Below are 71875 nucleotides of genomic sequence, written 5' to 3'. Positions count from 1 at the left end.
GTCCCACCCACTGAGGAGTTCACGGTCCTGGAGGCGGGAAAACCAGGCAATTTAGTTTTGGAGAGGAGTGAGGACAGTTGAGAAGTGAAAGTGAGCACGGACAATATCCATAATCAAAACCCCCACAACCAATCACCCCCTTTTCACTCACGGGCGAGGAGCGCCGCTCGATTCCCTGGGATCCGGCCACCGCTCGAGCCTCCACCGAGCAGCAGCAGCCGCAGCAGCAGCGGCGGCCGGACCCAAGCAGTGGGAGAGCGCAGCATCCCCCTCCTCCGCCCGCGACAAATGCAGCTAAGATTTTTTTTTAGGTATCAGAAGCCAAGTCTGTAAGGCTACAATCACTGCCTACATGCTTCTAATACACCACCTATACTCCAGAAGTTTACACTACACTAAATGCAACTAAGAGCAATATTATTAGAAAAGAAATTCCATTTTTGAAGTATCAGCAGCACGGTGTTTAAGGCTGCAATCACTGCCTTATGAAGACTAGTAAAAATGTAGATCCGGCGCTTGTAAGGAACCGGCTTGAAGTAGTTCATACAAAATATCTAAGTTTATTTAGAAAAGTTGCATATAAAAATACAGGAGAGTCATGACTACCCCCTTGTACGACTAGATGATCAGTGGGGACAATGTGTTTCTGCCAATCTCTTGGCCTTAATCATGTATGTGCCGCCCCCGTGTCAGCAGCTGGGCTGGTTGGATCCGGATCCACGGTGCCTCAAGGGGCGTTCGGACCCGGGGGTCATGCGGTCACTCAAATGAAAGGGGTATTTACAGGGGATGATATTTAGAGTTTGTGACGCCACCCGTGGTGTGTGGTAATATGGAGTACCACCGCTGCAGTTGGAAGTACCCGGGGCAATGGAATGGGGCAGCCAGGTGTTAGAACCCTCCATGGGTAGGGGGGATACCTCGGGACTCGGTGATGGTGTTCGGGGAGTGCCGTGGGGAGTGCAGGGGGTCACTTGCGTACTCACTAAGTCCAAAAAGCTGACACCGACAACTGGATAAACCAAAGTTCTGGACACCGCTGCCGCTGAGGGGAGCTAGTTTGGGTCCCGTCCCCGCTGGTGTTGCCTGGTGATCTGTGAACTTACTCTTGGCACTAAGTTCTCTCTTCTGTTTGTCCCGGTAGCATAAAACTAGTCGGGTCCCGCTCCCCAGTGTGGCTAAGGCCCCTTTCACACGTTAGTGATTCTGGTACGTTTGTGCTTTTTTTAAAACGTACCAGAATCACTGACATACGCAGACCCATTATAGTCAATGGGTTTGCTCACACATCAGTGATTTTTCACTGCACGTGTCTCCGTGCAGCGTACACCCGTGGCCATGATTCTGCACAGAGACATGTCAGTTTTTGTCTGGCATCACTGATGACCCACGGACCACACTATGGTGTGATCCGTGTGTGATCAGTGAAACACATGCCAGAAAATCACGGACATATTAAATATTCAAAATTTTCAACTTACCTTGCCTGCGATTCGCTGTGCCTGCTCCACTCTCGGCAGCTCCTGCCTGGCTCATGAATATTCATGAGAGCAGGAACTGCCAACCAGGAAGTAGGTGCTGAGAGCGGTGGGCGGATGCTACAGACCTGAGGAGTTCAGCACCACAGACAGCAGCAGTGAAGGCAGGTGAGTAATGTCCATATGCAATCACGGGATCATGGATCACGGATTGCACATGTACAACCCACGTGTGCCGTGAATCACGGAACATGGAGGGACATGTGTGTGTTTTACACGTCAATGAAGAACGCCAGTGTTTTTCATTGACGTGTGAAACGGGCCTAACTGTGGGAGCTTGCTCTCAGGGTTCACTCTTCGGATTTTCAGGATTTTTTTTGTGGAAAGTCCTATCCCCCTCGTTGTGCTAGTACCCCGATTTTGGAGCGGGTGACGAGCGGATCTTGAAGGCTCTGTTGTCGTCGGGTAAATTGTCAGGTTGACTGAAGCTACTCCCTGACCTAGGGTACGGTAGGGTAGGGTACGTACGTCGCAGCCCGGTGATGGTACAAGGCTACCGGCTGTCCTCCTCGTCAGTTCCGTGCCCCTTGTCATGATCCCCTGCGACTAGGGGTCCAGCTCCTACTAGGCCCAGACCACCGTCTGCCACCTAGTTGCTTCCAGGGAGCCCGGTTTCTGACCTCCTCTCTCCTTCACCTCCTACACTTCATTCCTCCAACCTTCACTCTCAAACTCCAAACTTCTTAAAGACGATGACATTACCAAAAATTTTATATATCCTTAGATCCATACCTTTAATGATCCCGGCAAATCAATTAAACAAACTCCAAAAAGTACTTAGTGACTTTATTTGGAACTATAAAAGGCCAAAAGTGAATCAAAACATTTTACTCAAACAGAAAAAAATGGGAGGTATAGGGCTCCCCAATATTAAAAACTATCATCTTTCTAACTTAATTAAACAGAGTCAGAGGCTAATAGAGGAAAGCAATTTATTTCCTTGGATGGATTTAGAGATGTCCTCTGTTAATTACAACCTATAAAATCTTTCATTTTAACTCACCTAATCAACCCTTCTATCCCACCTCCAAACTCCCCTACTTTATACGCTACAATAAGAGCATGGAAAACTTTGGCCAAAACTCCGACTAATCTTAATAAAAATCATCTTCTTAGAAATACTCCCCTAAAAATTTTGGCGATTCTGGATAACTCAGAAATTCCCTCAACATGGCAGGAGTCAAATCTAAAAACGGTTGGAGACATCTTTAACGGAAAAGACTTTATAAACTTCCTGGATATAAAGATTAAACATGTGTCGCCCTGGAGACCGGGGTACCCAGCACCGGATCGGGGGTCTATTTCTTGAGGGAATGTCACGGGTGGCTCGACCCGGCCTCCTACGTACTTGTCGTGCCAGGGTGTTGGACCTTGAAAGTTCATTCCTGAGAAGCGGCCCGCCTTCCCAGGGGATCCTTGTTTAAAGCACATTCCCGGGCAAAGTGGCCTGGCTCCTTGCAACGACGGCAAATGGGCTGTCCATCCGGCTGGTAGCGGTCGCTGGGTCGTCCTCTCCACGCTGAGTATCTCCTGGGCCTCATCCATGGAACGTCCTCTTTGCTGGTCGCCAACTCGATCTTGGGTGTAGTCTGGGATCCACGCAACTCCTGAATGATTTTAGCCATTGAAGCAACGGTGTCTGTCAGGGCAGCAAGCTTTTGATGGAGAGCCTCATTGGTGTTAGACTCCAGAGATTTAGCAATAGCCCCTGACATGGCTGATGTCACTGGCACTCCCTGCTGCTGAGGTGCCTCTGCAATAGTTTGAGACAAATCTAGATCCCGGGGCGCCTCTGCCTGCTGGAGACGAATGGCACTTTCCTTTAATTGAGCAAATGTCAGTTCGGGATCCTTAAAGGCCAGCATGCTTAAATGCCCCCTGTGAGAAGGGGTTAAGAGTCCCTCAATAAATTGATCTTTCAATAACTTATCTGCTCCGGTGGTAAAAACAGGTTCTGCTAATGTAAGTGCTTTGAGAGCCTCCTGTAGATTTAAAGCAAAGTCTCTCACGCTCTCATTGGATTTCTGTTTACAATTAAAGAATCTTGTTTTAGCCTTACTGCCGGCAGTGATTTCAAAAGCTGCTTTCAATCCGGCTATTATATGTTTAACAGTGTCTTTTGCATCTACTGGCCAGGCTGTGACTTCCCACAGGGCACTGCCAGCTAATTGTCCCATAAGATGACCAACACGCTGAATCTCTGTCAGGGCAGGGTACATGTTGAAGTAGGCTTGCAGCTTCTCATTAAAGTTATCAAGAGTATTTGGCTTACCTTCATAGTGCGGTAGCCACGGGGCACCTGGAGTATAGGGCATCAGAAATGGCATAATGGGCGCTGCTCCTTGCGCCGCTGGGCTGCCAGACGCTCTATTCATATTTTGTCCTTCTGCTGCGGTCGCATCACCTAGTGCATCAGCATCTCCGTGATGCGACATGTTGCGCCCCCTTAGTTAATCTGGACCCTTCCGGTCCTCTACTTCCGTCGGGATGGCGCACAATAGTTCCGCTGTGCAGCAGGATTTGTTTTGTTTTTTGTTTTTTTTTAGTCAGAGCTCAGGCTGTGGCGCAGTTCAAATAACACAGTCTTGCGTCCAGGCAGTTATGAGGTGATTACCTCAGAGGATGGCGGCCATTTTGTCCCCATGTCTTTCAATGGGAAAAAGTCAATTTCAATGGTTTTCAATGGGGAAAATACATTTTCTTTAATAAAGTCAATTTTTCATGTTTTTTACACAGTTTTTGGCCAATTTTACTGGAAATCACGGCACACAATACCCAGTTTAGCTGGGCACGGTAAATCCTGTTCGTAATGCCAATTTGTGTCGCCCTGGAGACCGGGGTACCCAGCACCGGATCGGGGGTCTATTTCTTGAAGGGATGTCACGGGTGGCTCGACCCGGGCTGTGGTCTCAGGCGATGCACAGTGCAATGGGGGGGTATTTACAAGGGAAAAATAACAGTTTATAAGAGTTTTTCGTGACGCCACCAGGAATAAATGTGGCTATTTATGGCCACTGCTGCCAGTAGCTGGCCGGGGATGATGATATGGGGCAGCCGAGGTGGAAAGCCCTTTCCGGGTAGGGCTGTGGGTCCCAGGCAGGTGAGGTAAAAGTCAATGGTGGTTATAGATAATAGTATTGTGAAGAGACTTTAGGGGCGCAGACACTTACTTGATCAGCAACAGGTTTTCTCAGCTTCGATGGTCCCAATCCTGGATAGGTGCAACTGTCCAAATGAGAGACTGAGGCGTAGGCGACATTTTACCGGTTTACTTCAACAAAAACTGTATAACAACAAGTCCCATCACTGGTGTCTGTATAAGGAGGACTAAGTTACTATGCCCTGCCAGGTCTTTGGCCTCCTTCTTTGCGCTGTCTGTGTGTGACCCTGCTGCTGTTTGTGAACTGGCTGCCAGCCCAAACTGTCCCTCCCGGGTCCTAATTTAACAGGCAACTCGAGTCCTTTTCCCCTGCTTACCCCCTCTGGGAGTACCGCTGAACTCACTGAATGTTGCTGTGTCTGACCCTGGTGAAGCTTGAATCGCCTTCACTTTTCCTGGTTGCTGTATTGTGTGAAACTAATGCAGCCACGGATCCAGTGTCCGTATTTGCGCCTTTTCAGGGGTAGATATTAATGGCTACCCGGTACCTAAAATGTTCATCTTCTCTATCTCCTCCTCCTCAGACCGATGGCTTGGGCCTGGAAATTGTCAGTCTCTCTTAAGGACCTCAGAGCAATTTCTCTGTGGCTGCTCCTTTGAGCGTCCCAGCTCCAACTCAAAAACTAACTGTCAATTTTACCTCAGATCAGAATATCTCTAGGGGAGTCTCTTGAGCTCCCCCTTCTGGCCAGAGGTGGTAGTGCGGTGTCTGCTCTAGTGCTTGTATTGAGTAACTAATGATGGTTTTAGTGTGGCTAATACCCCTAGGGGTGCCACAAACACAAGCTCCCAGACTCTGACTTTATTTCCTTCATTAGTAACATTATCATCATCACCATCCAAAAAATGACATTTTAATGTTGTATTCCTTGCAAAACTGTTGATGTCCAACATAATCGTGAATAAATCAAATTCGGTAATTGGGGCAAAACCCAGTCCTCTGGATAACACTTTGATATGAGCATCACTTAAAATATGTGCTGATAAATTCCATACCGGACTGGAAGTGGTTACAATTTCTTCTTGGTGTTTTGTTTTTTTAGATTTGTGTTTATGTTTAGATTCGGCCCTTCTTCCCCGTTTTTTACAACATGACGTTTTCTGTATCTTTTACTTATATTGGAGGTTCTTGGTGGGCTTTCCATATCTGTCAGACATGTCAGTAGTGATGGATGATGCTGATCCCACAGATGTATCAGGATATGAAAAATTTACTTTTCTGTTTGTTTGTTTGTTTGTTTTTTTCAAAATAGACTTAAGCGGGCTTTACACTCCACGACATCGCTAGCAATTGCCCCTGTCTTGCATGCGATATCGTGTGATCGCTGCTGCAGCGATCATTATCGCTACGGCAGCGTCACACGCACTTACCTGGTCGGCGTCGTCGCTGTGACTGCAGAACAATCCCTCCCTAAACGGGGAGGTGCGTTCGGCATCACAGCGACGTCACTAAGCGGGCAGCCAAGCAAAGCGGAGGGGCGGAGATGAGCGGGACGTAACATCCCGTCCACCTCCTTCATTCCGCATTACGGCCGGCGGCAGGTATGGAGACGTTCCTTGCTCCTGCGGTGTCACACACAGCGATGTGTGCTGCCGCAGGAGCGACGAACAACATTGATAATCAACCATTACCGATTTTTGGTTTTGGGACGACCTCTCCATAGTGAACGATTTTCACCATTTTTGAGGTCCCTTAAGGTCGCTGGTAAGTGTCACACGCTGCGATATCGTTAATGACGCCGGATGTGCGTCACTAACAACGTGACCTCGACGATAAAACATTAACGATATCGTAGCGTGTAAAGCCCCTTTTATTCTTCTTCCATGTATAAATTGCATTGGGGGTTTTTTTGTGTTTTTTGTACTCTTGGAAACATTGAACAATAACTTGTACAATATTATAAAACATGTTTATAGATAATATTGAATTGAATAGTTAGTAATCTTTATGTAAATAGTATGAATTGCATCTACAATGTAATCAAATAATATATATATATGTATGTGTTATGTTTGTGATACATATGGGGTATAGGGAAGTTTCTAACATATAAGATCTGGTTCCAGCTTCACAGGTTTCACTTGTTAACTATGTTAAGTATGTTAATGAAAGTTTCTTCACATGTTTTTCATTAGTGTGTCAATATCCCCTAAATCTGTTTTTTGGTCAGTATAGAAATGTACATGATCAAGGCCAATAGATTGGCAGAAACGCGTTGTCCCCACTGATCATCTAGTCCTACAAAGGGGTAGTCATGACTGTCCTGTATTTTTATATGCACCTTTTCTAAACAAACTTAGAAATTTTATATGAACTACTTCAACCTGGTTCCTTAAAAACGCCAGATCTACATTTTTGCTTGTTTCCATACGGTTGCCCAAACGGAGTCCAGGCTGCTACTAGGATACCAGAGAATCTGAGGAGATGAGCTGACAACATTGCTTTGTGTCAATCACTGCCTTGAGGCATCTAACATACTACCCCTACTTCGGAAGCTTGCCCTACAGTAAATGTGTGACGCCCCTGAACTAGTCAGGGTGTCACAGGTTACTGCACTTCTTTCTCTTTTGGTGCAGCACTCAACCCCCCCATGGTTCTGGGATCCCAACCTCTGGTATTACTCCATCAGCATCCAAATCCTAGTCGCACCTCACACCACACTCTGTCAGGCACACCAGTGGGTGGTCTAGCTGGAAAAGGGCCACTCACGTAGGGGTCAGGCAGATTGGTGGGAGGGAGAAAGTCAGTGACAGGAAGTAGAGAGCAAACTTAGGGGGAGTCACATTAGAAGTAGCTCCCAAAGAGTGAGGAGCTGGGAGTTGGAGCTTCCTGGGGACTTTTGACGGAGTCAGAGACCCGGTCGCAGGGTATTAGAGAAGGGTGCCCTGCTTAGTTTGGGAGAACGGCCGGCACTGGAGTACCTAGTAACCGAACCGGTACCGAGCACGGCAGGTACACCTCACCATCATGAGTCCCGAGGCCCCCCTACCCGTGGAGGGAACGTCACCTGGCTGCCCCACTCCATCTCCCCTAGGCACTCCCATCGGCAGCGGCGGTACTCCCCTTACCGCGAACCACGGGTGGCGTCACGAACTCTCACTCCCCTGTAAATACCCACTTTGCATTTGAAGTGGCCATAAGCCCCGGGTCCGGAGACCCTCGAGCCACAACAGTCCCGTATCCGAGCGGTTCGACCGCTGCAGGGGAAGCACAAATGTACCTAATAGCGGTATTATTAGAAAATAAATTACATTTTTTAGGTAGCAGCAGCAGAGAATACAATAGCTTTCAATTAGTTCTGAAAAGGACTGTTTATTATTGGACCAGCAAGTAATCACACTATAACACACTGCTCCTGCAGACTCTCTACCTAGTCCCTACACTATTTCCAGGTAGAATGCGGCAAACATGGCGTCTTTGGGTCTTGTATACATCCAATGACACTATGTGGCTGAACAATCACAGTAATGCCAGTAGCCAAGATGGCTATGGCATTACCATAATTGGCAGGCAATCACTGAATTTTTATTGGCTGATAAAAAGCCAGGAAATATGAGAGACAGGTACTCGAGCATGCTCGATCGGGTACCGAGCAGTGAAAAAGCATATTGGCCATCACTTGTTGATACCCATGAAATTGTTTCAGAAAACTAAGTGTTTCTCCCAGAAAATTATTGCAATTACACATATAGTTATACACATTTATTTCCTTTGTCGGCATTGGAGCAAAACACAAAAAAAACCCCAGAGAATAAAGGCAAATTGGACATAATTTCACAGAAAACCCCAAAAATGGTCAGGACAAAATTGTTGTTACCCTCAACTTAATATTTGGTTGCTCTCCCTTTGGAGTAAATAACTTAAATCAATCACTTCCTATAACCATCATCAAGCTTCTTTCACCCCTCAAATTGAATCTTGGACCACTCTTCTTTTGCAAACTGATCCAGGTCTCTCAAATTTGAAGAATACCTTATCCCAATAGCAAGATCTCTCCACAGGTGTTCAATGGGATTTAAGCGGGCTTTACACACAGCGACCTCGCTAGCGAAGTTGCTAGTGAAAGCACCTGCCCCCATCAGCAAATTGCTGCCCGTGGTGCACAACATAGCTAGGGCCCGTCACACATACTTACCTGCCTAGTGACGTCGCTGTGGCCGGCAAACCGCCTCCTTTCTAAGGGGGAGGTTCGCTCAGCGTCACAGTGTTGTCACTAAGCGTCCGCCCAATAGAAGCGGAGGGGCGGAAATGAGTGGGCCAAACATCCCGCCCACCTGCTTCCTTCCTCATTGCGGGCAGCCGCAGGAACGGTGATGTCCCTCGTTCCTGCGGTGTCACACAAAGCGATGTGTGCTGCCGCAGGAACGACGAACAATCTGCGTCCTGCAACAGTGACGACATTTGGGATTAGAACGATGTGTCAACGACGGATGTGCGTCACGAATTCCATGACCCCAATGACATCTCGTTAGCGATGTCGTTGCGTGTAAAGCCCGCTTTAGATCCAGACCTATTGCTGGCCACTTCACAACTCCCTAACGCTTTGTTTTAACTTATTTCTGGATACTTCTTGTAGCATGTTTGGGGTCCTTGTCCTGCTGGCAGACCCATGAGCTAGGATGTAAACCCAGCTTTCTGACACTGATAGGTGGCTATATTGGTCACATATTTTGGGGGGTTTTGTGTTTGCAAATAAACAGGTGAGATGGAAATATATTTGGTTTTTATTAAGTTGCCTAATAATTCTGCACAAACAGATATCCTCCTAAGATAGCCAAATCTAAAAAAAACCCACTCCAACTTCCAAAAATATTAAGCTTTGATATTTATGAGTCTTTTGGGTTGATTGAGAACAATGTTGATCAATAATAAAACAAATCCTCTAAAACACAACTTGCCTAATAATTCTGCACTTGGTGAACATTTACAGCAATTAAAAACATACATATATAGTGTGACAAGAAATATCAAACAACCACAAATAGTTCCCAATACTTGCCCCTTTTATGAGCGATAATCAGATATCAGACATGCAGTCCCATGGTATAGATCCCCTCGATAGAGTCAGCATGCGGTGTAGTAGATCGCCAGGTATTATCACCCACTCCAGAAGGAGAAGACACCCTGGGAGTGCATGTTGGAGGGGGTTTTTTATATCCCTATAATAAACACAGCCATAACCGATAATCCTATAATCCTATCAGGTCTGTCGTCAGCACCCGGCAAACCCGGTCAAACGCCGGGGCCTTGTGCTGCCGGGTTGTCCACTCGCAGTGGCAGGGGGGCCTGGTGCCAGCGCTGTCACCGGCCTTCCCCGCCGAAGATCGCACTTTCAATTGTACGAGGAAAAGTGAGTATGTATTAATGACTGTGGCCAGATGACCATGGGGATGCATTAAATGATATGGGGGCTGTATACTACATGAGGATGCCTAATGCTATCTGGGTCTGCATTGTACTATATACAGGCTGTATACTACATGAGGGTGCCTAATACTATCTGGGTCTGCACTGTGCTATGTACAGCTGTATACTACATGAGGATGTCTAATGCTATGTGGGTCTGCATTGTACTATATACAGGCTGTATACTACATGAGGGTGCCTAATGCTATGTGGGTCTGTATTGTACTATATACAGGCTGTATACTACATGAGGGTGCCGAACTGCTATCTGGGTCTGCACTGTGCTATATGGTGGCTGTATACTACATGAGGGTGCCTAATGCAATCTGGGTTTGCACTGCTATATGGCAGCTGTATACTACATGAGGATGCCTATTGCTATCTGGGTCTGCACTGTGCTATATGGCGGCTGTATACTACATGAGGGTGCTTAATGCTATCTGGATCTGCATTGTGCTATACGCGGGCTGTATACTACATGAGGGTGCCTATTGCTATCTGTGTCTGCTTAATGTTATATGCATAATGCCAAATGGGGGCTGCTTAGTGCCATATGTGGGCTGCATAGTGCCATATGGGGGCTGCATAATACTACATGGGGGCTGCATAATACTATATGCAGGACTTTGGGGGCTGCATACTACTATACCCTCAGAGTTGTATGCCACCTCCACCCCGGTGCTGTATACCCCCTCAGAGCTGTATGCCCCCCCACCCCAGTGCTGTATACCCCCCGAGCTGTATACCCCCAGAGCTGCATGTCCCCCCCTACCTCAGAGCTGTTTGTCCTCCCACTCCAGAGCCACTGCCCCCCTCTAGAGCTGTATGCTCCCCGTTGCTATATACCCCTTTCCTCAGTAATATGTATGCCCCCCCAGTAATGTGTATGTCCCCAGCCTCTCTTGTGATGTATATACAGCAGTGTCAGTGTGCTCTATGTGCGGCCATGTCTGTTGGTGACGGCCACCAATCAGCGTGGCACAGACACATGCCCAGGAGGAGCTTGATGGAGACAAGCGGGGGAGGTGGATGAGGCCGTTGCCGACTTCCCAATATTAGAAATCTCTCTAATGTGTCTGTGCATGTATGGTGTATATCTATGTATGTCAGTGTATATGACTGCGTATATATTTATGTCTATTTATATGTGTTTTTGTGAATTTCTCTTTAAATATGTATATGTACGTATGCCTGTATGTGTATCTGTGCATGTCTATGTGTGGATGGGGCCCACTGACACTCTTTCGCCCAGGGCCCACAAAAACCTGGAGCCAGCCCTGAATCCTATTAACGCTGAGAAAGGATTAGATGTGGAGTGCCATATTGGTACACCCCGCGCATGTGTACTTATAAACTACGGAATATCAAAGGTGCCAAACTAGATGATGGCAAGGATTACTTCACATATACGGCGCCATATTGAGACACCTCACGCATGCGCTAAAGGTGCTGCAGCTCGATGTCAGAGCTAATTAAGTGGGGGCGTACCCAACATTGTTACATAGCACTGGTTTGTATGCCGGCGTGTTAAACTAGGCCATGCCCATAACCACCGTCAGAGATCCACATACAATCACTACCGACCATACTAATAAACACTCTTCTGTGGAAGCTGCAAGTTGCAATAATTGGCTTTCTATGGTAGGTTCATATAGGTGCGGTAAAAAGTTGTGCGGTTTAAGCAAATTTATGACTAATGGAAACAAATTTAACTCCTGTGTAACTAACAAGATATATAATATAGATTCCTTCCTTAATTGTGGGTCGTGTGGTGTAGTTTATGTCATCACCTGTACTTTTTGCAGACTTCAGTACGTGGGGAGCACAAATCGTGCGCTCAGGAGAATATCTGAGCATGTGTTTGATACCAACAATACCAGCAGTAGAAGCCCCTCGGGAGCCTCTCAGCATTTCATTAATGTACATGAGGGTAAATTAGATTTTTTTGCGGTCAATGCTATTGACAAAATTTCTGTTCCTAAGAGAGGCGGGGATTTAAATAAAATACTCCACATCAAAGAAGCAAAATGCATTTTTATTCTTAATACTAGAGTTCCATTTGGGCTGAACCTTAGGAATGAATTGAATAACATTTATTAACCCCTTCTGGTTTTCTCAGGTGTAACATGATGCTAATTTCATTATGCTAATTAGTTCACATGCAATTGTCATTATGTCAGTTACGGTTTGTATCTTTTTAAAGTGTGTGTTCACCAACTTATGTTATGTGATCAAGGAGGCAGCGAAGTTCAAAATGTGTCTTTTTGCATGGTTGGCACCGCGCCATATTGATGGCTATTTTAATGGAAATCTAACAAAAGAAAGAATTAATTTTTATTATCTGGACTGGATGCTGGAGTTTTTCTTCAATTGGATCTAGGAGTGGCCTCCCCTCCGTGCACCGTCCGTGATTGTCTCCACTGGGTGAGCTGGTATTCCTCGGTTTATGGACAATCACGTGATAGATGTATTGTGGGTTAGAGTGATAAGTTTATATTATATTCTGTAGCAGATGGGCGTTCAATCACTGGCAGAGAGTTGCAGTATCAGTGTACGGGTTGGCCAGAAATATAACCCTGGTTGTTGTATTCAGAGCAGAATGGAGAGTGTAGGATTTAGTACATGTAGACTGATTAGTAGAGAGTTGCAGAAGTCAGGTGAGAAGCTAATCAGTTACAATAAAAAAAAATTGCAGAGTCAAAGGTAAGAAAAATTGGAATTCTAGAGATGTTTTTGAGGTACAGATGACATGAGTAAGTGAGTGATCCGATATAGGGAGTGAAAGAGAGATTTGAGTCAAATATAACCCCAAGAAAGTGGGTGTGCTGTAAGGGGAGTTATGGTTGTACCACACACAGATATGGCAATATTGAGTTTAGGTAGATTAATAGAGCAATGAAACACAAGGAGTTCAATTTTTTACAGACTCAGTTTTAACGCTCCCTCACACCACAGTATACATTGGATGAGTGCCATGCAATTTTATTTCAGATCGCATTCGGACCAATGTTATTCGATGGTGCAACGCTGATGCCCAAATTGTGACGTGCAAATAAGACGAGACTCGTCAATTCTAGTCTATGGGACTCACACGATGGAGAAAATGAAGAAACTTTGTTCTCCATCGTCTCCTCATAATATGTTCTGATTCTCTCATCCGATCACATTATGCCAACACTCGGATCAAACTATGATCAGAATATGATCGGAGTATCATTAGTATCGACCCAATTCTCTTGGATGACAGAATCTATGGTCATGCCACCCTAGCCTAAAGGCCACTTTACACACAAAGATAAATCTGCGGCAGATCTGTGGTTGCAGTGAAATTGTGGACAATCAGTGCAAGGTTTGTGGCTGTGTACAAATGGAACAATATGTCCATGATTTCACTGCAACCACAGATCTGCCAAAGTGGCCTGGGTGTAAAGTGGCCTTTAGAAAGAGGGTTGGCATAATGTTAGAGACAGCTGACAATCACATCTATCAAATGAATCCCCATTTATTTCAGATGCCATATACTTCAATTTTAAAAGGTGTAAAAATCACAATGAGGACATACCACGTTCTTTCTCTTCTACAGCTATGTAATGAATGAAATGAGATTAACTTCCTCAGGGCTTAGGGTACCTTCACACTAAGCGATGCAGCAGCGATCCGACCAGCGATCTGACCTGGTCAGGATCGCTGCTGCATAGCTACATGGTCGCTGGTGAGCTGTCAAACAGGCAGATCTCACCAGCGACCAGTGAACAGCCCCCAGCCAACAGCGACGTGCAAGCGACGCTGCGCTTGCACGGAGCCGCCGTCTGGAAGCTGCGGAGACTGGTAACTAAGGTAAACATCGGGTATGGTTACCCGATGTTTACATTAGTTACCAGCGCACACCGCTTAGCTGTGTGTGCAGGGAGCAGGGAGCCGCGCACACTGAGCGCTGGCTCCTTGCTCTCCTAGCTACAGTACACATCGGGTTAATTAACCCGATGTGTACAGCAGCTACATGTGCAGAGAGCAGGGAGCCGCGCACACTGCTTAGCGCTGGCTCCTTGCTCTCCTAGCTGCTGTACACATCAAGTTAATTAACCCGATGTGTACAGCAGCTACATGTGCAGAGAGCCGGAGCCGGCAGCACAGGCAGCGTGAGAGCTGCGGAGGCTGGTAACTAAGGTAAATATCGGGTAACCACCTTGGTTACCCGATGTTTATCTTGGTTACAAGCTTACCTCAGCAGTCAGACGCCGGCTCCTGCTCCCTGCTCGCTTCATTTGTCGCTCTCTCGCTGTCACACACAGCGATCTGTGTGTCACAGTGGGAGAGCGCCTTTGAAGAAAACGAACCAGGGCTGTGTGTAACGAGCAGCGATCTCGCAGCAGGGGCCAGATCGCTGCTCATTGTCACATACAGCGAGATCGCTAATGAGGTCACTGCTGCGTCACAAAAAGCGTGACTCAGCAGCGATCTCGGCAGTGAGCTCGCTGTGTGTGAAGCACCCCTTAGACTATTTTTGTTTGTTTGTTATTTAGTGCTGAAATTCAGGTGACTTTTTTTTACTTTATGTATGAGGACGTATATTTGTAAAGCACGTGGCATTTGTGACTAGTACAATTTTGGGGTGCAAATGTCGCGGGCGGGGAGGAGGGTGTCGGCACACTACGCTCACCCCTTCTGCTCGGGTCCGGCAGCTGCTCAGTGGTGGCTCGAGCTGTGGGCCGGATCCCGGGGTTTCTCGAGCGACACTCCTCGCTCGTGAGTGAAAAGGGGGTTTGTTGGGTGTGGGGGATGGTTATAGTTCGTGACGCCACCCACGGTTGTGGTGATTGCACCACCGCTGCTCAGTATGGGGGTCCCGGGGATGGTGATGCGGAGCAGCCAGGTGTTGCGTTGCCCCTCCGTGGGTAGGGGTTGGTGATCCCGGGGCCCAGTGATGAGATGTAAAGTGTAGGGCCTGGTGGGCGCAGGGACGCGGGGGCAGCGCTGTGCCTTGCGGCACTGTGGTACTCACTCAGCCTGAGACGTGGACACAGTTTGTACGGTAAACCAAACGGCTGGTAGGACGGTCCCACAGACGGCTGCACCTGCACTCCCGGTAGGTGACGGTGATGTCCCTCTTCCTTGCACCTATGTTTGACTTGTGGTAGCGGTGGATTCCCTCCAGTTACCCGCTCCCCGGCTGCAATCTGGGCTGGAGGAGCTCTACACTTTGCCCGCAGGCGCTGGCCCTGAGAAACTAGTGCCGTGGCGGTGGCGGTGTCTCTCCGGTTCAGGTTGGACTGTTTCCTTCAATCGGGACTTGGTTGTTGGGGGATCTACATCCCCTTCACTGACGGATTCGGCAAATCTGGCGACTCCTAGCCTTGCCGGGGTCCGAGAGGCCCCTGCCCTGGTGCTGACTGTCCTTCGGAACACTGCTCCAGACCACCGGGCACACAGCCAACGGGGTCCTTCCAGGAACTTCCAAACGGTCCCCTTCCAGACAGTCACCGCCGTCGCTGACCTTGCTGATCTGGCCCTACACAAAGCTGGACCCTTCAGGCTTTCTTTCTCTTCTGTCACTTCACTTGCTTTCCTCCTTTTCCACTTTCCTACTTTCACTTTCACTTTCTTAACTCCTCTGCTTAGCTCCTCACTCCTGCTCCTCCCTGAGCTATCTCCTGAGCTCATCTGCCTGGTTTTCCCGCCTCCAGAGTTGTGAGCTCCTCGGTGGGCGGAGCCAACCGCCTGGCCCACCCCCTGGTGTGCATCATCAGACTCCTGGAGGAAGGCAACAAGGATTTGTGGGTTAGCTGTGATGTGCCTACCTGGAGTGTGGGGTGTAGTGGTGTGTGACCTGTGTCCCCTGGCTTGCCCAGGGCGACACATTCCCCCTTAGCAAAATGCAGACCGTCCGTGGGCTGCCGTCCTACACCGGTTTTATTTTTCTGAAAAAGGGGTAACAGGGTTAAGAAAACATGAATAACATTTTTAATCATAACTCTTCCCAATACGGGAGGCACATTTACTTAAACGTTGCAACGGTATACGGTCACGGTTTCCGCTCTCTCCCACCCAAGCAACCTGGCCCTGATGCTGCCCCTAAAACCCAGGCAGCACCCCTTGACCCACAGTCCAGCACAAGTTACCCGAGCGGGATCTGTCCTTCCCCTCCAGAGGGTGGCCACCGGTTCCTTTGGTGGCTGGGCCCTAGCCTGCTCTGCTCAGGGCCCTCCCTCCAACCTGCCTCTCCGGAGGCGGCATTGCGGAAACGGTAACGGTACCCAACATATTTACAAGCCACTTAACGTTTGTGGTGCCCTGCAAGTTCACGGGCTTGTCCATGGATAGTTCCCATGCCAATAACTTTAAACGGTCCCCACGGGGACAACGGTGCCGGCTCCTGCCGGTTCAATCACTGCAGACAATCAGGTTAGGTACTCGGTATCATTTTTCTTCATTTTTCAAAACTTTTAAACAACAACAAACTAAACTCAGTGGTGGTCCCAACGGGGACAGTGCAACGGGCATCCGCTGCCCTACTCCGGTCCTCCAGGCTCCAGTGCTCCTTCCAAGGGAGGGGGCGCGGCGCTTGCTAGGGCCTCTGGGCTGCCCTTCAATCTAGCGTCCAGCGCAAACCACCCTCGCTCCCCAAAGAACCGAGTGTACTGGATGATATCACCCAGCATCAGATTACGGCCAGGATGCTCCTCGGGCAGGTGGGCATTCACATCCCGCTGGGCTACAAAAACTTCGGCCTCCAGGCCCGGTTCGTAGATGAACCCGTAGCCCTGGCGGACATCAAACCGCCTCACCTGCCCCACGTACAACGGTCCTCGGGCACGGGAGGTCGCCCGCCGGAGGTGCTCCTTCTCTCGGATTGCTCTGGCCACCAGTTCGGCCTTTTTCTGCTCCCTCTCCTCGATCTCCAGGCCCAGCGGTACCGGCTCCCTATCCCAGTACGGCGCTGCTGCCAGCGCCGGCGCACGGGTCGGGCCCCGCGGGACATCCAAAACGTTACCCACTGTCAGGAAGGTGGGCGGCGTATCCCGCGGTGTCATGACCTTGGGCGCTGCCTTGCAGCAACAACCCGGCGCCACCTCAGCCGAGGTGTGGGGGATGGGCATAGGGGCTTTCCGCTGCCGGGCCTTCGGCTCGGAACGGGTCATCGGCTCCGGCTCGGGGGGTTTTTCAAGGGATGCCTCCGGTTCTACTTTCGGCGTCTTCCACGGTAACACCTCCGGTGTGCCGCGGGCTCCGGCTACAGGTCGGCCCGCCTGGGCGGGGACGCTGGGTACTGCTACCGGTTGCGGTGGTAGCAGGCCTAGTGGCGGGGTCACGGCCTCTGGGACGGGTGGCGAGGTAGGCAACGGGGGGAGAGGGCTTGGACCGGGCCCCACAGCCGCGATGACCGGCCTTGCAAGGGCATCGGGACGTGGGTCACTCACCCTCCCTTTCTCCGCTTCCTCCTCGCGTCTCCGCACGGTGGCTACAACGTCCGCCATGTCGGCCTCCCACTCCTCCATGAGGAGCTGCATCCTGACCTGCAGCCTTTGGTAGAGCTGCGCGGTTCAGATTTCCACCCACGCCGCGGCTCCAGGCGCGGGGGCTACGGTGTCGCGGGACGGCATCCACATGATGGCTTCTCTGTTTGCTTCCAGGAACGGTATTCTTGCAAGGTCCTGGCGTCCCTGCTTTTATAGCCGCGACTACATGCCGCCAGCCGCCATCGCGTCCCCCTTAGCTCTTTCCGGCCCCTCCTCTCTCGGGGCGGGGTTTTGGCCTTCGCGCCTCTACTGCTCGAGAAGACGCTCGAGCGAGAACTTTTCGCGCCAAAGATGGCGGCTTCTGAAATTTTTCTGCCGGATACCTCCGGCGATAACAAGGCGCACCTCTACCAGACGGCAGAGCGGTAAGAACCTGTTCGTGATGCCAAGTTGAAGTGGGCGGGGAGGAGGGTGTCGGCACACTACGCTCACCCCTTCTGCTCGGGTCCGGCAGCTGCTCAGTGGTGGCTCGAGCTGTGGGCCGGATCCCGGGGTTTCTCGAGCGACACTCCTCGCCCGTGAGTGAAAAGGGGGTTTGTTGGGTGTGGGGGATGGTTATAGTTCGTGACGCCACCCACGGTTGTGGTGATTGCACCACCGCTGCTCAGTATGGGGGTCCCGGGGATGGTGATGCGGAGCAGCCAGGTGTTGCGTTGCCCCTCCGTGGGTAGGGGTTGGTGATCCCGGGGCCCAGTGATGAGATGTAAAGTGTAGGGCCTGGTGGGTGCAGGGACGCGGGGGCAGCGCTGTGCCTTGCGGCACTGTGGTACTCACTCAGCCTGAGACGTGGACACAGTTTGTACGGTAAACCAAACGGCTGGTAGGACGGTCCCACAGACGGCTGCACCTGCACTCCCGGTAGGTGACGGTGATGTCCCTCTTCCTTGCACCTATGTTTGACTTGTGGTAGCGGTGGATTCCCTCCGGTTACCCGCTCCCCGGCTGCAATCTGGGCCGGAGGAGCTCTACACTTTGCCCGCAGGCGCTGGCCCTGAGAAACTAGTGCCGTGGCGGTGGCGGTGTCTCTCCGGTTCAGGTTGGACTGTTGCCTTCAATCGGGACTTGGTTGTTGGGGGATCTACGTCCCCTTCACTGACGGATTCGGCAAATCTGGCGACTCCTAGCCTTGCCGGGGTCCGAGAGGCCCCTGCCCTGGTGCTGACTGTCCTTCGGAACACTGCTCCAGACCACCGGGCACACAGCCAACGGGGTCCTTCCAGGAACTTCCAAACGGTCCCCCTCCAGACAGTCACCGCCGTCACTGACCTTGCTGATCTGGCCCTACACAAAGCTGGACCCTTCAGGCTTTCTTTCTCTTCTGTCACTTCACTTGCTTTCCTCCTTTTCCACTTTCCTACTTTCACTTTCACTTTCTTAACTCCTCTGCTTAGCTCCTCACTCCTGCTCCTCCCTGAGCTATCTCCTGAGCTCATCTGCCTGGTTTTCCCGCCTCCAGAGTTGTGAGCTCCTCGGTGGGCGGAGCCAACCGCCTGGCCCACCCCCTGGTGTGCATCATCAGACTCCTGGAGGAAGGCAACAAGGATTTGTGGGTTAGCTGTGATGTGCCTACCTGGAGTGTGGGGTGTAGTGGTGTGTGACCTGTGTCCCCTGGCTTGCCCAGGGCGACACACAAATATGTTATCAAAGTGTTATTCCCAACATTTAAAGTTAACACCTAGTAATTTTCCTGTTAGAGAACTACAATGTATCCATAACATAATTGCAATTTATCCCTAAAAATCGGACACTATAATGGCTCATATAGCAACAGATTTTTTGGGAGCGTCCATAAACTTGAGTGGGCGAGTCTCTACCAATTTGTAGAAGAAATTAGTGCATGCTGCGATTTTTTTTTTTCCACACCCAGATTTCGTCAGTGACAAAAATCACTCGTCTGTACTGCAGCTAATGAACATTGGTCTGAGTGCAGTCCGTTTATTTTTGACAGACCACACTCGGACCAAAAATACAGTCATCTGCACAAGCCCTAAAAGTGATCTGTATCAGAACCGTCCTTTTATGATCCCTTTCAACTGCAAACAAAGTTTATTGCCTTTGGTGTTATTCACATATGAAACAGTAGAAACATTACTGTTTGTCTATATTAACAAATGGGTTAAAATTGGCATTGTACATTTAGACATTATATTTATTGGACTGTTGCTACCTCAGTTAATTATAATTTCAGTAATGCAGGGCCAAAAGTAAAACATTAACTTTACATGGAAGGTACAGCAAATATGTGGCAACCGTCCATTCTGCCCCTGCCCAGAACGTATCACTTTACCCAGCATAGATATAGCAATGGTGCTCTCACTGAAGTTAGGTTTCAATGTGTTTCTTGTGTCCTTGTATGTTTGCATAAAATACAGATGTATAAACTTTGCCAAGACCAAGAGCACCTATTAAATATTAATCTTGGGTCAATGTTATACCATCTTTTGCTTTATAATGTCTCCTCCCTTTGGGATCTACTCCAAGTTTTTATGCCAAAACCTGCCCTGAGCAAATGCAACTTGAACTATTGCACAGTAGGATATAAAAAAGTAAAGCCCACTACTAATTCCTGTTTACTGAAACATATCAGGTCTGTTCTCTAACTATATAAGACCCCGAGAACCACAGATAAAAGGTAGGACTAATCATTTATAAATATATGGTTACTATTCAATAATATTAGTATTGTATAAGTATGAGGCCGGATTCACACATCCAATATGGAGCATGAACCACAACGTCTGGACTGACCGTGGGTCTTCTGTCCTGACCCGTACTCAACAACTTGGGAAACCAGCCTGACATAATAAACATACAGGGATCAAAGAGTCAGTCGGTGCTGAAAATGCCGCCATTCAGGATGTACATTACTTCAAACATATACTTAAAATCTTTGGCTCTGACATGTTGGTTGTTTCCACAAGTACAGCTGGAATGTTTGTAGAATATTATACACTTGGTTTACATGGTATTATACTATTTTTATAAAGAATATACATTTTTAGAGACAACTTTACAATATTAGTTCAAATAATGTTTTATGATGATGTAGTAAAATAGCTTTATGGCACGCAAAATTTGATAAACGCATTGTAGATTATTAAGATTTGTATAGTACTTTCACATAATGTGCTTTTTTGTAAAATACCTTTTAACATTTTCTTCAAAGACTAGTACCATTTTGTATAATGCAAGTCTGGAGACATATACAACAATTAGGAGTCTAATTGCAGGACTAGATGTCTGCAGGTTGTTCTGCATCTGCTAAAAAGGATAGGGAATTAAAGAAACATGAAAGAGTACTCACGGAATCACGCACCAACGAGGTACAGAATCCTGTTTGTGACGCCAGGAAAAAGCTGTGTCACCCAGGGTTATGGGGTATTCGGTGACAGGCAGTGTACAACTGGGGAATGTCACTTTGGTGGCCGTTGCCTGGTCCCGTGCCCTGGGTGCTTTTTGAATAAAGTTCACATGTGACGCCACTTGCGGTTTTGCGGCTATGTGGATGGAGCCGTCGCTGCACAGTTCTTGCTACTCGGGCTGGTGTTAATGGCAGCCTGGATGTTAGGCCCTCCGCAAGCAGGGCCAGGCCCCAGAAGATAAGTGATGTAAACGGGTGTTGAAAGAAGGCAGGCCACACACTGGGTTGCAGTATAACTGGTTCTTTTACTCACTTTCAGTTGTAACTAGTCACCCGGGGAAGGCTGGTTTCAACCGCAGGTCCCCTTAGTCCCAGTGCCAGTTTAGTGACCTGGAGGCTTCTTTCCCCTGCACCTGCCTTTGGTTGGTGGGTCCCCGTGGCTTGGATCGGCTGGGGGTCCCCTCTTGGTTGTCTCTTACAGCAGTCCGTATGACGGTAGCGTGAACCCTGTGGGATTGGAGTCTCTGGTCCTGTCCCTGGTTCTCCTGTTGCTACTGTGTCCCGAACTTCAAGGGCAGTGAGGTCCTTGATGGTCCCCTCACTGTGCAGATCCTATCAGGTCTGCTTGGACCTTTTGCCTGACCTAGGATTCTGTACACCGTTGGTGCATGATTCCGGGAGTACTCCACCAGCAACCAACTGCCTGGGTCCTCAACTCACTGTCACACTCCTGTCAGTGCGTCCACTCACTTTCACTGCCACTCCAGACTCTCCGCAGACTGACTACCGTCTTTCTGACTGTCCACTGTCTGCCCCTCTCACCTGGCCGTCTAGTGGACTGCAATGGCTCCACCTCTGAGTGGCCATCCATCGGTCCAACCCTAGTTTGGTACCAGTCTATGGGGGTTTTGGGAAAGAACAGGGATTAACTGGAATTTTTGGTTGTGACCGGCACTGGTCTTCTGAGTACCCTGGGGGTAGGCCCTGCATCCTGGTAGGGATGCAGTGCCTTGTAGCTCTCTGATGGTCTCAGGGCCGCTACATATACAATCAGCAAAAAGCTTTAAAATACGGCACAGTATTTTTTAAACTCCCTTTTCTATTTTTTGTATTTGGTAATAGTTGCCATTTTTTGTGCCAAATGCATCAAAATGGCACACATGATTCATTAATTTGATTCAAAGTTAAAGATTGACTTTTTTTCTGTCTTGATTGAACTGTTTTTGCGATTTTTGGTTCCCCAAGGTCACAATAATACTGCCGAAATTGTACTGAACTCAAAAATACAAAAGGGAGAACCAAAGTGAAGTTGCGCCAAATTTTTGCAATTTTTTTTAAAAGTCTCAATTGATGAATCAAGCTTAAACATCTGGAATCGGTAGATTCCGCCCAAAAAGCAAAAAAATACAACCAGGCAAGGACATACAAAATAGACATAAAAAAGGCGCAAATAGAATAATGAAAAAAGCACAAAAGTAGGCAAAAAAACAGGCACAAAAGCAATGATGAATTGGAGCTGAAGCTTAGAGAACCAATTAGATGAGCTTTCTGACTCATAGCACTTGTGCAGCAGTTTTTGTCATGTATTACATTGCTTAAAAAGCCACATGAAAAAACTGCTAATGAAACCTTATTGCAAGAATGCTTTGTAGCTTAAAATACTTGCAATTACGTAGAAAAACAAAATGCTACTAAAAATGTCCATACCCTTTAACACCTGACGCAAAATTAACTGTACATGTATGGCAGATGTCAGGTGCGCTTTAATGGAGCAGGCTTAGGACTTTGGATAGGAATATTTGGACATCATGGTTTTCATGAGGCTGCTTGATCCCTAATGTTCTCAAACAAACCTCTGAGGCCTTCACCCAACAGCTGAAGTTTTACTGAGAATAAATTACACACATATGGACTCAATATACTTAGTAGGTAACTTCTGGAGGCAATTGGTCACTCAGGATCTATTTATTTATCAGAGAACAGGGGGCTGAATACAAATGCATGTCACAATATTTCAATTTATATTTTTAAAATAGTTAGAAAACCATGTATGATTTCCTTCACACTTTACAAATGCTACTTTGTGTTAGTATATGACATAAAATCCCAGTAAAATAAAGTTAGGTTTGTGGCTATAACATAAAGAAATTTGAAAAAGTTCACAGGGTATGAATAATTTTTCAAGACACTGTATGTATTTATTGGTATCTATATGTGGTTTGATCCATGCACAAGTATTCATTTATATTACTGCTTCATTTTCCTACGATGATTGTATTCATCCAGAGGAAACTTCAGCCAACTTTTATATATCAGATGTGCTTTTTTTATTCACATGTGGATGCAATAGAAAAGCGTAAGCATAAAAATACCCTGTGTTTATAATTTTTTTTCGATTCAATTTTGATATTGACTTCAAAACTTGAAGACCTCATAAGTACCGTAGATACCTAAGGCAATCAGGGCAGTAGTAGATTTTAAACAGCAGAATATCAATAGTTTTAGACCAATTCTGAAGGCATAATGCCCAGGATTGGGATAATGAATTCTCTTGTTGGTGCATCTAAATCATTTTTCTTTTTTTCCTTTTGGTTTAGAAATTCTTCTTCCACCATGTGGCTCCTTGTGTTGGCACTGTTGGGTTTACTTGTATATAGATGGTACAGACAGAGTCATATACTGGAGAATCTCGCAGATAAATATGTCTTCATTACCGGATGTGACACTGGATTTGGGAACCTGTTGGCCAAGCAACTTGATAAATTTGGGATGAAGGTTCTGGCATCTTGCCTGACACTGAAAGGAGCTGAGAACTTGAAGAAGGAAACATCAAGTAGACTGCAAACAACAATATTAGATATTTCTGACAGCAAGAATGTGAGTTCTGTGGCTGAGTGGGTCTCTCGTGTTGTTGGAGACAGAGGTAACTTAGAAAAAGAAATCATAGAAAATGGGATTGTCCTTAATCAGTGTTTTGCACAGGGTCCACATTTTTTAACAACCACGTATAACCCTGAAGGGGAGAAAATGTGCGGCTGGTCCTCAATCAAAATGCCGCCCATCGCAGCTGGCTAATGGTGGCACAATTTTTTTTCCAAATTGTGCTGTCATTGTTCCCGTCAGGTAAGGTTTCAACTGCACAGTCAGTCACACCTTGTTGCCTCACCTTAAAGAGGTAGTCCAAATGCTAAACAAATTTTCAACCAAATCCCTATTTATTTAATGGGGTAATTTAACTAATTACTAGTGATGAGCGAGTACCAAAAAGCTCGGGTGCTCGAGGCTCGGGCCGAGCATCCCAAGATACTCGTGTACTCGGCCCGAGCACCGAGCCCAATGTTATCCTATGGGAGACCCGAGTATTTTTATGAAATGACCCCCGGCAGCATGTAGAAACCCTAAAAATTACACAAAAGTCTCAGAAGAGTGCTCAAATGACATGGCAACAGCATGGGGAAGACCCCTTGAAGCATTTATCACTCAAAAGTCACAGCTGTGAACAATTTTGTCCGAGTTTTACGCCATTTTTACGGACACGCCAGAAAACCTTCCAAAATGACACCAAAATTAATTTTCATGGCGGAAATGTTAAGGGCACATACCCAGTAGTGAGATAGAGCTGGTGTATGTTACTTTTTGAGATTATTACATGAAAGATTTTACGTAAAAACATTGTGTGGCACTCCGATGTCCAAAACGCACGTTTTGTGCTTTTTACTAGCGATGTCGGTCATTTTTTTTTTTTCATTCTATCTCCCTCAGTCCGTCGGTCGGTCTCTCTGTCTGTCTGTCGGTCTCTCTCTGTCTTGTCTGTCCCCGTCTCACAGTCTGTCGGTCATTCTCCCCCCTCTCTCTTACTTACCGTTCCCCGATCACTGCTGCGGCGCTGCTCAGCTGTTCACTAAACTCCGGCGGCTTTTCCTCTTTTGAAAAAGCCGGCCGCTCATTAATCAATCTCGTATTCCCTGCTTTCCTGCTTTTCGGCGCCTATGACGCCCCCACGCTGAATGACAGGTATCTCACTGCACCCAATCACAGCAGCCGGGGGGCGTGTTTATACTGTGCAGTGAAATAAATAATTAAATAATTAAAAAAAACGGCGTGCGGTCCCCCCAATTTTAATACCAGCCAGATAAAGCCATACGGCTGAAGGTTGGTATTCTCAGGATGGGGAGCTCCACGTTATGGGGAGCCCCCCAGCCTAACAATATAAGTCAGCAGCCATCCAGAATTGCCGCATACATTAGATGCGACAGTTCTGGGACTGTACCCGGCTCTTCCCGATTTGCCCTGGTGCGTTGGCAAATCGGGGTAATAAGGAGTTAATGGCAGCCCATAGCTGCCAATAAGTCCTAGATTAATCATGTCAGGCGTCTCCCCGAGATTCCTTCCATGATTAATCTGTAAATTACAGTAAATAAACACACACACCCGAAAAAATCCTTTATTAGAAATAAAAAACACAAACCAATTCCCTCGTAACCAATTTAATAAGCCCCAAAAAGCCCTCCATGTCCGGCGTAATCCACGGACCTTCAGCGTCGCATCCAGTTCTGCTGCATGGAGGTGACAGGAGCTGCAGAATACACCGCCGCTCCTGTCACCTCCATGCAGCAACTGAGGTGAGTAGCGTGATCAGCCGAGCTGTCACTAAGGTTATCCGCGGCCACCACTGAGTTACCTGACTGACAGCAGCTGATCGCGCTACTCACCTCAGTTGCTGTGTGAAGCTGACAGGAGCGGCGGTGTCTGCTGCAGCTCCTGTCACCTCCATGCAGCAGAGCTGGATGCGACGCTGGAGGTCCGTGGATTACGCCGGACATGGAGGGCTTTTTGGGGCTTATTAAATTGGTTACGAGGGAATTGGTTTGTGTTTTTTATTTCTAATAAATTATTTTTTCAGGTGTGTGTGTGTGTTTACTTACTGTAATTTACAGATTAATCATGGAAGGAATCTTGGGGAGACGCCTGCCATGATTAATCTAGGACTTATTGGCAGCTATGGGCTGCCATTAACTCCTTATTACCCCGATTTGCCAACGCACCAGGGCAAATCGGGAAGAGCCGGGTACAGTCCCAGAGCTGTCGCATCTAATGTATGCGGCAATTCTGGGCGGCTGCTGACTGATATTGTTAGGCTGGGGGGCTCCCCATAACGTGGAGCTCCCCATCCTGAGAATACCAGCTTTCAGCCGTCTGGCTTTATCTGGCTGGTATTAAAATTGGGGGGACCGCACGCCGTTTTTTTTAATTATTTATTTATTTATTTTATTTTTTTTACAGTTTTACTGGCGGCAGACTATTGTGAACGATCAGCTGATCGCTCCCAGAAGCCGGCCGCCGGGTGATCAGCTGATCGCTCTCTGCAGTAGGCCGCCGGGTGATCAGCTGATCGCTCGGCCGCCGAGAATCTGTGCGGGGGAGGAGTGCGGAGTGGGTGGAGCCGAACGGGGCCATGGCGCTGAGGACAGGTGAGTGTGTGTGTGCATGTGTATATATATATATATATATATACATGCGGAGTGGAGTGCGGGAGGGTGCGGAGCCGAGCGGGGAAGTGTCGGGCTCCCTGCACACGTGGCCAGGGTAAATATCGGGTAAAGCACTTTCCTTGTGTCGCGGGCGGAGGAGGGGACGCCGCGCTCTCCCACTGCTCGGGTCCGGCTGCCGCGGCTGCTGCGGCCTGCTGCTGCTCGGTGGCTCGAGCGATGGGCCGGATCCCGGGGACTCGAGCGGCGCTCTTCGCCTGTGAGTGAAAAGGGGATTTGGTTTTTGGGATAGTTTATTGTCCGTGACGCCACCCACGGTTGTGGTGATTTGTTGACACCACCGCTGCTCTGTATGGGGATCCCGGGAGTGATGGTATGGAGCAGCTAGATGTTAGTCCTCCCCTCCGTGGGTAGGGGGTTGGTTGTCCCGGGGCCCAGTGATGAGGTGGGTGATGAGGGATGGCGGGGCCGATGCAGGGCTTGGTGGGGTGTAGGGACGCGGGGGCAGCGCTGTGCCTCACGGCACTGTGGTACTCACTCAGCCTGAGACGATGACACAGTTCTCGGTAAAACACACGGCTGGAAAGACGGTTCCCACGGACGGCTGCACTTGCTTTTCCCCAGTAGTTGACGGTGACGGTCCCTTTTCCTGCACCTAAGATGATGTTGGTAACGATGGGTTCCCACCGGTAACCCGCTCCCCGGCTTGGATATGAGCCGGAGGAGCCCTACTTTGCCCGCAGGCGCTGGCCCTGAGAAACTGGTGCCCTGGCGGTGGCGGTGTCTCTCTCCAACGGTTGGACGTTGCCTTCAATCGGGACTTGGTTGTTGGGAGACCCAGAGGTCCCCTTCACTAACGGATTTGGCAAATTCATGGCGACTCCTAGCCTTGCCGGGATGCGAAAGGCCCCTGCCACTGGTGCTGGCTTCACTTTGTATACCGCTCCGGTACTGCCGGGCCACCACCCGTCCGCAGTCCTTTCGGCAACCTCCAGTCAGCCGCTCCTGCGGACAGTCACCGCCGTCTGCTGACCTTGCTGTTCTCAGTCCGGGGCACACACCCGGACCAACTTCAGGCTTTACAAACTGTCACTTTAACTCCTTCTCTCAAGCTCCTCTACCACTTCACCTCCTTCTACTTCCTCCTCCCTAGCTTGACTGCCTGGTTTCCCCGCCTCCAGGGCTGTGAACTCCTCGGCGGGCGGAGCCAACCGCCTGGCCCACCCCCTGGTGTGGACATCAGCCCCTGGAGGAAGGCAACAAGGATTTTTGGTTAGCCTTGGTGTTCCTATCTGGGGTGTAGGGTGTGGTGGTGTCATGACCTGTGACCCCTGGCTTGCCCAGGGCGTCACATTCCCCCTTAGCAAAATGCAGACCGTCCGCGGGCTGCCCGTCCAACACCGGTTTTATTTTCTGAAAAGATATAAAAAGAATATCACACATACAAATAGAAAAACATCATCCCACATCGGGAGGTTCGGTACTTAAACGTTGCAAAACGCTAACATTAAAACGGTTGCGGCTGCTGCTCTCTCCCACCCAAGTAACCTGGCCCTGATGCTGCCCCTAAAACCCAGGCAGCACCCCTTGACCCCAGTCCAGCACAAGTTACCCGAGCGGGATCTGTCCTTCCCCTCCAGAAGGTAGCCACCGTTTCCTGTGGTGGCTGGGCCCCAGCCTGCTCCACTGCGGGCCCTCCCTCCAAACTGCCTCTCCGGAGGCGGTAACGGTTAGCTGCAACAACAGATTTTTATTTACAAGCCACTAATGTTTGTGGTTGCCCTGCAAGTTCTCGGGCTTGTCCATAGAAGTTTCTATGCAGCTAAGGGGTCCCCACGGGGACAACGGTGCCAGCAACGGCCGGTTTCCAAATCACGGTTGCAGATAATCAGGTTACTTTCACGATAATCATTTTCTCATTTTTCATTTTCTCAAAACTTTTAAACTTTTAAACACATGTTCACACAGACTGGTGGTCCCTACGGGGACGGTGCAACGGTGCTCCGCTGCCCTTACTGTGCACTTTCATCCTCCTCACCCGGCTCTGGGTGGAAAAACACGGGCACCAGCCCCTCCAGCGCATAGCAAGCGCGGCGAGGAAGGGCCGCCCGATACCCGTTGTTCCCACTCCGTGGGATGTAAGTGGCCTCCGTGCCCTGCAGAGCGACGACTCCTTCATCTTCCTCTGAAATGGGCTCGGTGTCGGGCCCGGAATCACTATCGTCCGTCTCTGCGCCAGGCGGGTTGCCGCCAGCTGCCGCAGCTTCCAGGCTTTTCACTCTCTCGGCCACTGTCACGAAGGGGTGTACGCCTGACGGGCCAGGCGCAGCATGGTGCACGGGCAAGGAGGACAGAGGTGGCATGGGGGCCAGGGGTAGACCGGGTCCCTCAGCCGCAGCGGCCGGTCCCTCGGGGACATAGGGGCGTGGGTCACTCAACAGCTCCTCCATCATGGCCTCCATTCCATACACTCGTGCAACTGCAGCTGCATCCTCCACCTCCGCGGTCCACTGTTCCATCAGCCGGCAGATCTGGTTCCGGTAGTGTCGGCAGATCCCTGCCGTCCGGGCCCTCAGCCATGCCGCTGTCCCGGGCACCGGTTCGGTAGCCTCCGCATAGCTAGGGGGAGCAGACATTCTTTGCAGGGGTTGGCGGATCGTGGGGTCCCAGCGTCCTTATCTGTATAGCCGCGGCTACATGCGGCCAGTCGCCATTTCGTCCCCCTTAGCCTCTTTCCGGCCCCTCCTCTATAGGGGCGGGGTTTTGGCCTTCGCGCCTCCGCTACTCGAGAAGACGCTCGAGCGGGAACTTTAAGCGCCAAAGATGGCGACTTCTGAAATTTTCTGGCCGGACACCTCCGGCGGTCACAAGGCGCACCTCTACCCAACGGCAGAGCGGTAAGATCCTGTTCGTGACGCCAAGTTGTCACGGGCGGAGGAGGGGACGCCGCGCTCTCCCACTGCTCGGGTCCGGCTGCCGCGGCTGCTGCGGCCTGCTGCTGCTCGGTGGCTCGAGCGATGGGCCGGATCCCGGGGACTTGAGCGGCGCTCCTCGCCCGTGAGTGAAAAGGGGATTGGGTTTTTGGGATAGTTTATTGTCCGTGACGCCACCCACGGTTGTGGTGATTTGTTGACACCACCGCTGCTCTGTATGGGGATCCCGGGAGTGATGGTATGGAGCAGCTAGATGTTAGTCCTCCCCTCCATGGGTAGGGGGTTGGTTGTCCCGGGGCCCAGTGATGAGGTGGGTGATGAGGGATGGCGGGGCCGATGCAGGGCTTGGTGGGGTGCAGGGACGCGGGGGGACCAACTTCAGGCTTTACAAACTGTCACTTTAACTCCTTCTCTCAAGTTCCTCTACCACTTCACCTCCTTCTACTTCCTCCTCCCTAGCTTGACTGCCTGGTTTCCCCGCCTCCAGGGCTGTGAACTCCTCGGCAGGCGGAGCCAACCGCCTGGCCCACCCCCTGGTGTGGACATCAGCCCCTGGAGGAAGGCAACAAGGATTTTTGGTTAGTCTTGGTGTTCCTATCTGGGGTGTAGGGTGTGGTGGTGTCATGACCTGTGACCCCTGGCTTGCCCAGGGCGTCACACTTGGTTACCCGATATTTATCTTGGTTACGGGTCCAGGGAGCCAGAGAGAGCATGCGCAGTCAAATCCTAAGGATTCCGCTGCTCAAAAAAACGTCACTGCACAGTATACACACGCCCACCGGCTGCTGTGATTGGGTACAGTGAGACACCTGTCACTCAGCGTGGGGGCGTGTCTCACTGCAACCAATCATAGGCACATGTGGGCGGGGAAAGCAGGGAATACGTGCAGAGCACAGCGCGCCCGCCGGTATAAAGGCTCGGTCACGCTGTGCGGGCCGGCCAATCACTGCAATTCCACAACTAACAGGGCTGTGGCATTGCAGTGGTCTTCCAGCCAATCCCTGCATGAGGGGTGGCTCTCAAAAGAGCGCCAACATGCAGGGATGAAGACCACGAGTACAGCACGAGTATCGCGAAATTACTTGGTCCCCGCCGAGTAGCCCGAGTACAGTGATACTCGTGCGAGTACCGAGTAGTGACAAGCATACTCGCTCATCACTACTAATTACTAATATGGTTGCATTATAAATTATTTAGTGTTCACTAACTACACTAACTACTATTCTGTTTTCTCCCTACTTCCTATCTATGATATTTCGTTTGGGAATCTCAGTGCATGTTGAAATTCTTAAACGAAGCGTCAGTAGTGGGTAGAGACTGAGGTCACAGACACATACTTTTCCCCATAGCTGAAACGAAGCATCATCTGTGAGACTCATTTCAGGGGCTGGTCTAGTCCCTGCAAAATGTCATTGTGCGATGTGCACAATGACTGCATGTTCTGTGTTGCTGGCTCAGTTCAGCTGTAAAGAGCAGGCAACAGAGCAGAGCAGACAGTCAGAGCACATTGTCAGAGTGGTGTTCAGAGATCAGCGCCACCCCCGCATGTGACGTCACACATTGCACAATGACAGCATGCAGGGAAAAGAGCAGCCCCTGAAACGAGGGTCACAGATGACACTTCATTTCAGGGATGGGGTATGACCGCAGTCTCTGCCCCCTAATGACACTACGTTTGAGAATCCCAGCATGCACTGTGATTCTCAGACAAAGCGTTATAGACAGGAAGTAGGGGGAAAAAACAATATTCGTCAGATACTGTAGTTAGTTAACAGTAGGGAATTTTTAATGCAACAATATTAGAAATTAGTTTGGATGACCCCATTAAATAGATGGGTAATTGGTTTAAAATTTGTTTAACCTTCAGAACACTCTTTACGATAGGTGCTGATGACAGTTTTTTTCTCCTCCAAGAAAATCAAATAAATGATGCTACTCACATTCTAATCAGACTGTGATTCGAGTTTAAACAGAGTGTGATTCGATTTTCTTGTATGTGAAGAATGTAAAAAAAAATCTCTATTTTCTCCATTCTGAAAATGCCGCATTACACGCTGCGATATCGTTACCGATAATCAACAATCAAATGGTCAAGTGGTATGAGTCAACTAGGTCCACAACAAATTCCGGTATGACCTTGGAATATGTCTTCAAGGTAAAGAACATCATGGCCAAGAATAAAGTAAGAAGTTAAACACTATTCTAGGTAGGTTGGAAGGGTTTTGGTCCTGAGGAGAGTTTGAGGGAGCCAGAAGAGAATATTAATGCCCCTCTTCTCCTGAAGACATTTCTTTCAGGCCTGGAAAGGAGGGGGCATAAGGAGGGGGCTATTGTAACATCGGTGCTAGCATCCCTGAGCTGTCCCACTTTTTACTCTTGGCAGGGGCACTGTCGCATTTACCATCCCGGTGGCTCAAAGTGGTTCCGATCACCGCCATAGATTCCTGCTCCCAGGGACTGTGCATGCTGCACAAGTCTCCCAAGAGAATGCTTAGGGCATGTGGCCATGTCTTCTCCTCCTCTTAAAGGGGCAGCATCCTTAATCCAGAGAGGTGCCTCTCAGCCATAGGTTGAAAAGCACAGAGTACTTTGGGCATCCTTCCCCTTAGGGAGGTGCCTGATCAAAGTGTTCTGTCAGTTTTCTGAACGTTTGCTAGTTATCAGGTCCTCAGAACCAGTACCTGCCTTGTATAGCTTAACCAGTGTTGCTGTCTCCGTACCAGTCCTCTATACTGTCACGCTCCCCGGGTCCTCACCCCCGCTCCCCGGCTCACCTGCCACGCTGCCCGCTCCTCAGCCCCCGAATTCCGTCCGTCCCAGGCCCCCTGGTCCCCGATCCCGGCGCCCGACGGCTTCCCAGGACCTGGCCGGCTCTCCTGCGTCCTCCTCTCAGCCTCCTTCCCTGGCTTCTGGCACCCGGGCGGCGCGCATGCGCGTTAGGGCGCGCGCGCGGTCACTGACCCTTTCTTAAAGGGCCAGCGTCCATTAACAGGAAATGAGGTTGAACAGGTACTGGGTATAAAGGGGGTTATTGTCCAAGGGGGCGGGGCCTGATCTTCGTGTTCCCTGAGCTAGGAGTCAGGTCTCCTGGTGTTTATGTGCCTGTACTCACCTATCTCTCTTTGTAGAGCCGTACCTGCCTCGTCATCCAGTCAGCCGTATCCTGAACCCCGCACACTGTCCGTCTGCCATCTGACAGTCCGTACCATCTCGGATCCCTGCGGTGACCCGTCATCTCGCTCCTGAGGTTCCGGACCCCGCCTGATATCATCTCGGCTTCCGAACCTGAGCTACGTCACCAGGACTACCATCTGTGACTCCGTGGTCCCAGGGACTCCTCCGCTGCCTTCACTTGCACGGACTGTTCTGCTGCCCATCAGTGCTTCAGCTGCCGGACTCCCTACCACCATCTTCGAGTTCGGTCCAGTGGATCCACCTCCTGGGTCTGCCCGACCGCCCGGCCGTGACAGTAAGATCAGGCCATGGATCCCGCTGCAGCACTAGCGGCCTTGCAAGAGGAACTCCAACGTCAGCATGAAGTCCAGACCCGCATGTTGCAATTTATGACCTCCGTGGACACCCGCCTGTACACGTTACAAGCATCAATGACGCCTGCGGCACCCAGGTCCCCAGCTAGGCAAGCCATGGCTCCCGCACCAGTGGCAGCCTCTTCAGATGCTTCCCGTCTCCGTTTGGCGTCACCACCTCGTTATGCTGGAGATCCCAAGACCTGCAGGGGCTTCATAAACCAGTGTTCCCTTCATTTCACGCAGCTGCCACATCTGTTCGCCTCTGACCAAGCCAAGGTCGCCTTTATAATGTCTCATCTGGAGGGCGAGGCGCTGGCGTGGATGAACCCCTTGTGGGAGAAGGAGGACCCCATGACCAAGAACCTTCAAGACTTCCTGCAGGCCTTTCGCAGCACCTTCGACGAGCCGGGACGCGCCTCTGCGTCTGCTTCATCCCTCCTCCGCCTACGTCAAGGAACACTGACGGTGGGCCAATATGCCATCCGTTTCCGTACTTTGGCTTCTGAACTCGGGTGGAATAATGAGGCCCTGACAGCCGCCTTCTGGGAAGGACTCTCGAGTCGCATCAAGGATGAGTTGGCGGGTCGTGACGTGCCCTCCACCCTAGATGCCCTGATTGCCCTAGCCACTCGAGTGGACATTCGTTTCCAGGAACGCTCCAAAGAGCTGTATCGTGAGAGACGTGCAGTACGGCACTCCCCTCCTCCACAGAAGTCCTCTGTGCCTCACTCATCAACAGCTGGGATTCCTGTCCACGAGCCCATGCAGGTTGACCGAGTACGACAGTCTGACCAACGTAGAGCAGAGCGGCTCGCCAAAGGCCTCTGCTTTTACTGCGGAGAGGGCACTCATCTCTTACGCTCCTGTCCGGAAAGGCCGGGAAACTCCAAAGCCTAGGGTTGGTAGGAGAGGCCACCCTAGGTGCTGGGACTCTCTCAGACCCAGTTATGTGGACGGTACAAGTGTCAACAGGAGAGACGCGCTTCACGGCTGAGGCATACCTCGACTCCGGAGCAGCAGGCAATTTTATCCAGCAGGCCACGGTGGACAAGTACCAGCTGCCTGTTACTCCACTCGATAAGCCCCTAGTGATTGCCTCGGTGGATGGGAGACCCCTCTCTGATACCATCTCCTGGATCACCAGGCCGGTGGAATTGCGTATAGGTGCTCTGCACACCGAGAACATCGCTCTCTACGTCCTTCCACACATGTCCCATCAAATCCTGCTGGGACTTCCTTGGTTGCGGACACACGAACCATCAGTCAGCTGGGGTACTGGCGAAATCACTCGTTGGGGCTCTGCCTGTCATGAGAGATGTCTAAAGTCCCTACAACCAATCCGACGTCCCCCGGCTCCAGAGAACCTACCGGAACTGCCCTCGGCCTATTGGTCCTTCGCGGACATTTTTGACAAGAAGGAGTCTGAGGTACTTCCGCCACACCGTCCCTACGATTGCGCCATCGACCTGCTCCCAGGAACAACACCACCTCGAGGACGGATATATCCGTTGTCTCCAGCTGAAACCAGGGCCATGTCCACATACATCACGGAAAGCCTGGCAAAGGGATTCATCCGGAGATCCTCCTCTCCTGCGGGAGCAGGCTTCTTCCTCGTTAAGAAGAAAGAGGGTGACCTTCGCCCATGCATTGACTACCGGGGCTTGAATCAGATCACCATAAAAAACAAGTACCCCCTACCGCTCATCCCCGAATTGTTCGACCGGCTCAGAGGAGCCCGTGTGTTCACCAAACTGGATCTTCGGGGTGCCTACAACCTAGTTCGTATCCGCTCTGGGGACGAATGGAAGACCGCATTTAATACTCGCGACGGGCACTACGAATACTGCGTGATGCCCTTCGGTCTGTGTAACGCTCCTGCCGTATTCCAAGAACTGGTGAACGACATTTTCCGGGACCTCCTCTACCTCTGTGTAGTAGTTTATCTGGATGACATCCTTGTCTTCTCTCCGGACCTCCAGACCCACAGAGAGAACGTAAAGCTGGTTCTACAAAGACTGAGAGAGAATCGTCTCTACGCCAAATATGAGAAGTGCGTCTTTGAGCAGTCTTCTCTTCCTTTCCTGGGATACATCATCTCGGGTACTGGGTTGCAGATGGATCCAAAGAAGGTCTCCTCCATACTCAACTGGCCTCCTCCTTCTGGACTGAAGGCAATCCAACGGTTCCTGGGATTCGCCAACTACTACCGCCAGTTTATCCCGCACTTCTCCGCCCTGACTGCTCTTCTCTCCGCTTTGACCAAAAAGGAGGCTAAACCAAAGGACTGGTCACCTGCGGCCGACGCCGCGTTTTGCTCTTTGAAGCGAGCTTTCGCCTCCTCTCCTGTACTCCACCGACCGGAGTTAAACCGCCAGTTCACCTTGGAGGTGGATGCCTCCTCCTCAGGAGCCGGAGCAGTGCTCATGCAAAAATCCTCCTCCGGGAAGATGGTGACTTGCGGTTTCTTTTCTAAGAGCTTCACAGCACCTGAACGGAATTACACCATCGGTGACCGAGAATTATTGGCGGTCAAACTAGCTCTGGAGGAGTGGCGTTACCTCCTGGAAGGAGCAGTGTACCCCGTGACCATCTACACGGACCACAAGAACCTGGAATACCTGCGGTCCGCTCAGCGACTGAACCCACGGCAAGCCAGGTGGTCCTTATTCTTTGCCAGGTTTGACTTCCAGCTCCACTTCCGACCCGCGGACAAGAATGTACGCGCCGATGCCTTGTCTAGGTCCCTCATGCCCATGGAGCAGGAGGAAGAGACTACCCAACCTATCATCCCTCCTAGCAAGATTGTTCCGGTGGCTCCCGTCACTCTGGCCCAAATACCACCCGGGAAGACCTATGTCTCGGAGACCGACAGGCTAAAAGTGTTACACTGGGGTCATGCCTCAAAAACAGCCGGCCATGCAGGCCAGAAGAGAACATGGGGTGCGATTGTACGCCATTACTGGTGGCCATCCCTTCGCACTGACGTCGCCGCCTTTGTCTCTGCCTGCTCCTCTTGTGCCAGGAACAAGACGCCCAAACACCTGCCCTATGGCCGTCTTCTGCCTCTACCGATACCCTCAGTTCCGTGGCAACACATAGCTATGGACTTTATTACGGACTTGCCATTGTCATCCGGACACACAGTCATATGGGTCGTGGTGGATCGGTTCTCTAAAATGGCCCATTTCGTCCCTATGGCTGGACTGCCCTCTGCTCAGGAACTCGCGGACGCCTATATACAACACATCTTCCGCTTGCATGGCTTTCCATTACACATCGTATCAGACAGAGGAACTCAGTTCACTTCCCGCTTCTGGAGGGCTCTCTGTAACCATCTGGGAGTGACTCTGGACTTTTCATCTGCATACCATCCTCAGTCTAATGGCCAGGTAGAGAGGGTCAATCAAATCTTGACCTCTTTCTTACGTCACTACGTCAATGCCCATCATGACGACTGGTCCGCCCTTCTACCTTGGGCTGAATTCTCCCACAACCACCACTTCAGTGAGTCGTCCTCCAGCTCTCCCTTCCATGTTGTTTACGGGCTTCAGCCTTCCATCCCATTGCCTGTATCCCCCTCTTCGGATGTCCCTGCTGCAGATACAGTAGCCCGTGACTTTGCAAACATTTGGGACTCTGTCAAATCGTCCCTTGGGCGTGCTTCCCTGCGGATGAAAAGACACGCCGACAAGAGACGTCTGGACCCTCCGTGTTTCTCTCCTGGAGACCTCGTCTGGCTTGCTTCCCAGTACGTCCGCCTGAAGATACCATCATACAAGCTGGGTCCTCGCTACATTGGGCCGTTTAAAGTCCTCAGCAAGATCAATGAGGTTTCCTACAAGCTACAGCTCCCGGCCACGATGAGGATACCCAACTCATTCCACGTCTCCCTGCTCAAGCCGGTTATCCTTGGTCCCTTCTCCGATGCTGCCAGTCCGGCCCCTCCACCTATTGCCGATGACGACATCTATGCGGTAAGGGATATCGTGGCCATGAAGACTGTTCGAGGTCGGCAGTTCTTCCTGGTGGACTGGGAAGGGTATGGTCCTGAGGATAGGTCTTGGGAGCCCAGGGAGAACGTGGGCACTCCTCTTATCCGTGCCTTCATGTCCCGGTTGCGGGGTGGGGGGCGTGGGGGGGGGGTACTGTCACGCTCCCCGGGTCCTCACCCCCGCTCCCCGGCTCACCTGCCACGCTGCCCGCTCCTCAGCCCCCGAATTCCGTCCGTCCCAGGCCCCCTGGTCCCCGATCCCGGCGCCCGACGGCTTCCCAGGACCTGGCCGGCTCTCCTGCGTCCTCCTCTCAGCCTCCTTCCCTGGCTTCTGGCACCCGGGCGGCGCGCATGCGCGTTAGGGCGCGCGCGCGGTCACTGACCCTTTCTTAAAGGGCCAGCGTCCATTAACAGGAAATGAGGTTGAACAGGTACTGGGTATAAAGGGGGTTATTGTCCAAGGGGGCGGGGCCTGATCTTCGTGTTCCCTGAGCTAGGAGTCAGGTCTCCTGGTGTTTATGTGCCTGTACTCACCTATCTCTCTTTGTAGAGCCGTACCTGCCTCGTCATCCAGTCAGCCGTATCCTGAACCCCGCACACTGTCCGTCTGCCATCTGACAGTCCGTACCATCTCGGATCCCTGCGGTGACCCGTCATCTCGCTCCTGAGGTTCCGGACCCCGCCTGATATCATCTCGGCTTCCGAACCTGAGCTACGTCACCAGGACTACCATCTGTGACTCCGTGGTCCCAGGGACTCCTCCGCTGCCTTCACTTGCACGGACTGTTCTGCTGCCCATCAGTGCTTCAGCTGCCGGACTCCCTACCACCATCTTCGAGTTCGGTCCAGTGGATCCACCTCCTGGGTCTGCCCGACCGCCCGGCCGTGACATATACCTTTACACGTATTCTTGAGTCCGTACTTCTCCTGCCTATCCAGCCAGTGCCTACTGTCCTGTCTGTGCCTTCCGTCCTGCTAGTACCTGCTATCCTGACAGTGCCTGCCATCTGGCCTGAACCAGTTGTTCTGTCTAGGAAGCTGAGTCTGAATCTGATTGGTTGACATCTGCTTTCAGCTGCTACAGAATCGGGGACTACCCGGAGCAGTAAGCGTAACTTTAGGTAGCCGCTTAGTTCAACTGCGATTCGATGTTTCAGATCGCACCCTTACAGCAAATACAGTCATCTGCACATAGCCTAACATTAAGTGTTCTGCGTATCATTTGCTGCTTTGGACATTTTAAAATTTAGCATAATTTGTTGTATATTGAATGAACAGTTGCTCAAGTGTCAAAGTATCAAAAAGGGTTGAAACCCCTACTATAGATTGTACTATTTATTAGGGATGATCGAACACCTCAAATATTCGGCAACGCCCATATTCGCCGAATAGGTCGCCGCTATTCGACTATTTGCAAATATTCAATGCGCAATGTATGTCTATGGGAACCCGAATAGCTGCCGAATAGCAACTATTTGGGCTTCCCATAGACTTACATTGCGCATCGAATATTCGCATAGCGGCGACCTATTCGTTGGATATTCGCGAAGCCGAATATTAGAGATATTCGATCATCCCTACTAGTTATCCATACAACTCACTCTATTAATAGCTGATATCATGCTAACATTTTAAATAAAAATAATTTAGCTTCCATTTTTTTCTAGGACTTTGGGGTCTGGTGAATAATGCTGCAATTCCTGGTCAAATGGTTCCCCTTGGATGGCAGAAAAAAAATGACTTTGTTAAAGTTCTTGAAGTGAATGTACTGGGGATGATTGATGTGACGCTGACATTACTGCCACAGATCAGGAAAGCCCAAGGAAGGATTGTTAATGTTTCCAGTATTGCTGGTAGACTGTCTCTTATTCCAGGTGGTTACAATATCTCCAAGTATGGTGTGGAAGTTTTCTCTGATGCCTTAAGGTAAATATATTGTATTAAACATGTAGAGCTGGATATAAACATGTTAATAAAATGGATTTTCTAGTTGCTGATGATAGCCATGCAAAATTCTGCAATGAAAAAGCTAACAAGCTTTTTCACCCTACTATACGCATACCTCCCAACCGTCCCGGATACAGCGGGACAGCCCCGATTTTATAGTCTAGTCCCGTTCTCACGCCCGGGAGCTCCGTAATCCCGCATTGTAGTGAGAGGCAGCTGCCACGACCCCGCACTCTGCCGACCACGCCCCCTCCGGATGCAGGCCACACTCTCTGGATGCCTTCCATGGCATCTATGTGCTGGACACGCCGCTTGCTGTTGTCCACACCCCCTCTGAATGCTGGACACATACACTTCTTGGGATGCCTTCCTTGTCCCCTCCTGCTGCTCGCTCTATGCTGGCCACGCCCCCTTTGCCTGCCTCTTCTGCCCAGGATTCTCACATGTGACCGGCTCTCCACAGCGGCTGCTTCGTTTGTTCTGCAACTGAGGTAAGAGCAGCAGCAGAGAGAGAGCAGAGTCAGTGCAGGAGGACAGAGCAGAGTCAGTGCAGGAGGATAGTGCAGAGTGAGTGCAGGCGGACAGAGCAGAGTCAGTGCAGGAGGACAAAGCAGAGTCAGTGCAGAGTCAGTGCAGGAGGACAGAGCAGAGTGAGTGCAGGAGGACAGAGCAGAGTCAGTGCAGGAGGATAGTGCAGAGTGAGTGCAGGAGGACAGAGCAGAGTGAGTGCAGGAGGACAGAGCAGAGTCAGTGCAGGAGGACAGAGCAGAGTCAGTGCAGGAGGACAGAGCAGAGTCAGTGCAGGAGGACAGAGCAGAGTCAGTGCAGGAGGACAGAGCAGAGTCAGTGCAGGAGGACAGAGCAGAGTCAGTGCAGGAGGACAGAGCAGAGTCAGTGCAGGAGGACAGAGCAGAGTGAGTGCAGGAGGACAGAGCAGAGTGAGTGCAGGAGGACAGAGCAGAGTCAGTGCAGGAGGACAGAGCAGAGTCAGTGCAGGAGGACAGAGCAGAGTCAGTGCAGGAGGACAGAGCAGAGTCAGTGCAGAGTGAGTGCAGGAGGACAGTGCAGCGTGAGTGCAGGAGGACAGTGCAGAGTGAGTGCAGGAGGACAGTGCAGAGTGAGTGCAGGAGGACAGAGCAGAGTGAGTGCAGGAGGACAGAGCAGAATGAGTGCAGGAGGACAGAGCAGAGTGAGTGCAGGAGGACAGAGCAGAGTGAGTGCAGGAGGACAGAGCAGAGTGAGTGCAGGAGGACAGAGCAGAGTGAGTGCAGGAGGACAGAGCAGAGTGAGTGCAGGAGGACAGAGCAGAGTGAGTGTATACCTCCCAACCGTCCCGGATACAGCGGGACTATCACGCTTTGAATTGTTTGTCCCGTTGCCACGGGCGGGACGGCCGTCTCCCGGGCTCCGCCCACCCACTCTCTCCACGCCTCCCTGCTTTTCCCTCCTACCATCCTAACACGTGACGTGGCATAACAGAGAGGAGCGCGCTGCCCGAAACTAGTTTCTGTCTGCTCTGTGCTGCTGCTAAGGTATGTAGAATCTCCCCAGCGCTGATTCCCCTCCCGGCCGGAGCCTCTCTGTGCGGTCGGCCGGCCGCCTCTCTGTGCGGTCGGCCGGCCGCCTCTCTGTGCGGTCGGCCGGCCGCCTCTCTGTGCGGTCGGCCAGCCGCCTGTCTGTGCGGTCGGTCGGCCGCCTCTCTGTGCGGGCGCCCCCCGTCGTCTGTCTGTGCGGGCGGCCCGCCGCCTCATTGTGCGGGCGGCCCGCCGCCTCTCTGTGCGGCGGCCCGCCGCCTGTCTGTGCGGGCGCCCCCCGCTGCCTGTCTGTGCGGGCGGCCCGCCGCCTCACTGTGGCTGCCTGCGTGTCCATGCTGGAGGCCCGCCGGCTGCCTGCGTGTCCATGCTGGAGGCCCGCCGGCTGCCTGCGTGTCTATGCTGGAGGCCCGGCGGCTGCCTGCGTGTCCATGCTGGAGGCCTGCCGGCTGCCTGCATGTCCATTATGGAGGCCCGGCGGCTGCCTGCGTGTCCATGCTGGAGGCCCGCCGGCTGCCTGCGTGTCCATGCTGAAGGCCCGCAGGCTGCCTGCGTGTCCATGCTGGAGGCCCGCCGGCTGCCTGCGTGTCCATGCTGGAGGCCCGCCGGCTGCCTGCGTGTCCATGCTGGAGGCCCGCCGGCTGCCTGCGTGTCCATGCTGGAGGCCCGCCGGCTGCCTGCGTGTCCATGCTGGAGGCCCGGCGGCTGCCTGCGTGTCCATGCTGGAGGCCCGGCGGCTGCCTGCCTGTCCATGCTGGAGGCCCGCCGGCTGCCTGCGTGTCCATGCTGGAGGCCCGCCGGCTGCCTGCGTGTCCATGCTGGAGGCCCGCCGGCTGCCTGCGTGTCCATGCTGGAGGCCCGCCGGCTGCCTGCGTGTCCATGCTGGAGGCCCGCCGGCTGCCTGCGTGTCCATGCTGGAGGCCCGCCGGCTGCCTGCGTGTCCATGCTGGAGGCCCGCCGGCTGCCTGCGTGTCCATGCTGGAGGCCCGCCGGCTGCCTGCGTGTCCATGCTGGAGGCCCGCCGGCTGCCTGCGTGTCCATGCTGGAGGCCCGCCGGCTGACTGCGTGTCCATGCTGGAGGCCCGCCGGCTGCCTGCGTGTCCATGCTGGAGGCCCGCCGGCTGCCTGCGTGTCCATGCTGGAGGCCCGCCGGCTGCCTGCGTGTCCATGCTGGAGGCCCGCCGGCTGCCTGCGTGTCCATGCTGGAGGCCCGCCGGCTGCCTGCGTGTCCATGCTGGAGGCCCGCCGGCTGCCTGCGTGTCCATTATGGAGGCCCGCCGGCTGCCTGCGTGTCCATGCTGGAGGCCCGCCGGCTGCCTGCGTGTCCATGCTGGGGGCCCGCCGGCTGCCTGCGTGTCCATGCTGGGGGCCCGGCGGCTGCCTGCGTGTCCATGCTGGAGGCCCGGCGGCTGCCTGCGTGTCCATGCTGGAGGCCCGGCGGCTGCCTGCGTGTCCATGCTGGAGGCCCGGCGGCTGCCTGCGTGTCCATGCTGGAGGCCCGGCGGCTGCCTGCGTGTCCATGCTGGAGGCCCGCCGGCTGCCTGCGTGTACATGCTGGAGGCCCGCCGGCTGCCTGCGTGTCCATGCTGGAGGCCCGGCGGCTGCCTGCGTGTCCATGCTGGAGGCCCGCCGGCTGCCTGCGTGTCCATTATGGAGGCCCGGCGGCTGCCTGCGTGTCCATGCTGGAGGCCCGGCGGCTGCCTGCGTGTCCATGCTGGAGGCCCGCCGGCTGCCTGCGTGTCCATGCTGGAGGCCCGCCGGCTGCCTGCGTGTCCATGCTGGAGGCCCGCCGGCTGCCTGCGTGTCCATGCTGGAGGCCCGCCGGCTGCCTGCGTGTCCATGCTGGAGGCCCGCCGGCTGCCTGCGTGTCCATGCTGGAGGCCCGCCGGCTGCCTGCGTGTCCATGCTGGAGGCCCGCCGGCTGCCTGCGTGTCCATGCTGGAGGCCCGGCGGCTGCCTGCGTGTCCATGCTGGAGGCCTGCCGGCTGCCTGCGTGTCCATTATGGAGGCCCGGCGGCTGCCTGCGTGTCCATGCTGGAGGCCCGCCGGCTGCCTGCGTGTCCATGCTGAAGGCCCGCAGGCTGCCTGCGTGTCCATGCTGGAGGCCCGCCGGCTGCCTGCGTGTCCATGCTGGAGGCCCGCCGGCTGCCTGCGTGTCCATGCTGGAGGCCCGCCGGCTGCCTGCGTGTCCATGCTGGAGGCCCGCCGGCTGCCTGCGTGTCCATGCTGGAGGCCCGCCGGCTGACTGCGTGTCCATTATGGAGGCCCGGCGGCTGCCTGCGTGTCCATGCTGGAGGCCCGGCGGCTGCCTGCGTGTCCATGCTGGAGGCCCGCCGGCTGCCTGCGTGTCCATGCTGGAGGCCCGCCGGCTGCCTGCGTGTCCATGCTGGAGGCCCGGCGGCTGCCTGCGTGTCCATGCTGGAGGCCCGGCGGCTGCCTGCGTGTCCATTATGGAGGCCCGGCGGCTGCCTGCGTGTCCATGCTGGAGGCCCGCCGGCTGCCTGCGTGTCCATGCTGGAGGCCCGCCGGCTGCCTGCGTGTCCATGCTGGAGGCCCGCCGGCTGCCTGCGTGTCCATGCTGGAGGCCCGCCGGCTGCCTGCGTGTCCATGCTGGAGGCCCGCCGGCTGCCTGCGTGTCCATGCTGGAGGCCCGGCGGCTGCCTGCGTGTCCATGCTGGAGGCCCGCCGGCTGCCTGCGTGTCCATGCTGGAGGCCCGCCGGCTGCCTGCGTGTCCATGCTGGAGGCCCGCCGGCTGCCTGCGTGTCCATGCTGGAGGCCCGCCGGCTGCCTGCGTGTCCATGCTGGAGGCCCGCCGGCTGCCTGCGTGTCCATGCTGGAGGCCCGCCGGCTGCCTGCGTGTCCATGCTGGAGGCCCGCCGGCTGCCTGCGTGTCCATGCTGGAGGCCCGCCGGCTGCCTGCGTGTCCATGCTGGAGGCCCGCCGGCTGCCTGCGTGTCCATGCTGGAGGCCCGGCGGCTGCCTGCGTGTCCATGCTGGAGGCCCGCCGGCTGACTGCGTGTCCATTATGGAGGCCCGGCGGCTGCCTGCGTGTCCATGCTGGAGGCCCGCCGGCTGCCTGCGTGTCCATGCTGGAGGCCCGGCGGCTGCCTGCGTGTCCATGCTGGAGGCCCGCCGGCTGACTGCGTGTCCATTATGGAGGCCCGGCGGCTGCCTGCGTGTCCATGCTGGAGGCCCGCCGGCTGCCTGCGTGTCCATGCTGGAGGCCCGCCGGCTGCCTGCGTGTCCATGCTGGAGGCCCGCCGGCTGCCTGCGTGTCCATGCTGGAGGCCCGCCGGCTGCCTGCGTGTCCATGCTGGAGGCCCACCGGCTGCCTGCGTGTCCATGCTGGAGGCCCGCCGGCTGCCTGCGTGTCCATGCTGGAGGCCCGCCGGCTGCCTGCGTGTCCATGCTGGAGGCCCGCCGGCTGCCTGCGTGTCCATGCTGGAGGCCCGGCGGCTGCCTGCGTGTCCATGCTGGAGGCCCGCCGGCTGACTGCGTGTCCATGCTGGAGGCCCGCCGGCTGCCTGCGTGTCCATGCTGGAGGCCCGCCGGCTGCCTGCGTGTCCATGCTGGAGGCCCGCCGGCTGCCTGCGTGTCCATGCTGGAGGCCCGCCGGCTGCCTGCGTGTCCATGCTGGAGGCCCGCCGGCTGCCTGCGTGTCCATGCTGGAGGCCCGCCGGCTGCCTGCGTGTCCATGCTGGAGGCCCGCCGGCTGCCTGCGTGTCCATGCTGGAGGCCCGCCGGCTGCCTGCGTGTCCATTATGGAGGCCCGCCGGCTGCCTGCGTGTCCATGCTGGAGGCCCGCCGGCTGCCTGCGTGTCCATGCTGGAGGCCCGCCGGCTGCCTGCGTGTCCATGCTGGAGGCCCGGCGGCTGCCTGCGTGTCCATGCTGGAGGCCCGCCGGCTGACTGCGTGTCCATTATGGAGGCCCGGCGGCTGCCTGCGTGTCCATGCTGGAGGCCCGCCGGCTGCCTGCGTGTCCATGCTGGAGGCCCGCCGGCTGCCTGCGTGTCCATGCTGGAGGCCCGCCGGCTGCCTGCGTGTCCATGCTGGAGGCCCGCCGGCTGCCTGCGTGTCCATGCTGGAGGCCCGCCGGCTGCCTGCGTGTCCATGCTGGAGGCCCGGCGGCTGCCTGCGTGTCCATGCTGGAGGCCCGCCGGCTGACTGCGTGTCCATTATGGAGGCCCGGCGGCTGCCTGCGTGTCCATGCTGGAGGCCCGCCGGCTGCCTGCGTGTCCATGCTGGAGGCCCGTGGTTAGGGGGCGTGGCCTAAAAATTTGCCGCTACAAACTTTGTCCTTCTGTTCCTTCTTTAAAAGTTGGGAGGCATGCTATACGCTATGTGTTCACATCAAATTTGGAGCCAATCTCTGAGGCATATGTCAAGAGAATCTCTCAGTATATACCTCTCAAAGCAGGTTCATAACAATTGCTTTTGCAGTGGGTGGACTGATCTTATGGTGGGGAAGGCCCTTCAGGCACAACGCCATTTTCAACTGAAGCTGCATCTTTTGATCCAACACCTGTTGAATACTACTGTGGAGCAGAGAGTCACTGGCTCCCTTCCATGCATTTACTCTACAGCCGCAGGCCTATCACATGCCCGTAGCTTCAGAGCATGCAGAAGTCCTGTCGCAGGAGGGGCCTTTGACTTAATCATGGTAAACACCGCCATGTTCTGAAGCTGTGGGCCTCTGATAGACCTGTGGATATAGAGTAAGTGTGAGGCAGGGAGCAAGTCATGACTAGAGTTGAGCGCGGTTCGCGGTTCTCCAGTTCGCGGTTCGAGTGATTTTGGGGGGTGTTCTAGTTAAAACTCGAACTCGAGCTTTTTGCTAGTTATGTTCGATTCTATCACCAAAAGCGTGGCTTTTTACAGCTACAGCGTGCAGGGAGCCATCGCTGGCAGCCTGCGGTAAGCTGGTAACCAAGATGAACATCGGGTATCCAAGCAAAGTGCTTTGGTTAGTAACCCGATATTTATCCTAGTTACGTGTGCAGGAAGCCGACACTTCCCCTCTCAGCTCGCTCCGCCCCCTCCTGCACGCGGCATGTACACACACACACACACACTCACCTGTCCTCAGCCATTCAGTCCACGACACTGACGTCCTCAGGACCACATGGCCCCGCTAGGCTTCACCCACTTCACACTCAGCCGCCCGCACACATGGCCCTGCTAGGCTCCGCCCACCTGGCACTCTGCACACATGGCCCCGCTAGGCTCCACCCACCTGGCACTCTGCACACATCACCCGCTAGGCTCCGCCCACCTGGCATTCTGCACACATGGCCCCGCTAGGCTCCGCCCACCTGGCATTCTGCACACATGGCCCCGCTAGGCTCCGCCCACCTGGCACTCTGCACACATGGCCCCGCTAGGCTCCGTTCACCTGGCACTCTGCACACATGGCCCCGCTAGGCTCCGCCCACCTGGCACTCTGCACACATGGCCCCGCTAGGCTCCGCCCACCTGGCACTCTGCACACATGGCCCCGCTAGGCTCCACCCACCTGGCACTCTCCACACATTGCCCGGCTAGGCTCCGCCCACCTGGCACTCTGCACACATTACCCCGCTAGGCTTCGCCCACCTCACACTCCGCACACATTACCCCGCTCGGCTTACCTGCGGTGATGAAGTCCCGCCCTCCCGACCTCAGCGCTGACACTGTCTTCCATGGCCGCCGCTTCACATCTCTCACTGCGGCCCGAGACTGTCACTAGCGGTGACGTCACAGGCTCTCGCGATACTTGGCTGTGAAGGTCATTGAACTCAGTGACAGGTCTGCTGTCAGCAGTGCAGGAGATCAGCGCAGGTAATGTACCTCGCTCCTGACAGCAGCACTTGTCATGCCCTGCAGTGACCTGGGCTGACCTATTGATGTTAGCTCTGGTCACTGCATTGCTCTCCCAGCCAATGGGGAACATTCTGTTCTTCATGGACTGGGACAGTGACTATGGTATGGATCGTCATGGGAACCCCTTGGATTACAGCAGACCTGGATTTGTTTTTCTTTCTAATAAATTGGTGAAAGAGTGAATGTATTGGGGAGTGTTTTTTCTAATAAAAATGTGTTTGTCGTCTGTTTTTTTTTTTTTTTTACTGACTGGGTTGGTGATGTCGGGTATCTGATAGACGCCTGACCTCACCAACCCCAGGGCTTGATGCCAGGTGACATTACACATCTGGTATTAACCCCATATATTACCCCGTTTGCCACCGCACTAGGGCATGGGATGAGCTGGGGCAAAGCACCAGGATTGGCGCATCTAATGGATGCGCCACTTCTGGGGCGGCTGCGGCCTGCTATTTTTAGGCTGGGGAGAGTCCAATAACCATGGACCTCCCTAGTCTGAGAATATCAGACCCAAGCTGTCCGCTTTAGCTTGGCTGGTAATTCAATTTTGGGGGGACCCCAACGTGTTTTTTTTATTATTATTTATTTAATTTAAAATAACAGCGTGGGGTGCCCTCAGTTTTGGATTACCAGCCAAGGTGAAGCTGCCAGCTGTGGTCTGCAGGCTGCAGCTGTCTGCTTTACCCTAGCTGGCTACAAAAATAGGGGGAACCCCACGTCATTTTTTTTTTAAATGTATTTATGTTTTTGGTAAATACAAGGCTAAGCATCCCTTAGTGCCACATTAAAGGCACCAAAGGGTGCAAAATAACAAAATGCAGGAGAGTGGGACATTATGTGTCTTTCTGCCATTATAATGACAGAAAAGACTGATATGAAGTGTACAAATTTATGTATTTTCCCTCCTTCAGTTTTTTGGCAGTACGCCAAAAAAATGGAAGGCGCACGGATGACAAACGGACCGTATACGTGTCACACTCCTGATGCCTCGGCACCGCTCCTTACCCACTGATCCAGTCTCACCTGCACAGCACCGCTCCTTACCCACTGATGAGGTCCACGTGTCCACCGGTCACGGCTGCCGCTCCCGCTTGTGCTTTCCTGTGTCTTGTCCCCAGTCTCATGTGTCTGACTCATGCTTCTGTATAGGGTCGGGCCACGCTCACTCACCTGGTCTTATGAGCCCAGCACTGCTGCAGCAGGATATGACATGAGGCTGTGCTGGGTATATAAGACTGGCCTTGCCATGTGGGCGGGGCCTGATCAACGTGTCTTGTAAGCCTTGTCTTGAAAGCTAGGTGCTCAGTTCCCCCTTGTGCCGTGTCCTGTGATCAATACTATTGCCACCTGTGCCAGATTCCTGCACTGTCTCCAGGAACTCTGAAGCCCCAGTGACTGTTCTACCCGTCCCCTGTGGGACGCAGTCCCTGCCACGCTAGTGCTCCGGCTACCGTGCACCCAGGCCTCCGGTGGGGTGCACGGCCCAGTGGATCCACCACCCGGACCTAACAATACGGAACGGAAACGGATGCCGCACGGATGCACCCGTGAAAAAAAACAGACTGTTTTTTGCGTACCGCAAAAACGGATCGGTCGTGTGAATGTAGCCTTATTCTAATCTGCCGTTTATAAACAGCAGGCAGAAATAAGTGAATAGCGCCCCCCAGCGTCAGAAAATCTCCGGGGTTTTAGGGGTAGCTGAGACCCTGGAGATCATGATTCAGGTCGGTTTTTCCGGTCCCCGCTCACGTGATCACCGGTATATACCGTATACCAATGATCACGTTACAGTAAATGACAGCGCCAGTAAAAAGTTATTTATCTCCCATCTGGCATGAACAAACATGTCAGATGGCAGATAAATCTCCTCTCCGGTCCCCCGGGGGCGCCAAAGTGCCCCCCCAACACCCTCCCGAAAATCCAAGAGGGGCACGCGCACAGCAGCGCGCCGGCAGCATTCACCCTACTCCTCTGATTTCTGTCGCATGTGCCATGACACATGCGACAGAAAACTCCTCGCCAGGCCCTGCCAGGTCACCCCCTATAACCCCACCGGTGTTCCCCGGTGTCCCACGGTACCTGTGCAGCGTTGATCCCCCGCGGCCCTCTCCTTCACAATAGACGCTGCCGCATGCACAGAGCGGCTGTCAGATCAGCTTCCTGTGTTCAGACACAGTGAGTGGCGGTAACCATGCATCTGTAAGCTACTGCAATGCCCTGCTCATGAGGTAAGGAACATAGTTGATCAGGAGAGCTATACAACATTTACAAATGGAGGGATTTGCTATTTCTGTTGCCCTGCTGAATGACTACCAAACATGAGAGTCCGTTATACGCCACAAGAAAACATGTCTAAATAGCGAGCTCTGTTTAGTATTCATTCAGCTGGATAACTGGACTTAAAGGGGTATTCCATCTCCATGATCCTATCCCCAATATATAGTAGGTGGAATAGCAATAATATCAGCAAATACCAATATTTGGAAATGTAGAATAGTTCTCCTGATTAGGTATGCCCTTACCTCATGAGCAGGACATTGCAGTTTTGGTTGCAACAGTTACGACATGGACTCTGCTGTGGACCCGGGGAGAGTGGGTGCAGATTCATTGCACCCACACTCCTCACATGGAGGGTCTGCACTCCTAGAAAATGGGGGATACATTCCCTGACCGTGTCCCCCCATATTCTAGATGGTCCAGAGTCATCGTTGGACCCCCTTATTTTTTTCCGTACAATAAATTGGTGAAAGAGGGAATGTTTTGGGGAGTGTTTTTTCAAATACGTTTTTTTTCGTCTATTTGTTTTGTTAGTGCTGACAGTTTGTGATGTCGGGTATCTGATAGACATCATGACATCACAAACTGCTGGGTGTCAAAGTTGAAGTGTACCTACGATAACAATTACAGATCTCTCCATTCTTTGTAGGTTGGAAAACTTGCTAAATCGTTAGTGTATCAAATATTTATTTTCCCCACTGCAAACTGACCAGCCTGTCAACCTTTCAGAATGGATTTCAGTTGAAGGAATAACCTCTGCGATATGAGGATGCATAGTGGAAATTGCTGTCATACCAATGAACAGCCATTGGGCAACCTCTTTAAGCCTGCCTACCCCAAAAAAATAACCTATCATTTTCTAGTTATGTCACATGGCTTCCATATAGATTACCGACAGTAAATATGCTCTAGTTCTTTGTCTTATAATTTACAGTATAATGCACTTGAATTTGTTTTACTCATATGCATATTTATGTTTTCAGGCAGGAACTTAGTGATTTCGGAGTAAAAGTTTCAATAGTGGAGCCAGGGGCTTTCAACACAAGTATGACTATATTGCCTTTTATTAAGAAGAGCATAGAGGATAAATGGCAGATGTTACCAGCTGAGACCAAAAAGATCTATGGAGAAGAATACTTCAAGAAATGTAAGGTATTTTTTTAAACTCTGCTCTTGGACACTGTTTTGTGAAGGTGAGAATCAAATTGATTCCTGCTAACAGGATAACTACCATATTTTCTGGATTAACATTCAAAATGGAGTAGAGAAGGGGTTAACGCCGCGCATCAGCCAAATGAAACTGTAGAGGTGTTGATGAAAATATCTCTCTTTTATTTCATCGGTCTACGCGTTTCGAGGTAGAAACCTCTTCCTCAGGACCAGTACATCAACAAAAGCTTTTGTTGATGTACTGGTCCTGAGGAAGAGGTTTTGACCTCGAAATGCGTAGACCGATGAAATAAAAGAAAGATATTTTCATCAACACCTCTACAGTTTCATTTGGCTGATGCGCGGCGTTAACCCCTTCTCTACTCCATTTTGAATGTTCATCCACGTGGGGCTGCAGCAGACGCCATTATCTTATGCTTATCAGTGGTTGTGACTTTCACAACTAAATTAGGTGAGTGTATATTTCCTATATACTGCACTTGTTCATCTGGTATTACACTATCAGCGCTTCTTATTTTTAGATTTACATGTTTTCTGGATTGTAAGACAAACTTTTTCCCCCTAAAACTTGGGGTAGAATGGGGACGTCTTACAGTAACCCACTAAAGGATGTGCTCAAAGTGCTGCCCATTGTGTTTAACCCCTTCACGACCATGGACGGATATATCCGTCATGGAGCGTGTCCCATTAAGCCTTGCCCCCTGCCGCGGGCAGGCGGCGACAATCGGCACACATATCAGCTGTTTTCAACAGCTGACATGTGTACCTGCATGTTACGAGTGGAATCGCATTCCACCCCTAACATTAACCCCTAACATCTCGCTGCCAAAGTCTGGCAGCGAGATGCATATACGCGCGGTGAAGATTTTCACTTACCGCTGCCTCCACCGGAAGTCACGTGAGTGATCACGTGACTTTCAGTGGTTGCCACGTAGCACTGAGTCATGGGATGATGCCTGCAGCCAGTGAAGCAGGAAGTGACTGTATCTGCTCTTTACAGCTGTATAGCTGTGATCAGCAGATAGATCAGAGTGATCGGATTGCTGATCGCTATAGCCCCCTAGGGGAACTAGTAAAATAAAAAAAAAGTAAAAAAAAAGTTTTAAAAATAAAAAAAAAACCTAAAAGTTCAAATCACCCCCTTTCCCCCATTGAAAATTAAAGGGTTAAAAAAAAATAAATATACACATATTTGGTATCGCCGCATTCAGAAATGCCCGATCTATCAAAATATAAAATCAATTAATCTGATTGGTAAACGGCGTAGTGGCAAAAAAATTCCAAACGCCAAAATTACGTTTTTTGGTCGCCGCAAGTTTTACGCAAAATGTAATAACAGGCGATCAAAACGTAGCATCTGCGCAAATATGGTACCATTAGAAATGTCAGCTCGAGACATAAAAAATAAGCTATCACTGAGCCATAGATCCCAAAAAATGAGAACTCTACGGGTTTCGGAAAATGGCGTAAAACATACGCCACTTTTATTGGACAAGCTTGTGAAAAAATTTTAACCCCTTAGATACAAGTAAACCTATACATGTTTGGTGTCTACAAACTCGCACCGACCTCAGGCATCATACTCACACATCTGTTTTACCATATAGTGAACACCGTGAATAAAACATCCCAAAAACTATTGTTCCATCACACTTTTTTTGCAGTTTTTCCACACTTGGAATTTTTTTGCTGTTTTTCAGTACACCATATGGAAAAACTTATGGTTTCATTTAAAAGTACAATTTGTCCTGCAAAAAACAAGCCCTCATATGGCAAGATTGACGGAAAAATAAAAAAGTTACGGCTCTCGGAAGGGAGCAAAAAACAAAAACGCAAAAACGGAAAGTGCCCCGGGGCTGAAGGGGTTAATTGTCTTCTCCCACTCTTGACACACCGAGAGCAATACCGCAGAAGAAATGCTACCACAGGCCTCCTCTATCCATTGTTTCAGCTGCCCCATATCCTGGATCTGCGGTATTACTCTCGGTGTGTTAAGAGTGGGAGAAGAGAATCACGTTGACAATTCAACACAATGGGCAGCACTTTGAGCACATCCTTTAGTGGGTTACTGTCGTTGTTCCATGTCACAAACGTGTCAATAACCCGATAATGAATAAAGCTACATTAAAAATGAGCACACCATTGTTTTTCTTGTGCAAGTCTCTGTGCTTGATGTGTCACATGATCCCCTTCCCATTGAAAAAATTAAAGTTGAATTCAAAATAGCGGCTTTGCAGATGGCCGCCATGGGCGTCAGCCAGCCGCAAATGTTTGGCCCCTCCCATGTATTAGTATGCCACAAACGGTAATGGGATATCAGCAACCACTTCCATTTTATCAGGGTGTATCTGTAGCGCCCGACGGGGCAGGTGGTTAACCTACTCGTTGCCGGGCCATTTTGGGTCGGGTCAGGCGTTGTTATCATGGGGTTGCCTTGCCCGGATACGTTACCCAGAGGCATACAGTAATTGAAGGGGGAAGCGGGGAGTTTGTCATGATGCCATCTGTGGTATGTCGCCAGTAGTAGCCACCGCTGCAGAATTCCTCGCCGGGGCAGGTGTTAAGGCAGCCGGGATGGTGTCGCTCCCCACAGGTGGAGCAGGCCCCAGGTGGATGAAGAGGGAAGGAACGGCCGTCGGCGCTTAAGCGCTGGGTGGCGGCACCAGTAAGGATGAGCCAACACAGTCTCTGCAGGTTCAAGGTGTAGTTTACTCACAACTTCAGCTGCCAGCCCGGTCACACTAGTCACTGCCGTGATGGGCTCCGGTCAATCCGAGATCCGGTAACGGGTCACACCGGTGTTTTGAGAGAGAAGGAGAGAGAGTCCTATTTCTAGGGTGTACCCCTCAGCAGTTAGGTACCCTGGCTGAGCTCCCGCTCCATGCCCCGGGCCTAGTAAAGTCCAAGTTTTTCCAGAGATGTCTTGCCAGAACTATGATCCTGATGGGTCTGCTCTTGATGTGTGTGTGTTGCACCTCTTTCTACCACAAGTGGAACCCGCCCCCCAGGTGGCTGGCTTCAGTGACCGGTGAAGTCCCATGATCATTATGGCCACCCCCCTGCCTACCCTGAGCCATCCTACCATGTGTGAAGGCTACTTAGCTGTATTTAGTGTGTGAATGTGGAACACTAGTGACTAACCCCCTAATACCTGAGATAGATACCGCACCCTAATTGAGGTGCAGTACCCTGTGGCGACCAGAGCCTCAGGGGCGCCACATATCCATATTTATGGTCCACCCTCTAGTTCACAAAATCAACACAGATTTTAATGAGTATGCGTGTGAACATGTCTCCAGTATGTGTGAAAATGGACACCACATGAGGGTCTTAAATAAATTTGAGTAAGCATGTTCAGTGTTCAACTTTTTCCCTGTGTTATTTCTCAATATTACACATCATTATGGACATCTAGCTTTGATTTCTTTACCTGTGTGGATTGGATGGGTTGTTGCCGACATTTGGTGAGAAATTCATGTCAATTGCGCTTTTAAAATTTATTTAATAATTACAAAATTGGTGACGTGTTCAATACTTATTTCACCTATTTTTTCCATGTTACACCCAGAAACTTAAATGTTTTTTATTTGGATTTTATGTTATATACCAACACAAGATAGCAAGTATTTGTGAAGAGTAAAGGAAATGATACTTGGTTTTCTAAATATTTTAAAAATATAAATCTGATAATTCTGAGGTGCACCTGTATTCAGCCCATCTGAATCAATACTTTGTAGAACAACATTTCTGAATTACTTCTGCAAGTCTTTTGGGGTATATCTCTACCAGCTTTGTACATCTAGAGGCTGCGATGTCGCAACGTGCAAAGTACCCCTAAAGGAGAGAGACTTACACAGTGACTTTTGAGTTTGAAAATTACTCTGCCATGCAAACTGGTCTCCACTGGGAACCACAGATCTGTGATAGTCCAGGTACTGACCCCCACTGTACAAGGTTTGATAATTCGGTAATATCATAGTTGCAGGGCATTCTGGGAAGTACCACGCTACAATGCAAAATGATGTTAGCTTGTTCTCTGATGCTTTAGCATCGTGGCAATTGTTGCCAGGCAAGTTTTCTTTTGTTTTTAGAAAATCTCAAAATGTTCAAATTTAAGTGAAAGCACAAATTTCAAGGAACTCGACTTGAATTGGATCCTCCATGGATCAGTTCGCTCATCTCTACCCTAGATAGTCATCAACATCCTAAGGCTAGACATACCCTTTAATATATAACATTTCCAAGATCCTGGTTGATTTAATAAGGATTTTATATTATGCTACTTTTTGTTTTGTTTTTGTATGTATGCAGTTCGACAAAATATGGAGCAAATGGTGATAAAAAGTTCTGCCAAGAACTACTTGGTAACAAACTGTATAGAGCATGCCCTGACCGCCTGCCATCCCTGGACAAGATACTCTGCTGGATGGGATGCTAAACTTATCCACATCCCTCTTTCTTACTTCCCAACATTTATTAGTGACTACTTCGCATCACTGAAAGCACCAAGACCTGCTCAAAGAATTAAGTGATGCACAGGAGAGCAAACAAGAGGTGGGTGAAAAAAAATTGCACCCTAAGTATTTGTAAAAGTCTGTTAAGCTATGTGCGCACGCTGCATCTGTGCGGTATAAAGATACACATTTTTGGTTCCCAAAAAAGCACCAATGCATGTGTTTTGCTGCCCTTTTACTGCATTTTTACATAATGTGTTTTTTTAAGTCAAATCTATTGATAGATAGAAAGAATAGAAAGAAAAAAACATATAGAATAGGTAAAAAGAAAGAACATATAGAATAGATAATAATAATAATAAAAACAGAAGAAATAACATAACTTGGCCAGCTATTTTTTAATTATTTTTGGTAAAAAAAAGTGACGTGGGGTCTCCCCCATTTTTCATATCCAGCACAAGAACAGCAGCAACTGCAGGCTGCAACCCTCAGCTGTCTGCTGTACCTTGGCTTGTTATGAAAACTAGAGGGGTTCCCACGCTTTTTTTTTTTTAAATTGTTTGATTTATTTAAAAAAAAAAAAATGACGTGGCGCCCCTCCATTTTTCTAAAACCAGCCAAGGTACAGCAGACAACTGGGGGCTGATATTATTAGGGTGGGAAAGGCCATGGTTTTTTGGCCCTTTCCAGCCTAACAATAGCAGCCTGCAGCAACCCCAGAAGTGGCGCATCCATTAGATACACCAATTCTGGCGCTGGACACAGCTCTTCCCATTGCCCTAATGCATTGGCAAGTGAGGTAATAAGGAGTTAATGGTAGCCCACAGCTGCCACTACGCTCTAGATTAGTAATGGGAGGCATCTATGAGACCCCCCATCACTAATCTGTAAGTGAAAGTAAATAAACACAAATCCTTTGTTTGAAATAAAAGGCAAAGAAAACCTCTTTCACCACTTTATTAACCCCTAAAACACCCCTGCAGGTCTGACGTAATCCAAACGAGGTCTCACGACGCTTCCAGCACTGCTACATCTGAAGATCACAGCGAGAGCCATAGAACATGACTGCCCACTGTGAGCTCCACGTAGCAAATTAAGTAAGCCGCATGTCACGCCGGTGATTTGCGTCACTAACCTGAGTGACGTCACCGCTGATCGTGGCTCAGTCGCTGCCTGAACCTCACAGCGGGCAGTCATGTTCTTTGATGCTTGCTCTGAGCTTCAGATGTAGCAGTGGTGGAAGCGTCATGGGACCTCATATGGATTACGTCAGACATACAGGGGTGTTTTGGGGTTAATAAAAAGGTGAATAATAAATATTTTTTTTGGTGTGTGGGTTTATTTACTTTCACTTACAGATTAGAGATGAGGGTGTTTCATAGACACCTGCTATTACTAATACAGGATTAAGTGGCTGCTCTGGGCTGCCGCTAACTCCCTTATTACCCCAATTGCCACTGCACCAGCCTGGTAAAGTGCTGGGCATGTGGCATCTAATGGATGTGGCAATTCCAGGGACTGCAGGCTGATATTTTTAGGCTGGGGGCACCAAATAACCATGGGTATCCTCATCCTGAGAATATCAGCCACCAGTTGTCTGTGCTGGTATCATAATAAGGGGGAACCATACGCCAATTTTTTTAATTATTTACTTATTTATTTTACTGTAAGATATAGACCCACCTGCCGGTGTCTGTGATTGGAAGCCTCAGGCATGCTGTCACTTAGAGTGGGGGCTCATCTGACTGCAACCAATCACAGATGCCGATGGACGGGGGAAGCAGTGAATATATATGAGCCTAATGAGCGGCCTGGGAAGAAGAATGAGAGACAGCGGGAGCAGTGTGACAGCCGCCCCAGTGAATCGGTAAGTATGAAGCGCTTGCTTCTATCCCTTTGCTCTGGATTCTGGTCCCCGTAGACTTTATATGGGGACTGGCATCTGGCCAGATACCAGGGATCAATTCCCCGCTGATCCTGAGGAAGTGGAGGATTGATCTGCCAGTTCCCCAAAAGGCAGGGACAAATTGTAAAAAGAATTGACATGCTGCATCTTTGTGGTCATCACAAAGATGCAGCCCAAAAAAACTGCAATGTGCGCACAGTAAAAATAAAATCTCAAACTTTGCATGGGAAGGAAAGGCATGCAGTTTTGGTACCAAAAATGCACCCAAAAAATGCAGCAAAACAACGCTGTGCAGCTCTGATTAACAGAAATGAATCAGCAATCATACTGCTGATGCTTATAGTCCCCTATGAGGACTAGTAAAATAAATAAAAAAATCCTAAAAAAAAGTTTTAAAACTTTAAGAAAAATAAAAAACTAAAAGTTCAAATCACCCCTCATTCAAAACTAAAGGGTTAAAATAATAATAAATCTATATACACATTTGGTATTGCCGAGTTCAGAAATGCCCGATCTATCAAAATATAAAATCAATTAAGCTAATTGGTAAATATTATAGAGGCAAAACAATTCCAAAACGCCAAAATTAAGATTTTTGGTTGTCACAAATTTTGCGCAAAATGCAATAAAAGCGATCAAAATGTAACATCTGTGCAAATACAGTACCATTAAAAACATCAGATGGAATGCAAAAAATAAGCCATCACTGAGCTCCATATCCCAAAAAGTTAGAGCTCTACGCGGATAATGGCACAAAAAGTGCAGTACTTTTTTTTGGACAAACTTCAGAATTTTTTTTTACTCCTTAGATAAAAGTAACCATATACATGTTTGGTATCTACGAACTCGTACCGACCTTAAGCATCTAACACATCAGTTTTACAATATAATGAACACAATGAATAAAATATCCCAAAAACAATCGTGCAATCACATTTTTTTTGCACATTTTTCTGCACTTGCAATTTTTTTTTTGTTATTTTCCAGTACATTATATGGTAAAACTCATGATTTAATTTAAAAGTACAACTCATCCCGCAAAAAAATCAAGCCCTCATATGGCAAGACTGAAAGAACAATAAAAAAAGTTACGGCTCTCAGAAGAAGGGGAGCAAAAAACAAAAATAAAAAATGTACATCACGGGGTGATGTTTGATTTTCCAACCATGATTTTCTGTACAATAAGAGACTGTGACCTGGTTGCTGCTGACCTTTATGATGTATAGATATTTTTGCAGACATTATTAGTGAGGATGAACACTTTCAGACTATACCCACTCACATGAATCTCATATGTTTATGCAATAATAACATCTAAATCATGTGTAAATATGAGTCTATCACATTGGGATCACTATTTACATAATGAGCCTTTTGGCAAAATACATCAAACTTAAGGGCGGCTTCTCACTTGCGAGTTTCTCGCAGTAGTGTATTGCGAGAAAATCTCGCATTGGAATGGGTCACATGTTAGTGAATGATTCAGCTCGCATTAGCGATTTTTTTCTCAGTCCAAACCGGACTGAGAAAAAAATCGCAGCATGCTGCTTTTTTGCGAGTTTCTCACACCATTTTTCTCAATGATTTCCTATGGAAGCGTGTTTAAAGAAGGATCACACACGCGCACCAGCGTTCCAATTTGCGAGTGTGGCAGTAACTTCGCTCATTCATTATTCAACAGATGAATATGACATCACATTTCCAAAGGTTAATTATCTGACACATGTGTAATCGAATTAATTTTGTTAAGATGTTGCAGGAAACATGCATCTCAATCGCATCACACACGTGAGTCAAAATCATTAAATTATTCAAAACAAGCATCGCACTTGTGTTGCACTCTGACCTAACGTGAACTAAAAATCACCTGAGTTTTTTCCAGCCTAGGCGGACCGATTTTACACGCATAGGTGTGTTACCAGCCTAAGGGCTGCTTCTCACTTGCGAGTTTCTCGCAGTAGAGCAATGCGAGAAAAACTCGCATTGGAATCGGACACATGTTAGTGAATGATTCAGCTCTCATCTGCGATATTTTTCTCAGTCCAAATCGGACCGAGAAAAAAATTGCAGCATGCTGCTTTTTTGCGAGTTTCTACTGTGAGTCTCTCCAATGCAAGTCTATGGGAGCGTGTAAATAGTCAGATGTCACGGTACGGCACTCACACCATCCTAGTGACATCCGATTTTCTAAATACATTTCTCGCATGTTTCCTAAAACACTGGAAACGAGTGATGTCTCACAATGTCTGTCAACCACAATTCTCTGTCAGTCGGTCTCTCCCTCTCGGTCTCTATTCTCTCTCTGTCGGTCCGTCACTATCTCTGTCCCTCTCTCACAGTCTGTCGGTCATTTTCCCCTCCTCTCTCATACTCACCGTTCCCCGATCCCCGGCGCGGCGCTGCACAGCATTCATACTGCTGCGGCGGCTTTTACTATTTTGAAAAAGCCGGCCGCTCATTAAACAATCTCGTATTCCCTGCTTTCCCCGCCCACAGGCGCCTATGATTGGTTGCAGTGAGACATGCCCCCACGCTGAGTGACAGGTGTCTCACTGAACCCAATCACAGCAGCCGGTCTATACTGTGCAGTGAAATAAATAATTAAATAATTAAAAAAAAACGGCGTGCGGGCCCCCCCCCCAATTTTAATACCAGCCAGATAAAGCCATACGGCTGAAGGCTGGTATTCTCAGGATGGGGAGCTCCACGTTATTGGGAGCCCCCCAGCCTAACAATATCAGTCAGCAGCCGCCCAGAATTGCCACATACATTAGATGCGACAGTTCTGGGACTGTACCCGGCTCTTCCCGATTTTCCCTGGTGCGTTGGCAAATCGGGGTAATAAGGAGTTATTGGCAGCCCATAGCTGCCAATAACTCCTAGATTAATCATGTCAGGCGTCTATGAGATACCTTCCATAGTTAATCTTTAAGTTACAGTAAATAAAACATACACACCCGAAAAAATCCTTTATTAGAAATAAAAAACACTAACAAATTCCCTGGTTCAACAATTTTATAAACCCCAAAAAGCCCTCGATATCCGGCGTAATCCAGGATGGTCCAGCATCACTTCCAGCTCTGCTGCATGAAGGTGGCAGGAGCTGTAGCAGACACCGCCGCTCCTGTCAGCTCCATGCAGCAACTGAGGTGAGTATCGCGATCAGCTGAGCTGTCACTGAGGTTACCCGCGGCCACCGCTGGATCCTCCAACAGTGACAGCGGGTATCCTCAGTGACAGCTCAGCTAATCGCGATACTCACCTAAGTTGCTGCGTGGAGCTGACAGGAGCGGCTGTGTTTTCTGCAGCTCCGGTCACCTCCATGCAGCAGAGCTGGAAGCGATGCTGGACCATCCTGGATTACGCCGGACATGGAGGGCTTTTTGGGGCTTATTAAAGTGGTGAACCAGGGAGTTTGTTAGTGTTTTTTATTTCTAATAAAGGATTTTTCAGGTGTGTGTGTGTTTATTTACTGTAACTTACAAATTAATCATGGAAGGTATCTCGTGGAGACGCCTGACATGATTAATCTAGGATTTAGTGGCAGCTATGGGCTGCCATTAACTCCTTATTACCCCGATTTGCCAACGCACCAGGGCAAATCGGGAAGAGCCGGGTACAGTCCCAGAACTGTCGCCGTTTTTTTTAATTATTTAATTATTTATTTCACTGCACAGTATAGACACGCCCACCGGCTGCTGTGATTGGGTGCAGTGAGACACCTGTCACTCAGCGTGGGGGCGTGTCTCACTGAAACCAATCATAGGCGCCTGTGGGCGGGGAAAGCAGGGAATACGAGATTGTTTAATGAGCGGCCGGCTTTTTCAAAATAGTAAAAGCCACCAGAGCAGTGTGAACGCCGTGCAGCGCCGCGCCGGGGATCGGGGATCGGTGAGTATGAGAGAGGGCTGCTAACTTCAGTCACTCAGGGGATTAGCGGTCACCAGTGAATCCTGCACAGGAGACCGCTAATCAGGACGCGGCACAGACAGAGCCGCAGCATGACAATGAAGTCGGGTGAAGTTAACCCGAGTTCATTCTGATCGTGCGGCTCTTTCTGTGTCTGCTGTCATCTGCCATTCAGCTCTGCTACATGTCTGTCTGTGTCTGCTGTCAGCGGCCATGTAGCAGAGCTGAATGGCAGATGACATAGTAAAAAATACGCATTACACACGCATTACACACGCATTACACACACTAGTAAAATCATTAATTTATTCAGAAAAAGCATCGCACTTGCGTTGCACTCGGACCTAACGTGAACTAAAAGCAGCCGAGTTTTTTTCAGCCCAGTCGGACCGATTTTACTTGCATAGATGTGTTTCCATCCTAACTGTTTTACTGAGTAGTAGGGGCCTACAGTATGTACTAAATGTGTTATTCTACAGAGATCATAAAGACATGTAGATTTTTCTAGAACAGATGCTACAGAATATCACAAAAGTGAGTACTCCCCTCACATCTTGTCATCATATATTTATTTACTTACTTATTTTTTTCATCTTTTACATTTGAAAAATTCCAAAAGCAAAAAGCACAGTTTTGGACACCCTTGGGGATTTGTGTGCTCGGACAAGTTTGACCAAAGTTTCAGTCCTTAATTAGGCTGTTAGTGTTATGGCTTGTTCACTATCATTGTTAGGAAAGGCCAGCTGATGCAAATTTCACAGCTTTATTAAAACCCAGCCTCCTCTAACCTTGTGTCAAAACACAGCAGCCATGGGTTCTCCTAAGGCAGCTGCCCTAGCACTCTGAAAATGATAATGGTGGAGACCTGCAAAGCGTTTTCAAGTTTCCCTCAGTTTGAAATATAATAAAAAAAAAACAAGAGCTAATGAAAAAAGAGAACGTGTAGCAAGTGTATATGATTTGCAAGGGTGACTTACTCACCTTGTATGGTTGTGGTCACCACAAGAAGAAAATAACGCTTGGTATAAGAAAAGCTGCTGCAGACTCCATAGTACCGGAGGTCATAACTAGAGGTAAGCGAACATCCCGAACCGAACATTCATTGACCTTTATTGAACCGAACTTCGAACCTTTATTGAACCTTTCCAAACCCCATTGGATTCAATTGGCCAAATGTAAGGCACAGAATACACCGTTAGGGGGGGTCTAAAAGCTTCCAAAGCAACAAAAATACATTTAACATTGCAGAACCACTGTTTTGGCATAGCCATTAGCTTCCTAGGCTATTGACAGACGAAAGATAGAGGTATATGAGAGACAGGTGTAGGGTTGGTGCTCCCATACCCCTGCCAGCACAGACAAAAGACAAATTTGAGACCCATCTAGTAGTGTTGACATTCAAAATCCTTTCAGGCAGACAGCAGTACACTAGTATCAATTGCCCCCCCCTACCCATAGTGTCTAAAAACAGCAGGGAGATACGCACCATGCAACACACAGGCTATAGGCTGGTATTGCAATTTGCAAAATTACGACATACTACAGTGATAAGTGTAGGCCTCTTGGTTCCAGAAGCCTGGCATTACCCACAAGACATAAGTTTGAGACCCATTTTGGATTCTAGACATTCAAAATCCTTTCAGACAGACAGCAGTACAGAAGCATTAATTGCCCCCTTCCCCATAGAGTCTTAAAACAGCAGGGGGGTACGGTCCATGCAACAGACAGGCTGTGTGCCGACGTTATAATTTGTAAAATTAGGACAGGCTACAGTGAACGGTGTAGGCCTCTTGGTCCCAGAAGTCTGGCACTACCCACAAGACATACAGTTAGGTCCAGAAATATTTGGACAGTGACACAAGTTTTGTTATTTTAGCTGTTTACAAAAACATGTTCAGAAATACAATTATATATATAATATGGGCTGAAAGTGCACACTCCCAGCTGCAATATGAGAGTTTTCACATCCAAATCGAAGAAAGGGTTTAGGAATCATAGCTCTGTAATGCATAGCCTCCTCTTTTTCAAGGGACTAAAAGTAATAGGACAAGGGACTCTAAGGGCTGCAATTAACTCTGAAGGCGTCTCCCTCGTTAACCTGTAATCAATGAAGTAGTTAAAAGGTCTGGGGTTGATTACAGGTGTGTGGTTTTGCATTTGGAAGCTGTTGCTGTGACCAGACTACATGCGGTCTAAGGAACTCTCAATTGAGGTGAAGCAGAACATCCTGAGGCTGAAAAAAAAGAAAAAATCCATCAGAGAGATAGCAGACATGCTTGGAGTAGCAAAATCAACAGTCGGGTACATTCTGAGAAAAAAGGAATTGACTGGTGAGCTTGGGAACTCAAAAAGGCCTGGGCGTCCACAGATGACAACAGTGGTGGATGATCGCCGCATACTTTCTTTGGTGAAGAAGAACCCGTTCACAACATCAACTGAAGTCCAGAAAACTCTCAGTGAAGTAGGTGTATCTGTCTCTAAGTCAACAGTAAAGAGAAGACTCTATGAAAGTAAATACAAAGGGTTCACATCTAGATGCAAACCATTCATCAATTCCAAAAATAGACAGGCCAGAGTTAAATTTGCTGAAAAACACCTCATGAAGCCAGCTCAGTTCAGGAAAAGTATTCTATGGACAGATGAGACAAAGATTAACCTGTACCAGAATGATGGGAAGAAAAAAGTTTGGAGAAGAAAGGGAACGGCACATGATCCAAAGCACACCACATCCTCTGTAAAACATGGTGGAGGCAACGTGATGGCATGGGCATGCATGGCTTTCAATGGCACTGGGTCACTTGTGTTTATTGATGACATAACAGCAGACAAGAGTAGCCGGATGAATTCTGAAGTGTATCGGGATATACTTTCAGCCCAGATTCAGCCAAATGCCGCAAAGTTGATCGGACGGCGCTTCATAGTACAGATGGACAATGACCCCAAGCATACAGCCAAAGCTACCCAGGAGTTCATGAGTGCAAAAAAGTGGAAGATTCTGCAATGGCCAAGTCAATCACCAGATCTTAACCCAATTGAGCATGCATTTCATTTGCTCAAATCCAGACTTAAGACGGAAAGACCCACAAACAAGCAAGACCTGAAGGCTGCGGCTGTAAAGGCCTGGCAAAGCATTAAGAAGGAGGAAACCCAGAGTTTGGTGATGTCCATGGGTTCCAGACTTAAGGCAGTGATTGCCTCCAAAGGATTCGCAACAAAATATTGAAAATAAAAATATTTTCTTTGGGTTTGGTTTATTTGTCCAATTACTTTTGACCTCCTAAAATGTGGAGTGTTTGTAAAGAAATGTTAACAATTCCTACAATTTCTATCAGATATTTTTGTTCAAACCTTCAAATTAAACGTTACAATCTGCACTTGAATTCTGTTGTAGAGGTTTCATTTCAAATCCAATGTGGTGGCATGCAGAGCCCAACTCGCGAAAATTGTGTCACTGTCCAAATATTTCTGGACCTAACTGTAAATTCCAGACCCATTTTGGAGTCTCAACATTCAAAATCCTTTCAGGCACACAGCAGTACAGTAGCATCAATTACACCCCTCCCCATAGGGCTGTCACTTCCCAACCGGAGTCCACGCCTGCGACTTCTGCTTTGGTCACCAGGTGTCGCCGTATTCCAGTTGTAGAAAGTGTTGGTGATAGGGGAGGAGTCAGTGCCAGTGGCTCTGGTAGGCGCAGGCTACACCCATCCACTTAGCTGTGTTTTCATGGGAGCTGCAGTACCACTGGCTGACTGTGGTGGCGTGTCTTCCAGCTGAAGTTACCACCTTTCAGCTACAGCCAATGAAAAGACACCACACCCTTCTAATTCTCCCTCCTGTCTGCTGGTCTCTGCCAGATATAGTTTTGTAGTACTGCTAGTCTCTGGTTTTCCCTGCTCTGTAAATTGATTCCTGTGTTTTGACCCCTGCCTGCTCTGACTACTCTCCTAACTGCCATTTGTTGTACCTCGCTGTCAACTCCGGTTTTGACCTTAGCCTGATTTCCTGACTACGTTCTTGTCTGCCGATTTTGACCCTTTCACGTAACTCCTGGTTTGACCCTGGCTGACAACTACTCTTCTCTGTACCGCAGCCTTCCACAGGTAGCAATCTTCAGGGCGCTGTAGTAATCCCAGATCTCAAGGTTTTCGGGGTTCATGGGATCCTGCTCAGTGAGTGGCTTGCCTCTAGCCTGCGCATGACAACCATCCTGAGACTGTGGTTTCAGGAGGACGATACAAGGGCCTTAAAACAGCAGGGAGGTACGGTCCATGCAACACATAGGCTGTGCACCTACATTACAAATTACAAAATTAAGACATGCTACAGTGACCAATGTAGGCCTCTTGGTCCCAAAAGCCTGGCACTACTCACAAGACATAAGTTTCAGACCCATTTTGGAGTCTCAACATTCAAAATCCTTTCAGTCGCACAGCAGTACAGTAGCATCAATTGCCCTCATTCCAATGGCGTCTGCATTTTAATTTGAAAAAGTGAGCTCACAGAGACAGTGCATTCTGCAGCAGCGCATCCAGGACATACTACTGCCATAGACATTTCTCTACAACCAGGTTGATCCATCCAGTGTCATAGTGTCGCCACTACGTTTGCACCCTAATCCCCTAATCGCACATGGCTTTCCCTAGTTGCAAGGTCAGTGGAGCCAGTCATTTATCAAACTCAGTTACCAAAGTAACAAGAGAGGAGCAGCTGGATATTCCTGATGACATTTACTTGTATAGTAGATGTGGAAAGGGATGTGGAAAAAAACTTGAACTGCTGCTGCAGATAGTGCTTCTGTGTTGATGACGCAACGTTCCTTGATTGGAATTCTGCAATTTATATTGTGTGCCTGTACTGTTAATATGGTCTACAAGCTTGCTTCGATACGCTAGTATCCACACGTCCCTTTCCAGGGGTGGAAGCATCTTGCTAAACTTGCTAAACTCCTGTACCATGGATTTCTGATAGCAGCAATACGGACATCATGTTGCAAATAGTGAAACAAGAAGGCACTCATGTGTCGGAAACTTCCATGCAGTCGAAGTCCATGTTGTGTGGGTGGCAGTGCAATGTTCAAGTTTGCCTCCTCCATCTCCTCCCACCAACCACGAGCCAAAGACCCAGGATCAATATCTTCATCTCCGGAGTTTTCTGAGCCTATCACCTTTTCCACCTCCATTTGTTCCTCGGCTCCTGCACCTTTCCTTCCACTTTGTCTGTTACCATGAGCCCACCTCGATCAATGGACTCTACCCTCCTATGACACATGCCTGTGTAACGACTGTCCAGACCTTACAGGAAATGGTATCCCTTCCTCATGCGCCTCTGCTTCCTCCTCTTCCTCTGAGATCCTCACCTTCTTTTGCAGATTTTTCAAAATGTGCTCCAACATGTAGATGAGCAGAATAGGGATGCTGATGATGGCATTGTCAGAGCTAACCATCTTTGTAGTTGTTTTGAAACTGTGCAGGAGGGTGCAGAGGTCCTTCATCTGTGACCACTCCACAATTGTGATTTGCCCCACATCCGTACTGCATTATCCAAAGTTATGCTTCATGGCGTAGTGCATCAGGGCTTGCTACTGCTGCCACAGTCGCTGCAACATGTGCAGAGTGAAATTCCACCGTTTCAACACATCGAATATCAATCGGTTAGCTGCTAGGCCGAAAGTCATTTGTGGCATTGCAAATGAATTAGCCGTGGGGTGTGAACAGCTGACGTGGGCACACACCAACTGTGACTTGTGCAGCAGTGCATCCAGACCAGGATAGTGGACTAGAAATTTCTGTACAATCAGGTTCAGTATGTTAAGCTTGCAAGACACATGTGGAATGTTTCCCAGGTGTAGGGCTGCTAACAGGTTTGTACCGTTGTTGCACACGGCCTTCCCTGGCTCCAGGTTCAATGGAGACAGCCATTGATCAAACTCGGCCCGGATAGTGATCCACAACTCTGCAGCTGTGTGATTGTGTTTTCCAATGCAGATTAATTTCAGCAATGCCTGTTTGCGTTGAGCCCATTCATGGATACTCTGAACGATTGATTTCCATTGGCTTACTAACTCTTCACAATCCTCGCCATATGTAGATGCACAGCACCATATCTGGTTTTAAACTGATTGCACCCAGTTACCAAGGATAGCATTTTCCCATGTCTTTGATGCCTTGAGAAGTTTGTTTCCAACAGCTTTAGCAAGGTGCCAGATATCGTACTGATAGTCAATCTGCAAATATTTTTCTCACATTACCTTACAAATTGACATGGCGGTTAGTAGCATGACATGGATGTCGATACCCTGTTCTAAACGTTTATCAACAGTGTGTAGTGGGTGGGCCTACCCCCTACTAGTTTAGCATAGTTACCCGGCATTGTGATTATTAAAAGTGTTGATTTTTATTATTGTATATGATGTGTTAGGGCACCCCCTAGTGGCCGGGTGGGACGGCTGTTGCCACCGGGGAGGAGGAGTCGGCCGGATATCTAGGCAAGGTCTGAATGTGTGTGGAGAGAGAGGATCCGGGGCAGCGGAGAGTGCACATCTGCAGCGGCAAGTGTGATTGTGTGAGCGGACCATCAAGGGACACCGGAGATAAGGAGTTGAACGCAACCTCAAAGCCTATTCTGCCGGTGTGGGTCCGGTGTATGCTTGGCTGAAGAGTGGAAGCCCGTAGGAAGAGGAGTACTTTGGGCATATTCCCACCAGAGGGTGCGTTCGGGCAGGGTGTCCCCAGCTCCACTAATATTGCCGGAATCTGCTGCCCGGAGTGTTTTATCTTTGAGAATAAATGTCGTTTTTATTGCATCTGGACTTTTGCCTGCAGCCTTTTTGTGCATCGGCCGATGAAGACACCGACATACACTCTCTCAACATTAAAGAAGTGATGAAGCCAGGGATGTGCCTTGAATACAGTGCTGCCACGACTACACAGCCAGAGGCCTCCCAGACTTGTCACTTCATGTGGCGTAGTCGGCAGGATGCGATTCCCCTGCCAGGAACCCAAGAAGCCGGAGACCAAGTGGTGCCGAGTGTACCGTCTCCGGGCTATGAGAACAGATTTCCAGTCCCATGGTGGGAGGAAGAAGTGCCCAAGGCGTTGGACCGGGCACAAGATGGCGGCAAGATGGCCGTTATCTGTGAGGAAGAAAAGGCGCGGAAAATTGGCGCCGAAAGAAGAGCCTGGGGCTGGCCGGTGCCGAAGAGAAAGCATGGAGTACTCCGCCCAAAGAGGGGAGGCGCCAGCTCCAGGGCACGGAAGAAGAAAAAGAAGTACCTCAGCGGAGGAGTCAAGATGATGCGTGGGGCTGGGGGTGGAGTCTGTTTAAAAGCGGGAAACGAGGACCCGTCTCCACTCTACCCAGTCTCAGCATTGACACCGCCGCCGTTACCAGCAAGATTGTCAGGGGCAGCGACGCCTTCACCACCGAGAGGAGCTGCAGCAGCTGCGCCTGTGGAGCCACCCTACGCCCCTGCGTCCTTCCAGAGGATCCGTCGGCAGCCGGGACAATCCCTGGGGGCATACATCCAGGCCCAAGCGGAGGAATGGAAGAGGGCCTGGCCCCCAGAGTAAGTCACCACTGCTGATCTGTTGTTTAAGTCCGGCGCCGTTTAGCCGGCAGAAGTTCTTTTAAAGTTTCACGGGACGAGCTCCCTTCTGTGTGTTTGTACGGGCAGTCGCCCCATCTAAGACCGGGAGCGCTGTTGCCAAGCCTCCGGGCGCCCATCTAAGACCGGGAGCGCTGTTGAGCCTCCGGGCGCTAGTTGAAAGAAGGACCGGGAGCGCTGCAGAAACCGCCGGGCGCGGGACTGGTGGCCGTCCAGAGGAGGAGAACTGGGCACACTGGAGCCCTCTGTGTGGGTGCTGCGCCTATTGTGGACGGTATTGCAGACTTTACGTGCTTCTGTGTGTTTTAAGTAAGAGCCGTGCCGGGAGGCTCGGGTTTTAAGAGGGGAGGCATGTAGTGGGTGGGCCTACCCCCTACTAGTTTAGCATAGTTACCCGGCATTGTGATTATTAAAAGTGTTGATTTTTATTATTGTATATGATGTGTTAGGGCACCCCCTAGTGGCCGGGTGGGACGGCTGTTGCCACCGGGGAGGAGGAGTCGGCCGGATATCTAGGCAAGGTCTGAATGTGTGTGGAGAGAGAGGATCCGGGGCAGCGGAGAGTGCACATCTGCAGCGGCAAGTGTGATTGTGTGAGCGGACCATCAAGGGACACCGGAGATAAGGAGGTGAACGCAACCTCAAAGCCTATTCTGCCGGTGTGGGTCCGGTGTATGCTTGGCTGAAGAGTGGAAGCCCGTAGGAAGAGGAGTACTTTGGGCATATTCCCACCAGAGGGTGCGTTCGGGCAGGGTGTCCCCAGCTCCACTAATATTGCCGGAATCTGCTGCCCGGAGTGTTTTATCTTTGAGAATAAATGTCGTTTTTATTGCATCTGGACTTTTGCCTGCAGCCTTTTTGTGCATCGGCCGATGAAGACACCGACATACACTCTCTCAACATTAAAGAAGTGATGAAGCCAGGGATGTGCCTTGAATACCGTGCTGCCACGACTACACAGCCAGAGGCCTCCCAGACTTGTCACTTCATGTGCTCTCAGGTTCTCTCTTTTTCAAGTGTCATAGGGGAGACATTTGGAACTACTTTCTCAACATAGAAAGGGCATATTTTTTGCAATGCTAAATCCTTGAGAGAGTATATTCAGCATTTGGCTGAATATCCTGGACTATCACACTGTCCATCTCTTACTAAGCAGACCGAGCTTTGTTTAATTTTACTCAGATTTTTTTTACTCAGATTTTTTTGCTTTTCCTCCTGCCACTGATGGTCTATTTCAGGGAAGAGGTAGTCAGTTTGGTTTTGTAATGTGTTTATTTACCAATAGCCTTCATTTTCATCATTTTGAAAAACTACTGCATTTTTAAAAAACGTGAGCCACTCAACAGCACTGCTGCAGACATGTCATTGCCAACAGGCAGAAGACCACCAAAGTTCCATGACATGACCATTGATGCATATTACTTCAATACTGACCATACTTCCAAAGTACTTTTTTTTAAGACCAACTAGCTGGCCAGTACACCTCTTGCCGAAATGACAGGGAACTAATGCAATCAAGGATCTCAGTGAGCAATAAAATATTAAGTATTCAAATGCATGATTTTCACATAGATGACACAAGTCTCGAAATGATTATCCATCTCAGTCAGATAACATTTCTATTCCTTGGTACCACTACAGTAGAGAAGGTTTCTTCACTTGCTTCTAAGGGAGGTTAATATTAAGTCAACAGTGTCTGAGGGTCCTACACATACATATAGTGTCTGAGGGTCCTACACATACATATATACACATGTCGCGGGCGGAGGAGGGGACGCCGCGCTCTCCCACTGCTCGGGTCCGGCTGCCGCTGCGGCTGCTGCGGCCTGCTGCTGCCGCTGCTCGGTGGCTCGGGCGATGGGCCGGATCCCGGGGACTCGAGCGGCGCTCCTCGCCCGTGAGTGAAAGGGGATTGGGTTTTGGGATAGTTTATTGTCCGTGACGCCACCCACGGTTGTGGTGATTATGTGGACACCACCGCTGCTCTGGCTGGGGATCCCGGGAGTGATGGTATGGAGCAGCCAGTTGTTGTTTTTCCCCTCCATGGGTAGGGGTTGGTGATCCCGGGGCCCAGTGATGGAATTGGAATGGTGGACAGGCGGGGATGGGGCCTGTGGAGGTGCAGGGGCACAGGGGCAGCGCTGTGCCGCACGGCACGGAGGTACTCACTCAGCCAGTAAACACGACACAGTTCTCGGTAAACAAACAGCTGGTTGGACGGGTCCCTTGGATGGTTCACGGTGCTGATGTTCCCTGCAGTTAGCGGTGCCACGGTCACAGAAGGGTATACGCCCGATGGGCCAGGCGCAGTGTGATGCACGAGCAAGGAGGACGGAGGCGGCGTGGGGGCCAGGGGTAGACCGGGTCCCTCGGCCGCAGCGGCCGGTCCCTCGTGGACACAGGGGCGTGTGTCACTCACCAGCTCCTCCATCATGGTACTCACTCAGCCAGTAAACACGACAGAGTTCTCGGTAAACAAACGGCTGGTTGGACGGGTCCCTCGGACGGTTCACGGTGCTGATGTTCCCTGCAGTTAGCGGTGACGGTCTCTTCCCTGCACCTATGAAAGTCTCTTTGGTAGCGATGGGTTCCCACCGGTTACCCACTCCTCGGCTTCAAGCTGGGCCGAAGGAGCTCCACTCTTGCCCGCAGGCGCTGGCCCTGGGAAACTGGTGGCTTGGCGGTGGCGGTGTCTCCCCTCATCGGTCGGACTGTTGCCTTCAATCGGGACTTGGTTGTTAGGAGACAGACGTCCCCTTCACTGACGGATTTGTCAAATTATGGCGACTCCTAGCCTTGCCGGGATCCGAAAGGCCCCTGCCCTGGTGCTGACTGTTCTTCGTATACTGCTCCGGTACCGCCGGGTCACCACCCGTCCGCGGTCCTTCCAGCAACCTCCGAGCAGTCCCCCTGCAGACTATCACCGCCGTCTGCTGACCTTGCTGTCACTGTCCGTGGCACACACCCGGACCAACTTCAGGCTTTACAACTGTCACTTTCCACTCTCTCTACTCTCACTGTTTACTCCTTCTACTTCCTCCTCCTAAACTCATCTCCTTTGCTCCACTACCACTTCACTTCCTTCTACTTTCACTTCCCTAACTTCACTCAAGCTCTGCCTGAGCTCAACTACCTGGTTCTTCCCGCCTCCAGGGCTGTGAACTCCTCGGTGCGCTGAGCCAACCGCCTGGCCCACCCCCTGGTGTGGACATCAGCCCCCGGAGGAAGGCAACAAGGATTTTGGGTTAGCTTCGTGTACCTGCAGGGAATGTGGGGTGCGTGTGGTGTTGTGACCTGTGACCCCTGGCTTTCCCAGGGCGTCACACACACATTCCATGATAGGTGACAGTTCAGTCAAATCACGATTAGCATTGGTCGATGTATCATGCGCTTTCATCACAATTTGTGCATAATTGTGTTCACTAAGGAAAGCTTGTTGCAATTTTTGAGGGTTAACTTTCATGAAGTTGAGGTCAATACAGTTTGAATTACATGTTTGATTGTTGATTCCATCTCTAAAGAAGGATATCTAGAATATTCCTCACTGCCCCATCTAACATCCTGCAAAATCTTTTTGCAGACCATTTTTTGGTGAATGTTTCATACTCATCTCTGAGTCAGAACTTGACTCACAAAGCAATTGATCTGGATCTTAAAGAGTAACTGTGGATCCTCTTCATGTGGCTGCGTACTTTTAGGTTTGACTATTGTATGTCTGTGTTTTTGTTTAAATTGTATCTGAGTATGCTAAGATACTTGAATTTTGTTTATATTCTGTGTTACAGGCAAAGGAGCGCTTCTTTAAAATGTCTGGAAAAAGACCCCTGTCCACCATTGGTGTTACTTGCTGTTCTTCAACCATCACATATGGTTCTTGTACATATATGGGCTCAACTGAGGAAGTGTTCAAGAAATTTGCTAATAAATGGAAAATGTTGAATTGTAGTGTGCTTTCAGGTTCATTTCTAACAATCTTTCTTTGTGATAGGTGGTGGTCTTGTTTATTGTAATCCCTGTGAAGTTGAAGGACGTGCAGAAAAATAACTGCTCACAACAAATGTGTTTGTGAAAGTTGATGTAACTACAAATGAAACAGTATTAGTAGTAGCATTGTTTGTTTTCACACTGCAAGTGGAAGAGCTGATTGGTCATTGGGAAAATTGAGGGAACTGCGTCTGTCCTGATGTAGACCATGTACTGGGATGGGTTTCCCAGGATACAGTGAAATCATGATGAAGGAAAACGACCAAACTTGTCAAAGGAAGTCTTTACAATGAGCTTGGATAAA

The 71875-nt window shown here is 50.3% G+C and overlaps 1 protein-coding gene across 1 annotated transcript; it reads left to right on the top strand.

The window, feature by feature from the left end:
• The first annotated feature begins 20153 nt into the window (after positions 1-20153).
• LOC142290489 (retinol dehydrogenase 7-like) lies at positions 20154-71519 on the top strand. The gene is made up of 6 exons (XM_075334449.1): positions 20154-20254; positions 23581-23906; positions 38594-38852; positions 49526-49689; positions 54024-54266; positions 71373-71519. The coding sequence occupies exons 2-5, from the start codon at positions 23597-23599 to the stop codon at positions 54242-54244; spliced, it is 954 nt and encodes a 317-aa protein (XP_075190564.1). The 5' UTR covers positions 20154-20254; positions 23581-23596; the 3' UTR covers positions 54245-54266; positions 71373-71519.
• The last annotated feature ends 356 nt before the right edge of the window (positions 71520-71875 follow it).

The sequence above is a fragment of the Anomaloglossus baeobatrachus genome, chromosome 2 (genome assembly GCF_048569485.1).
Source record: "Anomaloglossus baeobatrachus isolate aAnoBae1 chromosome 2, aAnoBae1.hap1, whole genome shotgun sequence".
NCBI classification, from domain to species: domain Eukaryota; kingdom Metazoa; phylum Chordata; class Amphibia; order Anura; family Aromobatidae; genus Anomaloglossus; species Anomaloglossus baeobatrachus.
This window is presented reverse-complemented; position numbering and strand designations above follow the sequence as displayed.

Excerpts from the sequence above, each read along its gene's own strand:
- LOC142290489 (XM_075334449.1), top strand. The coding sequence starts at position 23,597 with ATGTGGCTCCTTGTGTTGGCACTGTTGGGTTTACTTGTATATAGATGG. Across the intron at positions 23,907-38,593 it reads TCGTGTTGTTGGAGACAGAG|GACTTTGGGGTCTGGTGAAT; the intron begins GTAACTTAGAAA and ends ATTTTTTTCTAG. Across the intron at positions 38,853-49,525 it reads GTTTTCTCTGATGCCTTAAG|GCAGGAACTTAGTGATTTCG; the intron begins GTAAATATATTG and ends TTATGTTTTCAG.